The 71,122-nt window shown below is 42.1% G+C and overlaps 1 protein-coding gene across 3 annotated transcripts; it reads left to right on the top strand.

Moving 5' to 3' along the window:
* Positions 1–30,227: 30,227 nt before the first annotated feature.
* FAM49B (family with sequence similarity 49 member B) lies at positions 30,228–67,792 on the top strand. 3 transcript variants are annotated; one of them, XM_026053434.1, is made up of 12 exons: positions 30,228–30,255; positions 40,917–40,953; positions 51,908–51,990; positions 57,742–57,863; positions 59,567–59,672; positions 60,677–60,813; positions 61,416–61,493; positions 61,591–61,707; positions 62,440–62,519; positions 63,497–63,623; positions 64,424–64,494; positions 67,023–67,792. In XM_026053434.1, exons 3-12 carry the CDS (start codon positions 51,918–51,920, stop codon positions 67,084–67,086), a joined length of 975 nt encoding a protein of 324 aa, XP_025909219.1. In that variant the 5' UTR covers positions 30,228–30,255; positions 40,917–40,953; positions 51,908–51,917; the 3' UTR covers positions 67,087–67,792. The 3 variants fall into 3 exon arrangements, with proteins under 3 accessions (XP_025909219.1, XP_025909217.1, XP_025909216.1); XM_026053432.1 differs by lacking the exon at positions 51,908–51,990 and adding an exon at positions 50,609–50,691 and having other exon boundaries at positions 30,233–30,255; XM_026053431.1 differs by lacking the exons at positions 30,228–30,255; positions 40,917–40,953 and adding an exon at positions 50,641–50,691.
* The last annotated feature ends 3,330 nt before the right edge of the window (positions 67,793–71,122 follow it).

Here is a 71,122-nt window from a genome sequence, read left to right as displayed (position 1 = left end):
GCCTGTGGAGTCTCCTTCTCTGGAGGTCTTCAAAACCCACCTGGGTGCCACCCTGTGCCCCGTGTTCAGGGTGCCCCTGCAGGGAAGGGGGTTGGACTAGATGATCTCTGGAGGTCCCTTCCAATCTTAAGGATTCTATGATTCTGTGGTTCTAACTCCACAGTGCTGAATTATCTTGGTTGTTCCTCCTTGCTGCCCAGCTCACCTGTTGAGTAACAAGGTGGTTTCGACCACAACTGCTACCTGTTTTTCAGAGCACTTGTGCGTAGCACGACAGGACCTGCACATCCAGTTGCTGAGGAATTTTAAAAGAAAAGCTCCATTTTCTTAAAGCTTAAGGTTCTCAAAAGCTAATACCTCATTTAGCTCTATTCTGTAATATGCCTACTACTATAATTTGTTTTCTAATTGAGACAAAATATGATTAAAATAAAAGCTGCAGTTCCTCTTTCCATCTTCCTTACGCTTGCTACATGTTTTAATGCGTGTTTAACACCTGCCATTTTTGCCATTTKCTCTATATTCCCCTTTACTTCCTCTGTCACACATCAGCAAACAGAAGTGCAGAGGAAAGGCGACAAAATATACAACCAAAAAAGCTTTATTTTGTAAAATCACTGTTATGTTTGATCACTGTCCAGCACTGAACTTTCCATGTCATTTCACTTGAGAGAACTGTTTATTAACGGCGAATCTGCACATATTAGTTAAGATTAGTTAAGTACAGAGAAAAACTTGTTGCCTCCCGGTCCTCTGTCCCAATCACTTCATGTGATTAATTACATTAATGATCCCTTTGTCTGACACTACAAAATCTGAGATTATTTTCCATTWTTCATCTGTTGATTGCTCCTAACAAGCACCGTGCATGGTCTCTTGGTATGATACAAGTTTTTCTCTGTATTTGTTGGAGTGAAAACACTTCTGAAATGCCCTCGTTCCCCTACTTGCCACTTAGACATCAAAACGACCTTTGGCGGGCAAAAGGGCATTTTGAGATTGCGGGTGTCATGTATAAAACATTGTTGTTTTGGTCCCTGGAAACACTTCGGGCATCCTTGTAAGCGTAGAACGGTTTGACCTTGGTGCTTTGTTTTGTCTGGGCTTTCTGAAATTTATGTAGATCCCTCCTATTTTGTGGCACGTGTTTATGTTCCAGGAGAGCTACGTTTGTATCAGAGGATTTGTGCTATCCGGGAGCCCTAAAGGAAGCTGTGGTACGGACGTGACTGCTGCTGCAGTCTCTCTTACATGGGAAAAGGTGGACGAAGCTGCCAGGGGGAGGGCGAAACCCACGTGAGCCTTACGGGAACTGAAAGGTGCTGCCAACCGCTGCGGTCTGCAAACGCTGCTGCTGCTGCTGCTGCTGCTGGTTTTCAGGCTTGAGGTTTCGCTGCAAGAAAACGGGTCTCTCCATGGACGGAAAACACGCAGCTCTGGATGTGGGATGCTTATTTTCCCTCTCCATCCGTGCAGTGGAAGAGGCAGTGCCTCCCTGCCCCMCTTTGCACAGGGATGAGCAGGAGAGGAGGTGACATCCCGTGCTGCTTTTGAGGGTTTCCCTTAGGCTGCCCCTGGGTTTAAAGCAGCAGCTTTAACCCCCTGGCACTTGGCAACAGAGYGTTTGCTCCTGTGTTTTATTTACCTTAACCAACCATCTATGTCATCTCTAATTTTCCCTTTTTACCGTTATCCCAGTAATAACCTGTTAAAATCAATTTCTATTCAGGAGGATCAATTAAGAAGTTAAAAGCCAAGGTAAAAGCAGTAGAAAACGGGTGGACCCTGTGCCCTATGTGTCCCTGTTGGAGCAGGGGGTTGGACTGGATGATCCCCAGAGGTCCCTTCCAACCTCAGCCATTCCGTGATTCTGACTTTTTATTTTTAGTTTGCCATGAAGAATCTTTTAACATTTGCAGTATTTCCTTATGCCTCAATTTTTCAATACTACATGGGATGTGAGTGTCTCAGCATGAAACTTCAGTGAAAACAYCCGCAGTGAGACATTCTTCCCCCAGGATACTATTTTATGTGTAATACCTCCAAGGTTTTAGGTTATTGAATCCATATTTCCTAAATTCCAGCAAGTCAGGTGAGAAAGTAAGCTTCTCCATTGAAGTCAGCCTACATAGCGGGATGAAAGCAGAAAGAAGGGGCTGGCTGTGCTGCCCGTGTCCTGTACAGCACCTCCATGTGCAGGTTGCTGAGGGCTACCCCGTTTCGTGCTGTCGCGGGGCGGTTTTGAGGGCGCAGTCCCGCGCCGGGCGCAATCCAGGGATATGGCCCCGCTGTAGCGGGATATGGCCCCGCTCTAGCAGCTTTTGTGTCTCTGTGCCCTCCAGCGCACGCACGGCCGTAAGGGGGCTATCCCGGTGCCGTAAGGGGGTTATCCCTCTGCCGTAAGGGGGTTATCCCGGGAAGCGGCAGCTGCTGCGTTGGTTCCTCCAGGCGCTCATTTCACACGGATCAGGTGAGCAGCTGGATCCAGTATGAGCTGGTCCTCGGTTTCAGAGCCGCTCAACGCAAAGGCCTGTGAGGTTTCATGGGAAAACCTGTTTCATCCCTATTCCAGAGACCTTTGTAGCACAACATTTTTTATTATTATTMTTCTATGTGTACATATAGTTTTACTAACAACACAGGCCCCAGAACAGCACCTCTGTTACCTTCCTGCTTTTGCCAGTCAGTCTGTACCAGAAGCAAAAGGAATCCGGGGCTTGCAACCCTGAATTCCTCCAGGAGATTTAGCAGCACCGACCCCAGCAGCGGGGGATTGTGACCCTCGGGAACACGGTGYCTTCCACCGGTGCGTGTCCCGGGGGCAGCGACGCGGAGGCAGCCGCATGCGGTGTCGCGTGGTGGGGGGGCACCCCGGGCCCGCTCGCCGCGTCCCCGCCATCCCCCGGCGGGGGGGCGATGGCGGGAGGGGGCGGCGGGAAGATGGCGGCGCGCGGCCCCCTTACGGAGCTGTCCCGCCCCCTCCCCGCCGAGRCACCGCGAGGCACAGCAGGTGCATGCGCAGTGCGCTGGCAGCGCCGCGCGCCTGCGCACTGGGCCACCTGCCGGCCACCTCACCCCTCCGCGCCGGTACATCCGGGTCACCGCCCGCCCGGCCGCTCCCCCGTGGCGCCGCGCAGCCGCCGCCCCTCCCCCGCTCCTTCCCCTCGGCGGGCGGCGCGGGCGGCTCCGGCGCTGTCGCCATCCGCGCCCGGCCCTGCCCTGCCCTGCCCGGCCCTGCCCTGCCCTGCGCGGGGCTCCGGCCGCGCTGCTGCTCCCGCCGCCTCCGCGCCACACGAGCGGGCGGCCGCGGCTGCGCTGCCCGCCGCGGCTCGGTGAGTGCGGAGCGGGCGCCGGCTCCGCGGGCGGACGCGTCTTCCCTCCCCTCCTTCCCTTCCCTCCCTCGGCCGGGCGGCGCGGCCCCGCTCCCATCTGCTGCCGCAGCTCGCCCGAGCCCGGTGAGTGTCGCGTGTCCGCCGGGAGCCCGCGGCGGTGGCGGCCGCGCCGCGGCCTCCGCGCGGCCCGAGGAGGCGCCGCCGGCCTCGTCCGGGCGCCCCGGGCAGCGGCCCCGCGTTGGGGCCCCTTCCTCCCCCCGCGCCCCCGTGCCCCGCAGCCTGGCGGGGAACCGGCTCCCGGAGCCCCCTTGACGGGAAGGTGCCCGGTGCCTTCTTGCTCCTTCTCCCTCGCGCCAGCGCCCTGGATCCCAGCGCCGGGGAGGGTCCCGCAGCGCTCCCGCTGCTAACGTCGTAGCCTTCGTCCAACGCTAAAAATCAGCCCTCCTCGGTTTGCGCAGGGTGGGAGCGCGAGTGTTGGACCAGCTCGCGTGTTAATCCTGACACCGGTAAAGCAATCCCTGCAGTGACTCGCATGGGCTCTTCCCTGCCGCCTCTGCTGCCATAAAGTGGGAAGCTGGTGTCCTTCAAGCCTTAAGGCTTTATACAGACAGATTTGCTTCCTTTTTGTGCTCTACCTGAACCTTAAATGTACCGTCTCTGTAGGGAATTTGAGGCAAATAAGGGAATTGAACTTAAATTGAAGCCATGTAGATAAAAGTTGGAACATGGATCCAAGCATTTCAGGTTCTACCTGGTAAATGATGGCCCTTAGGGAGGTACCTCGCTGTTGGACTTTGCAATTCATATTTGCAGCTTCTGTGGCAAATCTAATAGCAAAAACCCAAATCAATTGAATAATATGTTTCTGTTCCGTGGAATAGGAATGCTCTTTGTTTGACTTACAAGGCATGTTGCATTATTACAACAGAAGCTGTTGATGAAAGTAAACAGCGTTTTATCCCAGTCAAATTATGAGATTTGTTGTTCCATCTATAAGCTGCCAGGAAACAGGGGCTATATTATATCTAGAGTCTATTTTAAAATATCCCAGTCGTTAAGTGACTCTGCTGTGCAAGTATAAGGAATGAATTTGATCCTTACTGTTATATAACTTGCATTTGTCATCAGGTGCTCCAAATTTTCCTCCTTGTTTGCAGTTTTCCTGAGGCCATCTGAGGTGAAGGATTATTGGAAGAACAATCTTTGTAAATTCTTTGCGTCTTCGTAGGAAACATTTCTTGCTGCAACTGCACTGACTGTAGAAACATAGACAGCTCCGTGCTTGCATAGATAAGTGTTGTGTTGCTTTACTTGGCTGCCATGTGAATCCTGTAACACCTGMACAAAGGAGAAAGGAAAATTTATCTTGTATCACTTGGTAATCAGTTTATGTCTTTGCAGAATAATTAAGTTTGAAACTCACGAATGCAATATTTAAAATAGTTTGGGGGAAAGTGTACAGGCAACTTYAGTTCGAGGTGTCTGCTTGCAGACTTCGGATGTTGCTCTGGAGGCACCTGGTACTGATGCTGCAGAGACAGAAGAGTGGGGAACTTTTGTTTTGCCAACCATTGAATTATTGAGTGATACAATAGTAAAAATTGACATTGTCATTTGGAGGATAGTATGTAGKGAGCAACTTAAGATCTCTGTTGCTGTTTAAGTATTGTAAATGTAAATGCAGTTTTTTGTTTGCTTAGTTCTTGTTTTCCCCTCATTTTGTACATAGGAAAATACAGATGCAGGAGCAGCCAGCRGCACCATTTTTTGCTATTGCCTCCAAACTGGGGACATAAATTAGACTAATGTGTAATCTGTAACAGAGACAAGCAAGATGAAAACTTAAGTGCGAGGAGTCAGGTTTATTCGTTAAGAAATGTCACTAGTGTGAATCCATCTTCCTTCATATTTTCTACAAGTTTACTCTGATATAGCTACACCAGGACTTTTTGTCATTGATGCAGATGGGCCAAAGYTGAAAAGATGACCTCTGTCTCATGAGGTAACTTTAACTACCCCCAAAGCATATCATAAATCAATTTTATGAGGCTTATTCAGCTTTTTACAAATGCCTCTTCAAAGCTGAAATACTGAAATACTTCGGGCAATGTAAAATTGCATCTCATGGGCTATCATTTGTCAAACAAACATGCTACAAAGCACAGTATGAAACCCAAGTGAGTATTCATGTTGAAATCGTGCAAAGCGTGGACACCAGCACTGCGCTGCTGAGCTCAGAGACAGAGACCCGTCTGGGCTGTCCTTTTGGTGCAGGGGACTCGCTCTGGGTGCTGCTGCTCCAGAGCTGCTGCGAGCCAGAGGAAGGTGGTGGCAGTGACTGTGAGGGCCCCAGGTTGGGCTATGAAGGGAAGAGCGCTTGGATTGCAAGAGAGCAAGTGCCAGGGAATGTGAAACATTTACTGTTCTTACTAGCAGCTGATATATATGCATCAACTAGGCTGATAAGATGTGTTTCAAAGTCTTTTCCTGTTGTAGATGATCAGTTGTATGCACTTTTTTACTGCTTTTCTACTCATGCTTTCTTCCATGTCTAAAGAGTACTTAAATGGAATGTGCTCTTACATATCTGATAAATCTGCCTTTAATCAATGGTTGCATGGTGTGTGCTTAAAGTGTTAATATCGTCTTGTTTGTGGCTACAGGAAACTTTACACCTCTAACTATCCAGTATGGAGAAGTCTCTTTTTTTTTTTCTTGTGTATGTAAACTTGCTTGATTGCTTTTCATTTTAGATTTATACCTCGGTTTCCCCACTCCAGTGATGCAGCTGGCAGAATGTTTCCAACTAAAATTTGCTGCGAGTAACAGGCAGTTTTGTATGGAGGCTGTATTGCATTTGCAATTCCAGTGCTTATTTCAGTAAGTATTGCAATTATATAAATAGCAGAGCTTAACAGAAATCAAGAACAAACAAAGAGTTTTAGAACTGATTAAGTAAAGCTGAAAGTGCAGTAGCTAAGAATACTTTCTCCTGTGTTCCCATCTCCTGTGGCTTTAATTGCGTTCTCCTTATTAGAAATATCTTTCCACTCTGCCACGTGAAAGCTTCGCATGCAGAGACTACCTTCCCTRTGCAAATGGTGGAACAAGAAATGTATTGAAAAATCAGTGAAACGCTACGAGTCGTTGCCTCTCGATTGGGGTAACTTGCGTTTCAAGGTAGTTGCGAGACAGTCGTAGCTGTGAGGGGGAAGCTGAGTGTCCTGTGCAGTGTGTCCCACATCTGTTCGCACACCCATCTTTACACGGTGTTGCTGCTCACTCAATTACATACTCTTGGTTAAATGCTTGATAATCTTTTTTTCTAGTTAACTTTGGGAAGAGTAACACTAGCCATGAAGTTAGAACTTGRTACCAGACTTACTCTTTTCAAGAGTTCTTTAACACTATTTTTTTGAGCACCTAGGAAGAAGATTTCTGCTTCCGTAGTATTTAGAAAAGTTTTCTCTAATTTGTGTACGTTGGGCACAATTCATGTCTGCCTTTATTTGCTGTGGCTTAAAATGTTAGTRTTGCGTTTAGGAAATGATGTCTGAGCGAACGCAAGCCCAACCTTCTTCCTGCTGCACAAAATCTTCATGGGACTGTAGTAAAAGTTGGAGACTAAACATCTGAAACAAAATAAGTACCACCTTCAAACTCATAATTTCTTCAAGTGATGTTTGTGTGGGAGGCTTTTTTTAACTCTTATTTGGTGAAAATACTCTGTAGTTGAGGTGATTTTATTTACTAAGTGTTTAGCTGATTCTCTGGTTTAAATCTGCAGCACCTCACGTTTCCAGGTGGTTTCCATGCAAATAGTAATTGGGTCTGGGGCAGCTTAGCTGGCAAGATTGAATGTGTTGCCTTCGGTGTGGCTGCAGCTACGAAAATAGCCAGCCTTGCAAAAGAGGCCTCCTGTCTGCCACCCACACCAAAACCTAAAGCCTCATCCTCTAGGCAGCTAATACATTTGTCTGGAAGGCTGAATTTCATCAGCAAACGTATATTTTTCCCTGCYGAATCGGTGACCACCAGGCAAAAAGGTTCTCTGTCAGTAATCACTTTATATAAGGAAGGCAAAGCGACGGAGTGCTGTCCTAGATACATTTTTAACAGCACTTTCTGCTACGTGCCCAGCGGTCGCCCCAGTAACAGGAAGCTGTTCTGTGAATGAATTCGGTTTCACTGGCGTGGCTTAAAAGGCTCTTAAATTCAGCCATGAGGCAATTCTGGTTGTACTTCAGTATGAGGTGATTAAATTAAATGGAGTGTTAGCATGAGCAACTTTTTCTGCTGTCCCACACAAGGTAATGGATGAGTTCCTAGGAGTCCTAGTTGTAAATGAGCTGACTGGAAAGCCTTGTTTCTGTGATGAGTGGATCTGGCAATTATATCACTTCAAAAGTTGGAGGTGAGGGAGTGTGTTTGCAGTGTGGCTCTGGGTGATTATTTGTTCTCCCTTTAATTGGATTTATGGCAGTCTTGAGCATAACACTCGTGTGAGGAAGGGATTTTTCTACCCCTGMGTTGGACAAGAAAGGTGTTTGCTCCAGGTCCTGCTGATGAGCAGGTTAGTTTAATCTTTTTATTGCAAGAAAYATAGTTGTGTGAATCTTAGGCTGACTACTCACAGGCACTGGCAGTATGTTTTTTTTTTTAAAAAAAAAAGTTACTAAGAACTTTATTCATAGCTCTTAAACCAATCCCCTTGTTTCACGTCCGTGAACTTGCAGCTTCTTGGACAAAATGCGTGCTGAGCAAGAACTAGAAAAGCTAGTTCCTTTCTGTTTGGTCGCTTCGCACCTTTTATGTGCAGAGACATGGTTGTTTGCAACTGTTCCTTCCTAATGTGGAAGTGAAATACATAACCACCAGACTTTGAGGTTTCATCTTAAAGATTAAATTGCTTTCCTTGTGTATAAATGGAGATCAACTGAAAGAGAGCACTATGTGAGGACTGGCTATAGACAGTGTTCATTTAACTGATTTAGGGTTTAGCCTTCCTGTTTCTGCAAAGTTTTATGGGAGGAGATGTGGATTTGTCAGCAGAGGAGCCTAGTGAGTTGTAATGATAGTTTGAAGTGTTTTGCTTGCTGTGGGAGACGGCTTTCTCCTGCTCCCATGTACCACGGGCTGCAGTCTCGCAGATACTGAAATGTTACTGGAAAACATTTASCTCTTCTTAGCTCCACACCTCTGAATTTACAGCTGAATTCCTGTAGTTCTAGTAGAATAATGTGACCTAATTTGATATCTCCAAGTTCAGAGGATGCATTTAAAAGTAGCTTTTTCTTTTAAGTATCATTTTCTTTTTTCTTTTAATTATCTTAAATCCCATACTATTTTCATGTCTTTTTCTGAAGTTTGTTTTTTTGGTAGTGTTCAAACTTGTTCTTTGGGAACGAATCACTGTCAGGTAACTGTGGCTTTTTAATAGATGTGTAGACTCCTTTCCCAGTTGAGAACTTAACTGAAGGTGGATCTGGCAATAGAGCCTAGTAAATGGCAGTGYGAGAGACTTTTGAGCAAATAATTTGTATAATATTAGTGTTAATATTGTGTCAGGTTTTCAAAAAAATCTCAAAGTGTTCAGTAGCTGCCAAAAGGGAGAGACTTGAACAGATTTTTAACTGTATTCTTATTTTTTTTTGACAGCTCTTTGAATAACTCCAGTGTATCTCTGTTTTACATCAGGGAGGTGGTTTTTTTTTTTGCAGTTTTTTGCCTCTTGTTTTGCTTCTGTTCCTATCCTTAACCCAGAATGTTAAATGCAGCTGCAGCCAAGTGAAAGGTGATGCTCTAATAAAGATGCAGCATGGGGAGGACATGGGTTTGAACAGAGATGGCAGCTGAGGTGAGGAGTCACGGCAGGAGATTAGGAGAAGCACGAGCAGAACCTGGGAAGGTAAGCTTTTTAAGCTTCTTGTCCAAGGTGATTGACAGGGAAGAGTTAAGTTTGGGAAAGCTGTAGGGAAAGGGCTACAATGAGGCAAAAGAGCCCATGTCTTGTCCTCAACATTTATGCAGTTATGGTGCTGCCTTCACCACTCTAGGCCAATACGTATCCCAAAGGGACAGACATCTGTGCCAAGCTGCTAATCTGCTCTGGGGCCAAAAGGATGAAATGTCTAGACCGATCTCCTAGGTACGAGCTTATACTTGGCCTTTTCTCTAAGGCTCTAAATGTTGAGAGCTCCAGAGTAAAGACACTGCAGAAGGGAGGCTGCCTGCACCTGCTAAATCCTTGTGTTTGAATACATAATTCTGTGCCATTTCTTCCTTTAGGAATCTTGCTCTATCACCAGTATGAAGTGACTAGTGTTCATTTAGTGAACAGGTATTTACTAATTTATCTTCATTGTTCAGCATCTTGCTATGCTCTAGCTAAATTTTGCACCAGACATACAATTAATTTCCTGCTGGGCAGTACTGCACTGCAGTCCGTGCAGTTATTTATGATCAGCGTGCGAGTGGGATGAGGAAGTGGTGGCTTCCTATTTTACACCCGAGGAGCAAAGGCACGAAGAAAAGTTCAGCTCGCTTTGCATGTGTGGTTAGAAATGACTGAACCTGCGTCTTTTCAGACTAGCTTACATATTGAACACACTGAAGCTACATCCCCATTAAATACTCTTTTTTTTTCCTCCTGCAGTTCCATTTTAACACTTTATTCTGCGTTCACATCTGTCCTTGTGTTCATGTGCTGTCTCTTTGGACCTATCGGCACCATAAACTGATGGGGAAGGTGGCACTGCTTGCTGCTCGAGGTCTTTGTTGTGGCAGGAGAATGCAGCTGTTTCCCTGGAGGAAAAGGACACTTTATTTCTAAACCCGTGCGTGTGCTGGAGCAAAATGAAATGTGATCACCAAATTAATTTTCTTCAGGTACTTTAGGAACTGGTAGAGATTGTCCTGTGGCTTTTGCACAGCTTTATTCTTGTGTTTAACGGGTCAAACTTTCAAGTATTGGAGAGAAAATAAAGTTGCACAGTGATGCAATTTTATTAACAGAATTTGCGTTAATGTATTAAGAGATCTTTCCTTCCTCCTTTATGATGGAGGAAGAAGCCATGAACTAGGATTTTTTGATGGGGTTCTTTTCATAGATATATATTTTTTTCCTATTAAGGAGTTGGCAGATAGTTCAGTCCTCCGGTGGCCACTGGAAGGAGGAACCTTCAGCTCTCTTCTGTTTTGCAGAGCTTTGTGGCTTCTCAAGTTTCTCTTTAGAAGAGAAACTGTAGCAACCAATGGAAGAAGTATAAGGCTGCTGTTACTTCTGTTACTGGAAAGAAAGGTAGAAACTCTTTGCAACTCTGCTTTTTTTTGGATCCTCCTACTGCATTTGGGTCATGCAGTTTTACTTGCGAGCTTCTGCTTTAGGCAACCTGAATATGACTTATACTGCATAGTAYTGAAAAATAAAGGATAAGAATAAGTTTGCTTCTGGCTAAAGAAATGAACGTCAGCCTCTGCTCATGGGACTRTGTTTTTTATTATTATTATTTTTTTGCTTCTTCCTTGCCAGGCCTACTGTATTGGCTAATGTTCAGTTAATATTTGGCTGATCATCTCTGCAGCTAGCAGGGCCAACAGCTCTCTTGCTGCAGATTAAATTTTGCACAAACTTACTTTCTCCTGTACATTTCCTAGAAAATCTCTTTTCAAGCCTTAAGCGAGAGATTTGTTTCTCTGCTTTTAGGGATGATGATGATCACAGGATTGGTTTTGGTATGAAAGTTCAGTGTTGGGTTTCTTAGCCAATCAAATACTGCATATGTTGCAAACAAAGTAAGTGTTACTGTTCAAACTTGAAGTGCTCTTTGTAGAAAAGGACACGCAGTCTTTAAAACATTAGAGCCTCAGGTGCTGTTTTCTAGTGTTGTCATGTGAACTTTCTGTGTGTCTAGTTATGTGATCTGTCAGTTCTTACCTGCCTTTCCTCTACCTCTGTGGGTGGATTTATGCAATTTAAGGATCCTCAGTTCAAGTAGGAATTGTAGTGACACTTATAAGAGAACATAAAGCACAACGTGTTGAAGCGGAGCTGCGTGTGGGTGAGTCAGGCAAGAGCTGGAAGTAACAGCAATAAAAAGAAAAGGAAGTACAGTCATGGTAAAACTTTGTTTAAGGCCACACAAACCAGCCCCACCAGCCATCTGGCTGCAGAGGATGGAAGCAAAGTAAGGTGATATAGTTAGTAGCCTATAGTAACTGTGTTAGTATGTGTGTGCATGAATTAGAGCTGTTTATCGATAGATATGTGTGTGTACGTGCTCGTGTACACCCACACATTAACATATTTGTCCCCATGCTGTATGGCATAGTTAGCTCTACCATGGTGTAGTTAGCTCTACCATACAGTGGCAAAGGCCCCTTTGGCAGGGGACAAGCGCGTGTCCCCGTCAGCGCATGCTCTGTGCTGCCCACGGCAGTTGGGAAACAGAACCTACGTGCTCAGCCTGAAGAGAAGGTTGAGGGGGGATCTGATCAGGGTGTGTAAATACCTCAGTGGAGGCAGTGAAGAGGATGGAAGGCCTCTTTTTAGTGGTGGCCAACGATAGGACTAGAGGAAAYGGCCACAAATTGAAGCACCAAAAGTTCCTCAGGAACTTAAGGAAAATACCCTTGACAGTGAYGGTGACAGAGCCCTGGAACAGGCTGCCCAGAGAGGCTGTGGAGCCTCCTTCTCTGGAGGTCTTCAAAACCTGCTYGAACACAACTCTGTGCCACGTACTCTAGGTGACCCTGCRTGCACAGGCCGATTGGACTAAGTGATCTCTAAAGGTCCTTTCCAACCTTGAAGATCCTATCATTCTATGTTATAGCTCAGTCTTCATGTTGTGTTGACTGCCGCACTGCCGGAATGACTCAGTACTGCTTGTTTTTRTCTTCTGGCTGCATATGTAATAACTTCAGGTAAAACAACCCTAAAAATCACATAGGAATTGAAGAAATTTGTTTAGGTGGGGTCCTCAGTGTTGAGACTTTTGCATGTTAAAAACTGTGGAAGCCACATGCTTTAAAAAGAAAAGTGTAAATGTCTATTTCCTGGTTCAGAATTGAAGCTTAATAAGTTTCTATTTTAGTTTTGATGAACAACTCTTCTTGCAAAATGGTGGGGTGCCTCATTTTTACCACATGTTGTAAATAAGCAGAAATTTGATTTAACAATTCAAGGTACTTTTAAATARTATAGTTATAAGACAAGGTGATTTTATGATGGTACTTAAGTATATCTTATTTCAAGGACAATGCTAATCTTAATTTAAGCTGGTATTGCAGCCCCTCTGTGGAAGAGGGGGAGAAAGGTGAAGATTAGTGAATGAAATTCTTGTTAAGATATGTCAGAGTCATCACCTTTCTCATAGGGGTGTTTTATACCCATATCATGACACTCTTGTGTTGTTTTTAGTTTAGTTTAAGGCTGCTTTCGTTAATGTGTTCTTGCTTTCCCTTTTGTAGTAGATCTCCAAGTACTGGCTGCTGCACTTGACCTTCCGCCCCTCACTGAAGGAGAGCACTTAATAAACACAGTTTGTCCCCTTATCAGCCACTTGTTCTCTGCAACCTCATCTTTTCCTTATTACTGTCAGCTGGGTTCTTCATAAATGGCCGAGACTGCTGTTATGGGATAGACTTATCATGGAAACTTGAAGTAAGGCAGTGTCCTTCCTGCCCATGGCCAGCGCGAGGCTGCAAGGTGGGGATCACGCTTCTGTCCCGTGTTTAATCGCGTGGTTTCGCTCTTATTGCTCGGTCCTTTCTGATCCTCTTTTACATGACAGTTATTTAGAATGTTCTTTTTCTCATCCTGTGTGAGGAAATGTCTGACATAGAGAACATTCTCCGGGTGCTTTTGTTTTGACCAGACGCACTTCTCCCTGCTTTGTTTTCCCCTGAGCACTTCTCAGACCAGCCTGTCCAGAGCACCCGTGCCAGGTGTGTTAATTCGGCAGCATGACGGCTTGCGTGTCATCCTGGTGCTTCCTCTGTTTAGTGTCATTATTAGCCATACTCATCTCTACCAGGCTGAACAAGGGAGGCTTGTGGAACAAGAAATGTGAGTGTTTTCCTTTACATTGTGGATTTTGCTGCTTGTGATCAAGGCTCCATATGCTGGTAGCAGTCTGTGTTTCTGCAGCTCTGCTCCGTTTGGGTCTGAGTCGGGTTTGTTTGGAGATAATTCCGAAAAGCTGGCTGGGCTTCTGGTGCTCATCTGGACAAGGCTGAATGTTCATAGATAGCTTTTCTTATGCTCTAGGTTGGTGGGGGAGGGGGGGGAAGAGTTTGAGGAAGTTTCTGTGACCCAACAACCATGTTCTCAGCCTGGGATTTAGCAATTAGTTCCTCCTTTGCTGTAGCACCTGCTACAAAAAACGGACTTGCTCTGTACCTTCCAAAATGGCAYCAGTTTAAGCCCTAAATAGAAATGGTTCACTGGTGTTTTAAGTGTGCTGTGCTTCTGTTTTGATAGCTAGCTAGACTTCAAAGGRATGTTCTCTTGGAAATTCATTCTCAAAATTGCAGCCCCAGAACTGTCTATTGCTGAGTGTTGCTCAAAACTGACCCCGCTGCTTATRGGATGTTTATAAAAACTTGGAGGGCCCATCAGGACTGAAACAGTGAATTGGARCCTTTAGCCTCTCCAAGGCAGCAGGTTTGGGAATATGTTGACTAATCTCTTCTCTTGGTAGCAGGGAATTGCTTTGTCAGATTATCAGCTTTATAAGAAAATTATGATGTTTGCACTTATCTGATTGCCCTGATGATGACTGACTGGAGAAGGTTGACAGTGATGTATAATACACTGTGTAATGATCATGCACGTAAGCATAGTACTTGTAATACTTATTAAATACTGCATTATGTATATTTTATATCCTATATTTCTGATATTTAGATAACTGATGGTATTTCAGAATCTGGTAGGAAGACTTAAAAGTTGTGCTGGCAGATACAATTTATTCCAGTAGTAGCAGATGTGGGATGTTATTTGGTCATCTTTGTTGGCCGGGATTCTCTAATCCTACTTGCTGAGTTGTTTTTGGCAAGATGAAGGAGGATCATGGTAGGGATGGATAGCATGGATTATTTCAGCAGGTCCAACCACCTCACCGTGACTGTAGTTGCATCAAGAGAAAGAAGCTGTTTGAGGCTTAGTTCATCTTGCTTGTTTTAAGCTGGAAGGAAGTTTTGCCTGTTCCATCGTGGGGCTTTGCAAAAGTGACCTGGGAACCTGGGCCAGGTCTCCAAACCTGGGCCAGGTCTCCAAACCTGGGCCAGGTCTCCAAACCTGGGCCAGGTCTCCAAACCTGGGCCAGGTCTCCAAACCTGGGCCAGGTCTTCTAAGGCTCCAGTAGCTCTGACCTGAGGAATTCTCTGTGTTGCCTCTGGTCATATTGGTGCTGGAGAAAATACAGCAAGGCTGGGATGCTTGTTCTGCTGGCATTCCTGCCTTAATGCACAGGGGAATAAAAGCTTTAAATAAAGAACTGAAGGAAGCAAGCATAGATCTTAACTCTATAGTAATCTTAGTCATTCTGTTGTAGTTTTTAAAGGTGATTCAACTTTTTGCTTTCTGCAACGTGCATGGAGTTTTGTTTATACAATTTCTCTAATTATGAGGAATTGTTTTGTCCCAATTCACTTTTCATAAATGTTGAAAGCTCTCATCTGTCTGTGAGCACTTTTGACTAAGTTGTCTGTGAAGAGCACCAGGTTTTGCTTCTAACAGAGGGAAAAGGTCTCTTGTTCCCTTGTCTGTGTCACTGTAAAAAATGAGTGTAGGAATTGAACTGTGGCCTGTGTCAGTGTCTTATGTTCTCCTGAATGCCAGGCTTCTCCATTAAAGAGATTTTTTTCTTTTAACATGGTTTGTTAGCTTTCTAAAATGAGCTAAGGATGTGACTCAACCTTGCAGAAGGAAGGAAATATGAAATGTAGGCTGTTCTCATGCTCTGAACTTGCAGCAAACCGTGGTGGGGCTCGGCATTGTTGCTAAATAAGTGTGGTGCTGCTGTGCTGCATGTGGAAAACGAGAAGAGCAGAGCTACCTGTGAATGCTCTTGACTTTGAGTAAGCTGYGGCTGTTGATGACACTTCAAATAAATAGCAGAGGACAACCCCTTCCTCCAATTTAAACCAAATCAAAGGAGTTTGATGCTGCCCTCCCTGCTCCGCTTAGCATGTGGGAGAAAAATACTGTGGATCTTGGTATCAGAAGCAAGTTAAAGTGGTGGCCTCGAGCTTGCTCATGGATGAGCTGTGACCAGGGGGACGTGAGCACTGTCCCCCTTCCCAGCCCATYTTCTGGAACACTCTGTGGGCTTCCTCCCTCCTCCAGCTAAAATCCAGCAACATCAGGACCCCTGCAAATCCTACCCCCTTCCTTGGGCAGGGAGTGAAGAGGTGTATGCATGGTGTRCATTAGGTGCATGCAAATGCCAATGGACTGATCCTAAAACATGACAAACCTTATCCACAGCCCCATAACTATCTGGGCTGAAGCTACCTGTCACTAGCAGGTCACTAAACCCATCAATAACGCTACTATTTTTAAGCATAGGGGGGCTTCGCTGAGCTGAGGAGGGGCTTGCCTGGCCATATGAGCAGGTCTCCTGGCATTTGTTGCAGCTGCAGAACGGAATTTTCCAAGGTTTTGGGATAGGAAAAAAAGTCAGGATGTGTTTGAAACACCAAATCAGTGGCTAATCCCAGACTGTGCCCACAGTGCTCGTTCCTGATGCATGGTGCTGTTTGGCCAATGTCCTCTTTGAGGAGTAGGTGAAGTGACAAAGGGAGAGACCCTTRGGAAAGCAGAGCTGGGAAGGGAGCAGGTGGCAGAATGGTGACTTTGCTGACGGTCACGGCCAGCTGTTGGTTTGATGTCACATTAAAGATGTGTTCAGATGTTGCTTTCAAAGGGCGCAGTCTGCTTGAGCACTAAACTTTACAAAGGGAATAAAGAAAAATTGTGCACGAAGCTGCTTGACAGGAKCTTAAAAGGAAAGTCAGAGAGTAAGCAGTATTCCTGTTGCCTTTTGCTGCTTTTCTCTGTAGAGAATGAGTGCGCGTAGAGTTCAGAAAATAGGTGAGCAGTCTCTTGGCTAGTAACTATACCTGCCTTCTGTAAAATCTCGTCATAGCGCTGAGAGCTGCAAGATGAATTAAAACCGTGGAACAAAAAGACAGGATCCTCAGCAGAGCATCTTGTGCTTTGATTTGAAGGAAACTGCAAGGGGATGTGACAAGGATATATGAAATAAATGAGATAGCCCAGACTTAAGAGGGGAGGAGTAGCTTTTCTTCCTGATACTTGAAGCAGACATTCCTTTTTCAGGCAAAAGCTTCATTTACACGAAAGCAGACTTCTGTTTTCCCACACACAACTAATTGAACTGTTACTCTGATGATTGTAAAGGCTAAAAAAGAACGTGTACGGTTAGTGAAAAGTGCTGTAAAAAATCTGCAAGTGTCGTGAAAAGCCAAGCAAGGGCTATTAAATGGGCAGGTTCAGCTTCGAGTTCAAAAAGTCTCTGTGCTCCCGTGGTAGTGAGACTATTTCCCCAAGTAGCTGTTGTTGGCCTAGGTGGACATCTGGTGTGAATCACTTTGACTGTAACTTCCTTGCCAAAAAAAAAAAAAAAAGAGAAATTCTCAATAGATGTTATGAGTGCAGTAGGTTTTGACCTAAATTCAGTGTCCATAAGAATCTTGATGCTGGAGTAGAATACACTTTTAAGGAGAAAGTTTCAGAGCTTTTGTTTGTCTTCAGTTTTTTAGGATAAAAAGGGGACAGAAAAAAAAAAAAGGATGAAGTCTTCTGTTTTTTCCTTTTTAAAAAAGGATGTTCACCTTTTACACACACCTTGCTTTTGCTACCACTGGAACATGTGTTTACTTGTTCCTCCTTCCAGTGTACGTAAGGGTAGTGCTAGATCTTGATACTGGTTGTGATGCTCCTTCAAGACCTCAAAGTCAAGGARTAGGGAACTAGTCATTATCTCATTAAAAGGGCCCAAGATGTGAAGTCCTGTGCCTTGACAGCTRCTTTTGAATAGCCCTAAATCCAGACACAGTGTCCTTCCTGCGGCAGCCTGCTTGTTAGGGAGGATGCTGAAGGAATACCCATTTATTGCTGTTGTGTGTGGAAGGTGACTTTGTGCATGTGCTGACATAGGATCCTCTTAATTTTATCTGTTCTTCAGATGACTGGAGTCAGTACTCTGCAGCCTCAGATTTCAGTTCCTGCATCTCCTGGTCAGCAGCAGAGGCTCAGGTTAACGTGTAGACCTGCGGAGGAACAGAACCGAGTTCTCTTTCCCTTTGCTTGTGTGGAGTTAGCAGTGCTGAAAGGGGAGAGGAGAGGGATGCAGAACCTACCTGCCCATTAGCAGCTGCTATAACTTTCAAACAGGGAGCTGCACTGAAAATTATTCAGAGTGAGAGTCTTATTTAGCCAGTGAATCTGAAATCCTACTTAGTTTGCAGRTAATATTTTGCTTATTGTGCAGAGAGATGATTCAGATGCTACTGTTTGTTTTTGTGTTTTTCTTTTTGTTGAAATAAYAATAGATCTTGAATGTTGATACTGTCTGCATGAAATGACTTGAAGCTGTCACTTTTCAGCTAATAGGAGTGGCTTGGTTGGGTTATATTCATTCCTTCTATTCAAATATTCTGCAAACTGATTTGTTTTGTCAGCAATTCTGGTGCCTTCAGCTTTTTCTGAGCTTAGTAGTCTTGTGTCTTACTAGTCTGTTTCTCTGTAGTGGATGTGGGTTGGCAAAACCTGGGTTTGGATGTTTCTCCGATCTGGTGATTTGAGTTGGCTTTGTGTTTTTCCTGTGGCACCTTTCCATCCCATTCTGTTGGGCAGGAGGAGTTTTTGGAATTGAAAACCCAACTTTCAGAAGTGGACAGCTTGAATTCAGGATGTGGAGGCTTTAGTCAGGACTGCAGTTTCTAGCCTGAGCACGTGTAGCTGAACCTGCTGTAACAACTACCTCAGGAGAGATCTAATGTTTCCTTTCTAAAGGTTGTGAATGATTTGCCCTCATCTAAGTCATCAAAATACAGCCAAATAACAGTTGTACTTTCAAATTCAGACCTGTTTCAGAATAACTCTGCTCTTCCYGTCTCTTCTGAAATCTGTTTCAGGCAGGCTCCTGAACTGTGGTCATTAGTTAAGACTTTATTTGAATAACCTGTTGTCTCAAAGCAAACTTGAAGGGAATGATGGCCTCCCTGGATAGTTTGGACAAAAGGTGYTTTGTTTAAAGATGGATTGGGCAGCTTATCTTTGTAGTGGCTTCTTATTCTTAAGAAAAACAAACCAAAGCCTAAACTATCTTTTAGCATAACACAGGCGCGTACTGTGTATGCAACTTAAAATRATGGTTTGGCAGAAGATATATTTGTTAGTAACTTAAGATGTTAAAAAATAAAACACCCTTGTATCTGAGCACCAACTTGTCATGCAGGTTTGTAAAAGTTAGGGAACAAAAAATAGGGAACTAATGCAGTTTCACCTGTACAGCAGATTATTTTAACTACCATTCCAATAAGTTGTATAAATAATGTTTGAGGGAAGTTTTTTACATGTTCCAGCAAATTTTTTGCTTTTGTCTCAGTTGTGTAGTGACAAAGCCCTTTAATTGTTAAGCATCTTTTTAAACGTAGTCATCTAAAGTGAGATCGAATCAAGTCATCTCGCAAAAGCAGGTCATGTTTTCCTTGCCATGGTGTAACTGAATCTTCTTACATAGAAGAACTTGGCTGTTTTATGCAAGATAGGGTGGAAATAGAAGGAAAGTATCTGAGAATAAATGTCTAGTCTCAAAACTTGGAAAGTGAGATACAACTTCAGTTGATGTACATTTGCTGTACATTTCACATGGTAGAGCTCAACTTTTGGACATCCTGTTTGCTTAACAGTCTCAGTGCTCTTACGTTCTTTATAGGGTAGAACAAATACGTGTGAAATCTTTGGGGTTTTGGGGGGAGTTAAGAGGAATTGGGTGTTGAATAAGTAAAACTTMAATCTCAAAGGATGCTAGAGTGATGTGTTTGGCAAATATCATACATTTCCAGTTGATGGCTGTGTGTTTGGGGGTTTTAAGTTACTTTTAAGTGTGACTATCTCTAAATGTCAAACCTTTAGAATAAAAGGTGTGATGAAAGTGGGCAGCAGGCAAGGAATTTGTGTGTAAATTTGTTTAATTTCCTCCTTTAATGGTTAAATGGAGGAATGCTGTGTAGTTGGGGAAATGCTGTGTGTGTGTATAGTTCTCTATATAGATTTGCACAAAATCTGCAAGTGTGCTTGGCAGACAGGACTGCTCAGTGTCATAAAGCAGAGTCTGATGAAAGCCTGACGTCAGGGAAAAGAGATAAGACACTAAAATGGAGCTAGTTACAATTCTGTTCAGAGTGTGGCTTTAACAGTGTTCCTGACACAACAACCACCTTCCTCCCCACGTTTGTATAACAGAATCGTTTTAATTTCCTGCTTTTTCTCCCAGCTAATCCTTGCTGTTCCATAGCAATGAGGTACCATCTTCCCTCCCTCGCCTGAGAGATCTGAGGGCAGGTGATTAAGTGGTTGATATTCCCTTGCCAACACTTTGTCTAATTGCTCCTTCTAAAGTTAAGTAAATTCATAACAATTTTTCTCAGCTTTAATTATTTTTATCTCCATTTCATGTAGAACAGGCAGTAATTCTTGCTTCTTCATCCAACTTGGCTAAACTAGTGACATTGACCCGAGTTACTTATGGGGAGTTTTAGAGTTAGGGAGCTGTATACTGTCTTTCCATTGCTGCCTTAAGAATATCCAGCATCCYGGCTGCTTCTAGGCAGTTTGTAAGGGAAGGTGGTCACTTAAGCCACCTCATCTCTCTGAAGGGGCAGGGGGCAACCCCAGGCAAAATTTCAGGTCCAAAAATGTCATAGCAACCTTTAAACTAGGAATCACATACTGTTTTGCAAGTACCTTTTAACAGATACCCTCCCTTTTTTCATTTCTGTTCTGCTGTGAAAAGGAACTAACTASCAAGATTTTGCTACCAATGAAAAATATTTCTGTGCACTCTTGTGAATACAGCTATATAAAGACAATGTGAGTTAGAAAATGTTCTAAAACAAGAAGTAGATTCTTCTAGACTGGAGGCGCAGATACAAGGTCTTGCCCAACTTCCCCTTTTAGTCAAGCAACAACAGTAGGCTGAGAGCCTGCCTGCATTTAGCCTTAATACAACACAACTGAGTATCTTAATGTTTTGAATAGTTCTGAGTTTGGAGAGTTGGAAGGGAAAAAAAAAGCCTGAAGCTTCAGTTATCGCCTCCTGACCCAGCACTTCAGGTAAGCTCCAAGTGGGCCTCAGTTTGAATAATTTGCCAGCAAGATCTTGAACACAGCCTTAATACCCAGTCAAACCTCAATATACTGGGATTCCTCCCAGAAGTCTTTCTTTTATTTGTGCCTGTTGAATTCCAAGTGACAAGAGGGAAAATGACCAGGTAGAATTAATTCTATTACTTGCTGAATTGTGTGCGTTACTGGAGATCTGGATCTGCTTTCACTTTGACTTCTGAAATGGAAAAAGATGGGCAAAAAAAGGGGGAATGGACAGAGTTTGGCTTCTCTTGATTCAAGTAGTGTCTTCTGTAATCGCTGTCTGCTTTGTGAATAGGAAGGAGTCTTGGAGCTTTTGAAAGCCCCAAAAGGAGTATTAAAAGTCAATCAGATCAGAAGTGCTCGTTTTCATTCCACTGTCCAGATGAGAATTTTGAAGAATAAAGAGGTCAGAAATAAGTTTCCACTCTGCAACACATGGCTCCAGGGTAAGGAAAGGCTGAAAGCTACCAATCTGCATGCTGGGCTTTCTGTTTCCAGCAGTGACTTAGAGCAGTGTTGCAGCACTAGGGAATGTCCTCCTGGGCTAATGTTTGTGCTAACAGCAGTGCATGCACCCGGGCGAAGCACAGGCAGGGTGAGTAAATGTGCACCTCGATGGTGGAAGACTGATTCAACCAAAGCAAATTGCATGAACCTTGGTAGAAGTAATTTCATTGACCTGAAAGGACTGCTAAGCCTCACAAATTCAAAACATATTATTATAAAAACCTGCRTCGAGGCTGAGCCCTGATGAAATGCAGTGATAAAGTCTGGAGGAGACGCCCGTCTGCCACGTTGTTCCTGCAGGTCACCTCCCTACCATCAGCTCTCCAAAGTCCTGAGCGTGGCTGCAGTGAGTGAAAATTAGAATAATGTCTCTCTTGGAACGTCTTCAGTTGTTCAGGACTGTCACCTCTTCCATTAGGGCTATCTAAAGTAGTAGAGAATGTGAAATGCATGTCCTTATTGGATGCAGTTGTGTCCCACAATGTAAACTTGGACATACTGAGAGTTGAAAGTGTGGGACAGTCACTCTGTGTAAACCAGGAATTTCCCAGATCACGACTGGTCTGTGGCAGCAGCTCTGTGGGAGTCCACGGGCTCCTCAGTCTAAGATCACTGGTGTTCCCTTCTTTTTGCACCAAGTCTTTCAAACTTCAAACTCATTCTGTGTGAATGTGACTTGACTCTATCTCGTGTGGATTTCTTCCTGGGTGGATTGAGTGCTTCGTGGCATTTCTCACTRCTAGTAGGATGTGATACTGTCTAGGCAAAACTAAGTGCCTAAAATGGCTACTTTTGAATCCCCTTCTTTTGGGAATGGTGTGTTTTAGTTGTGAGCTTCACAACTGGCAAGGAAAGTGCAGCTGCCAAAGATTCCTCTGAGGTATCAGGAATGTGGTAGGGAGACCAGGGTTACAGAGCTCCTGTTTTTCTAAACTGGACTGGGTTCCCTCCCTAGTTTCTTGACTGCCGAGACTTTCACATTTTCATGAATGCTTTTGGTTTCAGGAAGCTGTCCTAATATTAGCTCAGTGAAGTGGTTAGCTCTTTGTTTTGCTTTTAGCAAGTCCATTCTGCATCTCAGCTGTGTCTGTGCAATAATCCAACAAGAACCAGCAGTAYTCTCATTGGAAAATAGTGCTAATAGTTAATGCTTGACCAAGGTTGACCTGGTTTAAAGTTCTTTTCTGTCCATACACATTATGCTGTGTTGGACACGTGTGTGTCTTTCTCCTCTTTTATGTTTGTAATCTCCAAGAAAGGATGGATTTATCAGCAGTTTGGGCACCCACAGGCTGGTTTGTTAATTAAAAATACTCATAATAATGGATCTTGCAGGTACAATATTAATGTGCATACTGAACTGGAGTTGCTGTCTGTCATGTCCAGGATGTTACATGCTGTCTCAAATGATTATGTGTGCATTCTAGATAGGATGAAGTTAAGATGCTTAAATTTTCAGTAAGAACACAGCTGTTTCCAATAATTTTGAGGCCAAGACCTCAGACTTCAGCACCTTTGCTGGGTAGGAATGCAGCATCTGTGTGTTAGGTTCAGTAGCTTCTCTTTTTAATGTGCAGCAGGGCAGAGACTTTAGAGGCATCCTGCATTTATGCTTTATGTTGACTATCTTGAAGGTGCTTAACAGCCTCTCTATGGTTTATCCCTGTCAAGCTTCACCTGATTCTATCTTTATCAACTCCTGCTGCAGCAGAATGTGAGGTGTGCAGGCTTGGCTGGAGTCCTGTTATGCTAAACCTGCATTGAGCCTTATTACAGATGAGAAACTGAGATACAGCACTGTTAATTATCTGAAGCAGGTAGGAAGTCTGGAGTAAAAGCTGGGCTCAAATGAGTATTTCCTTATTTACTTTAAAATTTTGTGGAATTTTGGTGACTTAAGTATCTCCTAATAAAAGATGTTTGCAGAATGGGAGCAAGATGAATAAATGTATGTAAAATCCCTTTAGAGTCTCTGTGAGCTCACAGTGATTGAAAGAATAGACCAGAAAAAAAACTTTTGCTCTCCTAGATCGTATAGATGTTTGTCATTTTTAATACCACTGTTTTTGTATTTCATAAATAAGTTTATACCATTTTTTTAAGCAGGCAGTTGAATTTCCAGAAAAACATAGGCAACAGGGGCCCAGAAAGTAATCATGTTTCTAAATTTGGATAATACAACACTGAGTAAGTTCAGTGTAGTGCCTGTTTTGTTAGGGAATCTTTCTGAAAAGGGATTCACTTCTGCGGACAGACAGAAGTAGACCTATAGAAAGCCACATCAGTGGCAGAAGAATTCTTACTTTGTCTTTAAAATCTTGGCTGGCCCATTTCAGTGTTTTCTGCAATGTTCATGACAGTGCTATTTAGCTAAAGGCATCTTTTAGTTCTGCCACAGTGACAAACACAAYCTGCATTAACAGGATTTATCGTCTGCGCGTCTCCTTGCTGCTTCTCTCTGGCCTCGTGTCCTGTTCCAGTGCTCGGACGTTGCTGGCAGGAATTGCCTGCTGTGTTGGAAAGCTCCTGCTATAGGAAGCTCTCCTAAAAAACACCAATAAATCATGCACCACTTTGGCAAAGCCTTTGCCACATGAGATGTGTGCGATAAATTATATAAGCTCATGAATGGCAATGCAAACAGCTCCATAGTAGGTAATGTTTGCTCTTACATGACAAGTCTTGGACTAAATCMTGTCCTAACGAACTTCGTCTATCCTGAGACTCCCTACAAAAGGGATACAGAAGGTCTCCAGGGTTGCCCTGGATGAAACTGAGGCCAGGGAGAGTTTGACCAGTCCTGTTATGGTGGCATAAGGTAGATGCAGCTCATCCCTAGGAGGAGTGCACATACGGTGTCTGTACACTTCCTTTTACACCTCCTTCCAAGCGGGAGCTCCTTCCAGGGCTCTTGCACAATTCCCACAGCACATGCCACGTTTCTGAAGAGCTCTGTAGTCCCTGCCTCCCACTTTATTGCTTGTTAAGTCTCTTCTGTGGCATTTGCTGGTGTTCTGACCTCGGGATGTGTTCAGGGCCCTGTGGGCTCCTGCTAAAGGAGCAGCCTGGAGCCAGTGACACGTGTGGAACAGCTCCCTGCGGGGGACTGGGGAGCAGGTGAGTTCCCTGCTGCACGTGTGGAGGCTGTAGAAGCCTTAATCTCAAGTTTTAACAGGACTTCTTTAGTATCTTCCGTCTTGTTGTTCTGTTGCTCTTGAAATTTGTGCCCCTAGAGCTGTCTCGGTGGTTGCTTGTGCTTCATCCACTCAAACCTCAGGAAGGAAGGCTCTTAAACCTGCACATGCAGCTCCAGGATCTCTGCTTTTACCTGCGTTTGTGTTGAGCACGGCTCTAGAGGGCGAATTTTCTGTTTTAATGTGAATCCTCTGTAAGACAGTGCCTTTGATTTATGTGTGTGCTTAACTTCAGCTCTGTATGCTTCCCTTAATGAAAAACTGCCCTGCAGAACCTGTTAATCTTGAGATAAGGATTTCTAGCCTTTGGCTGTGGAAAGCTTTGAAATGTGGGCAGCGTGTCAATAAAAATAGTTGCTTTTTCTTTTTTTCCTGCTCGTCTGCTCTGAGAAAAATGTTTGAATTGAAAATGGTGACCGGGCTCTTGGTGCTCTCTCCAGAACATGCATGTGGCCCTTTGAATGGTGGTGTTTGTGCTCTCACTTCAGCAGAAAATCCCRGGAAAGACTTGTCTTTAAGCATGACCTCCATTGCCCTAAGTAAAGGGTATCCTAGAAAAAAAAAATAGTTCAATGCCCCCATTGATTTAGCTACTAACTGCATTAGCTTTTACTGAGTTAAACGTTACGAAAATGGATTAATGCCTCTGGAGAGGAGGGCATCTCCAGACACCCTTTCAGCCATGGCCTTATTCTCTATGAAGAGAGAACTGAATATTGGGAGGATGTGGGAGTGGAAGAAGAGCTGAAAGTTCACAGGTTTCCTGTGCAGAAGTAGGAGGCCAGTAGTGTTTTAGCAGCGTTTCTGTAGTGAGAAACGGATGTGAAAATACGGGGTTGCAGATGAGCTTTGAAGGGTAGGACGTCCTGTTCAAGGTCTCAAACGTGGGCATGGCGGTACCTTCAAAAACAACCCCAAAAAGGTAGGTATTGGATTCTGAAACACGGATTGAGCACATTTAAGATAGGAGCTTAAATTATTTACGTAGTTGACAAAGCTGTAACGTGGATAAGGGCTGGAAGTGCTRCCTGCCTCTTGATGAATGAGCCTGTGTAAACCTAGGTGGGGGAAAAAAGCTCTGTGGAGCAAATACTCCATTCAGGACTGACAGCACAGTGAAACCCGGTGAGGAAGGGGATGGGGAAGTCCTGGGTTTCAGTCTTCTCTCCCAGGGCGAAGGGCAGAACTTTGTCCAGTAGAAAAGCTAAACCTGTCCCTGCAGCAGAGCTCTGCAAGCTCCAGTCTCTCAAGCCTCACCTCTAAAGGTTCATCTATGTTACCCCTAAAACTTGTGTCCTTGCTAGCMCTCTTACTACTCTGCTACCTCCTGTTACAAATAGACCTTTCTATCATGTCTTCCATTGAGAATGAACAGATTTGGAACTGATCCTGTGTTCTTTCCATGGATTCTTTCCCATTTTATACATGGAGTTTCCCTTGGCCAGATGTAGCATGTCCAGCGAGCGGCATGTGTATTAATTGAGGCCAGGGGCTCAGAGGATTTGCTGCCTGGGTTTAAGTGTTGTCAAAATGAAGAAGTCTTCCAAGCTCTGGCCTCCCATGTGGCCATAACTCTGTAAATCAAAGCAGAAAGCCAGTAACTTGCTCTTGACATCAGCTTGCCAAGTTCATGAGCACTTTGGCAAGAAGGGTCATGCTGTCATCTCCTTCAAATCCGCTTTCACAGTAAGCAGGATCTTGTATCATTGCACTTAGCTCTGTAACCTGCCCTCATCCTTGGTGTCGTAGGCCTATTTTGTGACAGCCACATGCACAGGCCTGTTGGGTGCCCTCACCTTGCTGCTTCCTGATCTCCTCCTCCTCCACTTGAACCTTCAATCATGTTGTTTTTTCCTTAGTATTTTTTTCTTGCCTGCTGGGTCTGTATAGCAGAAGTTGAAACTGTTATTAAAAGGAGATTGACCATCCTTCCTTTAACAGGAGTAGAAGCACATAAGGAGTAACTGCTTGGAGAAAATACTGGTTTTATTTTATCTATTGTGTCCTGCCTCTATATTTTGACTGCCTGGAGTCGAGCAGGCTGCCTCCTCGGTGTTCCCATCAGTACAAGAGCACTTCTGTGTTTATACTTGAAGGCAGCGAGATGTGCTCAGGGTTTGGTTGAACAACATGGGTGTTTAGCAGCGTTGGTTTGATTTAACCCAGGAGTTGCCTCCTTGCTGCTGCGTTGATGTAAACCTGGGTCTGGGATGGGCAGCCCTGGGGAGTCACGGGAGCCAGAGCTTTCGGAGGTGAGAAACAGTCCTGTGATAGTCAAAACTCATGAGACAGGGACAGGCACACGGGATTCCTATGGGAACAAAACACTTGATAAGTATGGGAACAAAACACTTGATAAGGGTTGTATTTGGTTTCAGACCTTCAGTAGTGCTTCAGAGTAGGTTTGAAAACCTGTGTTTTCAAAGGAAAGTGGCTGAACCAAGTCATGCAAACCTGCTGAGTTCACAAGTCTAGGCCTTGAAAGCTGGAATATAGCACAAAGGGGGATGAATGTTTAAAATTGGAAATGATGCCCATAATTTTGACATAATTAACAGGAAAAAAAATGGTCACTCTTTCTGGTAAGCGACATTTCCCTGTCAAGTAGTGTGTTGCCATAAAGAAAACATAGGGATTGATAATGCTTTAAATCTGAATCAAGTGGAGGGAAGTGTGAGGATAAARTATCAATCTCCTGTGTCTCTGCAACTCCTAAATTTAAATGGGATAATCTTGTACATCAGGTGAAGATTRACTTCTGATACCTGAATGTGTTTTGATGTTTTTCCAGATAAAAATCTATAAAGAATATCACTAAATGCTCAAATCGAGCAAAATGAGCTTCTCTGAAACTGTTCTGGTGCATGAAGAAGGAGTCACTTGGGGGGGGGATCTCTCGTGCATCTCCTGTGTGCTCTCGTGTGGCATATGGAAGCAGAGCTGGGCAATTTTCTGGAGCAAAACCAAAGTCTTTTCATGAATTTGTTCTTTGTAATGTGTTGTAACATAATCGTTACTAATTATCAGTGATGCATGGTGGAGGCTTAAACTGTTGRGTTTGAGTGTAATTCTTTTGATCTTAAATGTTCGGTTTCATTACTCTCCTGAAAATAAGCAGATGATAAATTATTCCCCTTTCCGCTGCGTAGGAGTAAACTCCTGGGAATATTTTAATAGTTCTCCGGCTGCCAATTCCTCAAATCACAGGASAGCTCCCTCTTCCAAGTTTTCACTTGGAATTAAAGTTTGGGCAATATCTTTGTAAGAAGAGAGAGGGGAAAAAAAAAAAAAAAAGCTCTAATGAGGGATGAACTTCTCTAACAAGGTTTATTTTCCATGGGAATTTCAGTATTTATAGGTTTTGTTACCTCAATGGGAGCCTGGATCAGTTGTCTTCTGCATCCATAAGAAGCTGTGCAAGAATTATTTTGACTGCTCAACACGGTCTCTTACGTATGACAACAAAATTCTTTATCAGATGCCATAAGCTGTCTGACACTCTCTGACAGTTCTGTATMTTTGAGGATCTTTATGAGAATATATATTTATATACATACACAGGCTAAGGTGCTGTGCGTGGTGTGTGTGATGTTAAATGTGAGTTATGGCTGTTCAGCAGCGTTTGGTGTTACAGGCTGATGCTGGCTGCAGTTATTCCTAAATATGCACCAAACAATATTTTTTGGGGGGATTTCTGGGATTTTGAGGATGCAGTGTAATCTGTCTGTAGTTGGAGCAGGGAAATGGCATCTCTCCAAATGCCTCAGCCAGTCCAGTAGTACCTGTGGGAGATGGATATTTGGAATACTTGGGAATACTTGCCAGCAGTAAAGGAGAGAACGAGACTGCAGGGCTTCAGCTCGGCAGGCAGAGCTTTGAGRGGATTTGAGGAGATGCTTTGAGCTCAGGTCCCTGCATCTGGGTCCTGATGAGCTTCTCATATCCCTCTGCAAAGATTTCCAGGCAGCTCTTGACACGGAGCTCTCCAGGAAGCCTTCCTTAGTGGTGGCTAAGCCTGATTAAAGTTTTCCAGATATCTCTAAGCCCCTACGTACACATTGGCATTGCCAGGAACACTGAGCTTGTATACAAAGGAGCAAATGCCAGCAGCACAGGGGTGATGTGGGTCTGCGATGAAGGATGAAGCTCTGGAATGGAGCCTCTTCATCACAGGTTAGATTAAGAAAGCAAAACCCTGTGCGCTGCTTCAGGTGATTATAAAGGAGTCTAAACATGCAGAACTGGCAGAGTGGCTGTAATTGAGTTGGCCCTGTGGAAATTGGAAGAGATTTTCAGGTTAATMGATGGGCAGCGCCGCTTGCTGAACTACCAGCCTGTGTTGGCCCCAGGCAGGAGGCACCGGGGCCTGAGGGGACTGAAACGGGAGCAGATGCTCAGAAGCAAAGTCTGATCCAGGGCCTTGGSTCCTCTCTAGAATCTCTCTTTCACAGAAAGAGTCGGTGCTTTGGACAATATTTGCAGTGTAAACACTTTAATTTGCCTCTTCTCACTGCACCCCTAGCTTGGGTTGCAGGCTGGTTCTGTGCAGGAAAAGCCGTGGGGTGCAACTTCTGGTGATAGTTCTCACTAAACTAAAATCACAACCTCCCTTTTCACCAGTACTTTGGTCTTTGTGATTCATTTTGCATCAGTCTTTAATCTTTTTGTGTTAAATATTGTTAGCTTTAGATAATATAAGGAGTGTTTCTTGCTGATGAAATACAAATTAACATTGGATAACTTAGGCCTATTCAAGTGGATCTGCAAATGTCATTAACAGAACTTACGTTTTTAAAACCAGTTTTTGATAAAAGTGGCCTCACTACAGGATGTTTTGGGAAGACCGTGACGATTCTCTAGTCCAAAATGGAAATATTGCTCTTGAAAAGAAATCCCAAATTCTAAATTATACAAGGATAATATAATTATACAAGGAGAAGGAAGAGCTGCAGTGGTTTTACTGGAGCAAGTTTAGCTGGGAACACTCAGAAGTGTTTAAGATGGTCAAAATAAAAAAGAACTACCCACCATCCAATTAAAATCCTAAAAAAAGTGGAATTTCTTTTCCATATGAGACCTGTTGCAAGTGAACAGTGCAGAGACCGGTGTGAGCAGGGCCGAGTGGAGAGTTTCCATCGGAAACGCTCGGCTGGTCTGACCGCGCGGGAGCAAAACTCGTCGAACAGAGACTTGGTTTGCGGGAGGGGCGTGTGAGTATTTTTACAGTCAACTCAGAACAGTAAAAGCTGCTGTTGACCATGTTATTTTTACCTGGTGAAAGCTGTAGAAACCAAATGTGTGGGGTATTTTTTTCCCCTCTGTAGAAAACATATATAACCTTGTAAGTAAAATGGCAAGGATGGTTTCTTTTTCCTCTTTCTATTGCAACTGTTTGTAATTTAGCTCACTAATGCTGAGATGTAAYGGTGTATTTTTTGGTGCTGCCGTTACTTGCATCTTTGCTCAGCAGTGCTGAGCTGCAATGCTCTATTTCTGGTGCTTGCGCTCATGGAGAGCTAATTGCTGCTCTGACTCAGAGGTGTTTGTAAGGACACCCTCCCCTTAGCTTCTGCTGTCGCTTCTGTAGAATCCCAAAGATTTCTGAAATCAGGATGTTTTATTTGGATTCTTAACTGTGTTGGATGGCATCACAGTGACAGGGGATTAATTTTGCTTACCTGAGCTATTGTCAGCTCTGAACACCACTTATTCTTCCTGTTGTTCTCTTGTTTGCTCAGGTTCTGGAGACAAACTGCTGCACCAGCAATCTGAGGAAGAGGAGCTCTGTGCAAGGAGTGCAAGAAGATTCTGCCAACTGGTAACTGCTTGCTTAGGTGTCTTTGCTTGTAGGATGTTTGTGTTTTCCATCAACTTAGTCTGTTGAAAGTAAGGAGTAGTTTACACAGCAGTTGGTGTGGGGTATTTCTTGGCCATTAAATGCAGTTTAATGTCAGTAAAGTCAGAGTATTGGCATTTAGTGTATAGGTATCTAAGTCAGAATACAGAGTCAGAATATAAAGTGATACGAATTCCTCATTTCCCACCAGCAGAAATGTATTTATATTTYGTGTTCTGTCTAAAATAGTGTGTCTGTATTCCTAACTAAACAAAGGCTGTCTATTTGAAGGGTAGTAGTGCAAACATGAAGAGAAAAAAGAAAGTTTAAAAATAAAGTTAGGAATAGGACATAGCTAAGTCTGTGCATTTCACATGCTTTAGGAGGTATCATTAATGTGCTATGAGTAACTCTTTTTTCTGAGCTCTGGATGAGCAAATTTTGACTTTAACGATTTTAATTTTATGTGATAATATAACTAAGGATGTATCTTATGATCACAAATGTTAGAAAATAGTCTTTAGATTGTCTTTAGATGTAGAAAACTGAGGATTTTCAGAGGATCAGTGACTCCTTCTAGCAGTTTAAGAAGCTGCAAGTAAGAGGTTGAGCAAACAAACTTCTGCGAAGTGATCATAGGGAAATATGAGCAGAATTTGGGATTTCAGAATACAAATTGACATAGTCAAAATGTATGCACCAACAAGAGGTGCTGAATTGACAGCTAAATGAAATAATATCCTTCAGTGGAGGGGAAAGCCCCCACAGAGTGGTAAATTAAATATATATTCAGTTTTCCTCGGTGATTATCCCTTACTAAATACTACCTGTAAAACATAAACTTTTATTACAATTGAGCTACAGAACTAAGTAAACTAGTGTCAGGGAAGGCTCTTCCTCGAAATGGGACAAACAGCTGCATCCAGGGTTGAATGTGGAGAGAAGAGACATCCTCACCAGTAAGGAAGCCTTCTCTTTTCATGACCCAAATATTTACATATGTTTTGGTAAGCTTCCTATGCTGATTCTCTTGCCTAAGTTTTATAAGCAGTGTTGAGGATGGCTTTATAAAGTTGGACAGGGTAGCATTTGCAGTAGAGGAAGAATGTTAAAACATTTTGTTCGATTGCTTGGCCAAACTTGTGTTAGCAGCAGCTAAGTTTTGAAGGCTCAAAGTGTTCAATGACATGTGTCTGTCAGAAATAGCACAGTGAAAAGTATGTCTGACTTCATGTAGCCTTTCTTAGAGAGGGTTTGCATGATACAGCTATTTGGAGGCACTAATTTAAGAATTTCGGTGCCTGACTCTGTAAGATGRTGGTTCCTGATACTAAGATGTGTCTGGGACCGCTTCCCAGATGCCAAGCCTGCAGGAGCGGGGCCCTCCCTTGCAGGAGGAGGAACCTGTGGCATGTGGCGCGTCACAGTTTGAGATAAGAGTATCGCCTTATCGGAACAAGCTTCCAACCATGCTGCAATTATCCAGGAGTCAACTTTAATCTTTGGATCTTCCTGATTGTGTGTGATACGAACAAACTGTGCGTGTCTGTCATAGTTTGCCCAATATGGGAAACTGAAAAACCAATTAGAGCGGCACCTGAGAGGAGCGCTAGGATTCAGCCGTCTGTGTTGATGCTTCCAGTTCCCCTTCTGCCTCCACGTGTGCCTGGTACTGAGCTAGAACTGCTAAACCAGAGGACCTCAGCATGATGCAGAGCCGCCCAAATGACTGTGGGGAGCTGCTGTGCCTGGTTTGTCCAGGCTTGTCCCTTCTGGGTGTGATCACGGAATCACACAATGATTAGGTTTGGAAGGGACCTCTAGAGATCATCTAGTCCAGCCCCCCTGCTCCTGCAGGGACACCAGAGCACGGGGCACAGGGTGGCATCCAGGTGGGTTTGGAAGATCCCCAGAGCTGCCCCTAATCACAGACATGGACCGACAGGAGATATTTTAGTGTTTTCCCTATTTTCGTGTAGTAGACTTTCTTCTCCATTAACAGACTTGTACAGATTTTTTTCCCTAGTATTAGAGTCATTTAGAGGACATCGTTATTATTTTCCTCCTGCTTTTGAGAATAATCACAGATAATTGTTCATTCTTGTTTCAGAGCTGTATCTCATATCTGTACTCTAAATTTTTTTGTGAGTTAACCAAGTTAACTCTTTCTGGTTAACTTGGAATTAATTTCCTTGTACTGATGATGGGGAGGAGGGTAACTCAGCAGCTTGTCACATTGTGGAGTCTCTGCTCCAACACTGATGTTGTACTGTCTGTGGATTAACAGGCTCTGCATTTTAATAAATATGAACACACCTTCAGTATTATGTTTGCAAAGTGGAAGCAAATGCATCCCTGCTATCGGCTGGTTAATTTGAGAGCTCTTTGTTGTGGCTTGTGCAGCTCTTCTAAGAGCAGCTTTTGCCTGAGAAGCCTTTAAATGTGCAGCTTCCTTCTGGGCAGGCTCTATTTGTCCCTGTACCTGCGTAGCAAATGATCTCATGAGGAGATCGTGTGCTGARAAAAGCCAGCGTGAGGGATTTCTGCTTGGCTTGGGCTGCCTCCAAAGTTTATATGCAAGTTAAACAAGCGTGTGCCCAGAGATGCAGTGCAAGGCTCTGTTTTTCTCGACCCAAATGTTTCCTCTATACTAGGAAATAGGTGTTAAATAAAAGATGTAGCTTCTAATTTGCGGGCTGCTTGTTTTGGGAAATGTTACGTAACCCGTGTCGAAAGCAGTGAAGGCAGAAAAGCTTTGGAGCAACTTGAAAAGCTTCCCTTGCAGAACCAGCCGGAGAGCGAGAGTGGGATGGAACCGTTCGGGTAAAAGAAAAATCATTCCCAGTGAGGTCACTCACTGTAAATACATAAAAAAAAAAAAAAAAGTACATCTTTTGACAACCAAAACCACTCACTTCCCATTTGTGCCACAAGTTAGAACCAGTCTCCTTTGCCAGTACAATAGTAAATATATGGCTGTGGGCTTGTCTGTAAATGCTGTGTGCAGTTCAGCAGAGCTTGTGGGATTGATTTGTGTCCTCTGTGCAATAATGGATCTATTGAAACGAGTCTGGGTTGCTGAGTACAGCTCCTCTTTGTATTTCTGTCACTGCCTGGAAAATATTTTGGTAGAACTCTGGATTGTTGGGCTCGTGCTTTAGCAGCGAATAGCTATTTTGAATTAATGCTRGTATCTAAGGCAAGAAGCAGAAACAGCTGACAAGTTTCTAGGTTTTTTTAGGCCAAACTGAGCTCCTGTTTCTTACTGTGATGCGTCTCAGGGCTTATCTAATGTAGTTGCTCATAATAGCATTGGAATAAAAAAGAACTGGGCCATCTTGGGTGTTTTAGACTCTTAATAACAGATGCTCATTGAAGGCAAGTAAAACTCTGTGCTCTAGGGCAGTATCTCTGCTCCTGTGGTGCACTTAAAATTATTTAACAGCTGGAATGAAAAGGGTGATAGATCTGGAAGCCATGAGGGGTGCTCTAGACTGCAAAGAAGCAGAATGGTCAGTGGAAAATCCTTCCAAAATACCTTTTCTTTCAATGCAATAGTTGAACTGCAGTGCTTGAAGGGTTTTATTTTATAAAAGGGCTTTTTTTCTGCTTTAGTGACCTGCAGAGTAACTCTCTTCTGCTTGAACCTTCAGCCGAGTCATGCTGTTTATGAAGGAGAGCTGCTGTTTGTTCCTCACCTGTAAATAATGGCTCAGAACAACATGAAGTGGTTAGTTCTGTTTGTTCAGCGAGCCTTCAAGTCGCACACAGTAATTCAAGGATTGTTTTGACTTTCTAAAAGTCACTTTTAAACAGACCTGCAAAATATGTAAACTTTTTTTCCTCGCGAGGAAGACGTTTGACCTGAAAAGCTGCGCTCGGTGGGCAGGTGACTGGCTTTCACGCTTGGGCTTATGGGGCCTCTTCCATCAGGTTAATGCCCAGCGTTGCTTATCTTACTTCTTGACTTACAGCAGGGCTTTTAAGTGCTAATTAAAGGAAATTTCTAGTGTCTTTTCTTCCTTTCTTTCTTTTTTAGGCCCTAGTTTCAGTAGAGAGCAGAGCTCCTAGCACTTATTTCTCCAGATTTGATTTTCCCGCTGGGATGGCTGCTCTGGGGATGTCCCTGCGAGCCTGGGGGCTGTAACTGGAGGAATCAGACACCTTTTGGGGGGGTCATCACTGTTGAAAAAGGACCTTGGCCAAAATCTGCCTTCCTGTATTTATGTTTCTGGCCCTGTGTTCATACRTAACTGATTTTTCTGTGTGTTTCCAAGTTAAAACCTGTCCCATCTAACCTGCTGAGCCCCCTGGGCTGGGAAGCATGTGGCAGAGCTGACCGAGGTTGGTGGCAGGAGGARGAGCCTCCCAAGCTTCCTGAACAGCCTCTTTTCAATCTTCAGCCTGGACTAAAGCAGCCTGCTTGCTCTGCACTGCAGAGATGCTGTCTGCAGCACTAATGAAGCTCTAGCCTAATTTTCTTAGGCTCATCTCAGTTCTGTTGATTTGAGCCTTAACTAAGGCTTTTTTCACCAGTTCATCTCTCATTTTTCTCATTCTCTGATACCATCAGGGAACCAATTCATAGTTAGAATTCACTAAAACCAGTCCAAGTATGTCTTAGGTGACAGGTCACTATTTTCTTATTTCGGTTTCTCTTCTGGAAAACACTTTTCTGCTCAACCCAATGTAGTCCCAAAGAAAGGTCTCTGTGTTTACTCTGAGTACAGAAATCATGAAAAAAAGGACCCCCTTGTGTTACTATATAGGGCTCTACATCTTAATGAAGCTAGCTCAAAGCTGATGATAAACTGCTAATAATGCTACCTGGGAAAGACCTTCCCATTTGCACTGTGTAAGTTGGTGGGTCTCCCTGCAGGCTCCCTGGGATGGGCTGCTGTTTTGTCTCTTAATGAGTCATCCTGAACTTTCCATCTTAAACTTGGTCACAGGCTTAAGGCTCTGAGATCCCCAGCGTAGGGCTCCCGTGAGCAGGGCTTGAATCACCTCCTTGGCATCCAGGACCTCTTCACAAATGGGTGTCAACGCAGAGCATCAAAGGGCGCAGCAGCTGCTGGCAAATAGCAGTGTTAGGTAGTCAGAGGGGAGGTGCTCATGCAATAAATGGCAAACTGCAGTATCCCTCAGTGTCCCAAGGATGTTCAACCCCTGTTCCTGCACAAGGAATACTGGAGGACTTTCTGAGTACAGAAAACCTGGCTCATTTTCAAAATTCTTCACCRTTCTGCTTGCGTAATAGGTGCAGTGCTAAATCACTGCAGGATATAGCTTAGTTCAGAAGGCAGTTCAGAAGGAGTACAGGAGGCAATATGCTGTATACAGAGGCAATATGCTCTCAGAATTAGCAGCTTCAGTAGTTTGAACATTTTGCTGTGCGACGGTCATTTTTTTGCAGTTCACAGCAAAACAGGAAGCTGCCTTGTCCAGACTCATCAGTCCTGCTTCTCTTTCCTCTCCCCTTCCCCCATCTTTATTCACCTGAAATTCCTTGGTTTTCTTCTTAGTTAACATCTAGCTTTGAGAAATCAATAAGGATTACCTGGAAATATTCAAATTAACTTTCTGATTTGGTGAAAAATGCTTTTGACTTCAACTTGCATGTTTTTTTCCTAAGTACAGCTTTGACAGCATGCAAAAAGCAGGATTATGATGGTTCCTCCTGCTATTTCCACTAAGCCTCTGAGCTTTAGCTAGCATCATTTGCTGCCTGAGTTTTAACTAATTATCTATGGGGTACTTCAGAAAAAAGAGCTCTAAGTAGCTTGTCCTTTAAGGATCTTAACTGTAACTTTTTGTAAATCCTGTAATTTGCCCAATGGTTCATCACATCCATGTTATATAAATGATAGTTTTTTCCAGAATATTTTCAACAAATGAAGATTCTTAGATATGTTATATACCATTTTCCTTCAGAAGAATTTGTTGAGGAGTTTGCCCATTACCATGAATAAAAATCCCAAAGAAGGTAGAACTAATAAAAGCTTTTATGCGGAATGTTGGCTTTTGAATCTGTGAATATCTTTTTATACCATACAAGCTTTTTCCCCTTTTCTCCTTTTTTTTTTTTTTTTTCAAATAGGGAATAACTAGTCACCTTGTTAAGTCTGTAGTGCATCATCTAACTTCCTTTAAGTCATTTAAACTTGCTTTAAATACTTCAAAGCAAACCCAAAGGTAGCTCATTTAGCTCATTGCAGCATTACTTTGATGCCACATTTGGAGTAAGTTACAGGGAAACGGCACAAGTGCTTTGTGGACTTGGCTTGCAGTGCAGCTGAAGAGCCACTAAATTTAGCACATGGAGCCACATACACCAATCGCCCTTTGGATGGAGGGTGTGAAGAGTTCACATGAGTTGCTTTGCACTTCACAACATTTGTGCTCATGGCAAATGTCTAGTGCAGGACCTGAATTCCTGAGAAAGTTTGTATTTGGACTGGCATTTCCATCCTCAAATTATAAAGCCTGTAAAACAGCCTTCAGTCTGGAAATTAATGAGAGGCCATAAAACAACCTTGAGAGAGAGCATAGGATAGGGAAAGAGCTAATATAATGCATAAACTTCAAGGATTCAATTCAGCTTTAGAAAGATGACCAAGAAGTGAACAGAGGAGATAGGATTTGGTCTATTTTACATGAACTTATATGAAGATTGTACTAGTAACAGATGTAATTACTACCATTATGTAGACTTGATGCCTGTTTGATAGCCCTACGTATAGAGCAGAATCCTCTTCTAGAGTCACCAGGGCTAGGCTGTTTTCCATCTAGCACTAAACAGGGATTCCTCTGCAGATGCCCCAAAACTTCATTTGAAACACGATCTTATCTTAGGCTGGAGTTACTCTCTGGATTAGCCACCTGCTATCATTACTGTATGGTTTCTTAGAATTTCATTTCCAGCTTGTACCTGAGGGAAGAGAACAGGAGTGTCTCGAAACAGCCCTGAGCACTGCAGTCTATGGACCAGGCCCTGTTTTGCTCAGTGTTATGAGGATCGGGTGGTTAAGGCTTGTGGATTGAGAGCCACGAAGACTCCTCAAGCTGATGGCCCTCACCAAGGGGAAGTTTAGTGCTATCTGCAACTTCAGAGAAGCRATTCTACATGCTTTGAAAAGTAGCAAATTGGATTGTTTCTTGAGGAGCAGTGAAGTCTTGGTACCTAATACTTAGCCTCCAGGGCATTCCTGTACTTGATATTTTCTTTCATCAGTGTGGTTGCTGGTTGGATGAAGTACTTAGCAGCTCAGCAGAAAACTTGAGAGCAACACCAATCTATCACACTGGAAGCAATCAATCTGGAGTCTCCTTACAAGCTGCTGTCTGCTCATGTTATCGCTTCCTAACAACCAGAAGAGCCTGAATGTTGGCTGCAAAGTCACCTTCCTTGTAAGCAGATCTTGTCAGCAGCCGTCAGTCTGAGTCTGTGTTTATGTGGAGGCTTCACAGGTCAGTTGGGGTTAGGTAAAAGATACCAATTTCATATCAGAAGTTACTGGTTGGTTTGTGCTCTTGCAAAATCTGCTTCCACCTGCTGTGGAATTGAACAGCAGCTGGTCCAGCCTAAGGTGGATACATGAAGCACAGGGCTTACTCAGTGGTCAACCTGGTCCAGATCCTCAAACTTCCTTATCCACAGGGACAGCAAGTTTACTTAGAGAGTCTTTTATATTTGGATCTTTTATATTTAAGTAACATTTGATTTTTATCAACTTCAGACTCTTCCTCTGGCAAATTACATGATACTGGGTGCTGTTTCTTCTGAAAAAATGGGTAGCTGCAGTTGAGATGCTTCAGTGATCCTCAGTAATGGCTGTAGATGGCCCTTCTGCACCTGCTGCAACAATTCTTGGAACTCCTGCTATAGAAGATGTTAACTTAGGCTTTAACTCACGTGTGTTGCAGAGAAGTTAGGCTGCAAGCCACAGATGAATGAGAAAAATCTGGACTGAGTGTGTGCAAGTGTGTGTGTGTGTGTGTATATATATTTATAAGTATATATGCACATTCTGTGAGGGTGACAGAGCACTTGAACAAGCTGCCCAGGAAGGCTGTGGAGTCTCCTTCTCTGGGGATCTTCCAAACCTGCCTGGCTGCCGCCCTGTACCCCGTGCTCTGGGTGTCCCTGCTGGAGCAGGAGGTTGGACTAGATGATCCCTAGAGGTCCCTTCCAACCTCAACCATTCTGTGATTCTGTGATATACATATCATATATGTATACGTGCAAGTATGTTAGCCGGTATAAGCATGTTAGCCAGTATTTTTTAACCCGTGGGAAAAAGGTAACTTTCCTGCCCAGAACTGCTTTTCTTCATATAACATACATTACGAAAAGCATTTAACTTAAATGCTTGGCTGCCTCAGAATGACAAATGATAGGAAAAATGCTTGATTCTGTAGTAGTCGTTTTGAAGTACCTGTTAAATTGTATAGTCTATGTGTCTCTTCTTGTGCCTGTAGATCATACAGGAAACTTTTATTGTGCGGATCTAGACGTAAGGGAGCTCGGATATAGCCCAGATCCCGTGTGTTACTTGGGAGAACCCAAGTAGTGTGCTTGGAATAGGAAGCTGTTTATTCACATGCTCTTCTGTGTCTGATTTGAGGTGCATCTCCCAGAAGTGAATCATGTGGAGGGTCTGTCACACCATTCACTTGGTATCCGGCCCCATTTAATGGATGTTCCATGGTCACACATCCTCCTGACCGCTGGAGACCTCCGAGTCAGTTCCTTAGCCTGTGTTTTATTGCATAGTCTATTGCTAACCTCTAAATTTGAAATCTCCCTGGAGCTGAAGCCACACTGTGCAAAAATCAAGTATCTATCAGATTGGCTGTGTAAAGTGAACTGGCAGCATCAGATGTGCCCAGTGTGTCTGTTTTGCATGATGATATGGAAGATGGGAGTCTGGTCAGTGGGTTCCTGTGCTAATATCTGGTTGCCAGTTACTGATATTGGTCAAATACACGTATAATTCTCAGTTTTGGTGTTCCTCTTTCCTCTAAGGACTTTGTGCTAAGCCTCTTTGTCTCCTTGTTCTGCAGTTATTATGAGAGTTCTGCAAGACTTAAATTTAATATTAATATTTAACATTAATTCCTTAAAAGTCTTCAGGACAGGCGCCAGCCTCCTTCTCTTCAACTGTTCACTGCTTGTGTTCACAAATGCAGTGGTCTGGCTGGAAAGCAGAGCTAGCAATTCAGTTGTTTTTTTCTAATAATTATGTCAGAAGGAAATATGGACATCTTTATATGGGAGCAAACTAATACTGTTACCAGGCATATTTTCCAAAAAAGTCCCTAGCCTTGCTGGTACCAATTTCCCACCCACCCCCCAGTACTATTTCAATACTATTCTATGTATACATAGAGAAGAGAGAGTCTGGTTGTTGTCTGCTTGTCTGTAAGTAGCTCAGTGAATTAACTTGGCCTCTCAGTCAAAATTACCTTAATCAAAGCTCTTAGCTACTCCAAAATCTTTTTTTTAGGTAGAACCGTTCACATTCTTACCTGTTTTGTCATTATTTTACTTTCGTCTTGGAAAATGAGGTTTTATGTTTGCCTGACTTCGTTTTTTGTGTCTCTGCTCAAGCCATGAGCTATGGGCTCTACCGGCTTCGAAGCGCCCAGCGTTTCCCAGTCAGTGTTTCCTTTTTGTTGTTTGTCTCAGCGCATGAATCGGGCACTTGTAAGGAAGAAGAAAACATATTTTAAATGAGTCTAGCGAGAGTCGATGGGATTTACGGGAACCCAACGACTCTTACAAAGATAGTGCTGTCCGCTCCGCTTGTCCTCAACCCCCTTTGGCTCTTGCTCCTCAAAGGAGGATAAGGAAGCGGAGCCAGTTGATGAGGGAAGCAGCAGGTGCTGCTCAGATATAAAGAAATCACAGTAGGGGCTGGATAGAGGGAGCAGGGAAATAAATGTTGCCTCCCAGCAGTGTCAGGCACTCACTTTTTGAAAGCCTGTGATCAGTGTGTGGCCAAGGCCCTGTCCTGCGCTGGCCTGCAGGGCTGTAGGTCCTTGAGCCCCCTCAGCTGGTCTTGCCTGATGGACCTTACACTGCTACCTGTTGCTGCTGAAGCCTTATTAGATAATATTCTGCACTAGATTTTCTCTTTTATAGCATATTTCTGGCTTACGGAATAATTGCTTTCTAGTGATGCCTGGAGAACACTGCCTCGGTGCAGGCGGCCTCAGGAGGCCAGCACCCAGGCCGGGGTTCTCAAGAGCTAGTTTGTGTGGCCGAATCAAGGATATCGTGTTACTGCTATCTGCCTTCCTAGAGCCATTGATGTTTTATTGCAGCTTTGACCTGCTGGTTTCTAAGTTTATGTGTGTTCTTACAGATAGGATCTAGCATAACAGCCTTTTCCCTTGAAGCTAAAAAATCAAACTGTGTTCTCTGTTTATGCACGTGCCTAGAGAAGAACCACAGTTCTGCATACTAGTTGCTTACAAACCGTTTTCCAAAGTCAGAGTAGATCCAATATTACCTTTATAAAATAGATTAAGAATTGTAGAACAGAAATGTATGTTTACTGGGTCATGTAACATTAAATTAAAGCCTTGCGTGGTACAAAAGAATGTATTTTCATAATCTTGTTTATCTTTTAAAACAGACTGGAGGCCAAGAACAGAGAGCAGCACTGGCTGTAGGTAAGAACTGAAATTTACCCTGCTTAAAATCTCTCCTAATCTCTTAAAAGGCAAAAAAAGGATTATGTTGAACATGACCAGTTTGCTCTTCAAGAATTCCTTTTTTCCTCCCTTTGCTGTAATATTTTCTGAAATACCTATTCTTTGCAATAAGTAATTTGATCTATAACTGAATCCATTTCCGTTTAGTTGAAGATGAACAAAGTTGCACAGCAGTGTGTGGTGGGCGGTGCACCAGGCGCTTTGAAGGGTTTTCACTGCAGCAACGTGAAGAAATCCGGTTGTTTGAAGTATAAGGCATTTTCAGTGTGTACAGAGCATGCTTATTTGGCAACATTTAAGAGCTTATCCTGAAAGACTGGGTTTAAACTTAGATGATGGGGATGAGGTGATAATGTTGCTTTATTCTTTTTCAGAATTCATTTGATTATTCTTTTGTCTGTACTGAAGTTACATAAGAACTTACGATCTTTTTCTGGATCAAGTGCCTTAAGCCAGGAACCAGTATTTTACAGATTCACAGAATCACAGATTCACAGAATATTTAAGGTTGGAAGGGACCTCTACAGATCATCTAGTCCAACCTTCCTGCTCAAGCAGGGACACCTACAGCATGTGGCACAGGGTGGCATCCAGGTGGGTTTTGAAGACCTCCAAAGTAGGAGACTCCACAACCTCCCTGGGCAGCCTGTTCCACTGCTCTGTCACCCTAACAGTAAAGAAGTTGCTCCTCACCTGGAGACAGAACTTTTTATGCTTCAGCTTGTGGCCATTACCCCTCGTCCTATCGCTGGCCACCAGTGAGAACAGCTTGTCCCCTTCCTCCCTGCATTCTCCCTTCCTGAACTTATTAATCATATCCCCTCTGAGCCGTCTCTTCTCCAGAGAAAACAGGCCCAGCTCACTCAGCCTCTCTTCATACGAGAGATGTTCCATTCCCTTAATCATCCTGGTTGCCCTTCTCTGGACCCTCTCCAGAAGCTCCACGTCCCTCCTATACTGGGGTGCCCAGAACTGAACACAGTACTCCAGGTGCGGCCTCACCAGAGCTGAGTAGAGGGGCAGAATCACCTCCCTTGACCTGCTGGCAACACTCCTCCTGATGCAGGCCAGGATCCCATTGGCCTTCTTGGCCACGAGGGCACACTGCTCACTCATGGTTAACTTAGTGTCAACCAGGACTCCCAGGTCCCTGTCCGTGGAGGTGCTTTCCAGCAGGTCGACCCCTAATCTGTACTGATGCCTGGGGTTATTCCTCCCCAGGTGCAGGACCCTGCACTTGTCCTTATTGAACCTCATGAGGTTCCTCTCTGCCCAACTCTCCAGCCTGTCCAGGTCCCTCTGGATGGCAGCACAGCCCTCCGGAGTGTCGGCCACTCCACCCAGCTTGGTGTCATCTGCATTTTGGACCAGCCTTTAGGGTGAAATGGGACGTGTGCTGATGTGATGGTTCTACCTTCTAGTTTTAAACACTGCTTGACATGTGAGCTACCATACAGTGTATTTAGTGTGTTAGACTTCATGCTTACTGTGCTGTGCCCTCACAGCTGTGTTTCACCTGTTAGGTTGTGAAGGAAATGATACTAAATATGAGGTAGGGTTTCTTTTTTCTTCAAATCTGGTAAGTCATCAAAAAGCYTTTTGAATTCCAGGGAGCTGATTAATTATTTCTCATCAGGATGGTTGGGAATAGTAGAAAACTTTGTGAGTTCAACCTCTAAAGGTGCATGAATACCATATTGAAGAATTATGAGGCATTATGTGTCACCTAAATAATTGCCCCATGAATTACAGTATGCGATCAATATATTAAAATGTGTTGGGTAAACATCAGTGGTTTTGTTGAGATTTGTTTCAGATTTTGGTTCCATTTCTTAGAGCTTGCAGGTTCAGGTGAACAATATGTTTACCAGCATTGTGTCTATGTGAGTTTTTAGGAGGAGTCTAGGAGCAAAACACACATACARTGGTGTTTTCCTGACCTGTAACACATTGCAGCCGAAAATAGCTGGTAGTAGGGATGGTAGCATTTTCGTTTGATGGCTCTTAAGTCACTTGTCCRAGTGTGGAAGGAACAAAATTCCAGTTTGAACCCGTGCAGAAGTTTACAGCTCGCTGTATGTTTGCCAAGGATGCGGTATCAGAGCCACCCTGGTGAGTCAGCCCTTGGCTCTGTCTGGACAAGCCTGCACCGTCCTGCTTCCCTCTAAATGTGTGCTCCTTCCACACCTCCATATGCCAATGTGTTCCTTTCCTAGGAAAGACTAGGAAGGGGGAGAGCCTGCACTAGTGTGTTTAGTGCAGAAATATTTTTAACTTAAGTATTTTTCTTATCCTGATGGTACCCCTGTAGGTATTTGATATTCTTTTGTGGTAAGTTGTTTTGTGTGCAGAAGTTGTTCTAGAACTTTGATCCTATATGTAGTGCTTCTCTGAGCTTTCCCATTTCTTCCATATTCTTCTTGAGATGAAGGAACCACAGTTTSCTTGTATAAATCAGTGGTTTCAAATCAGTGGTTTCAAACTGAATCACTGTCAATGAGCAGAATTACCTACAAACCTGAGCTAAAATTAACATGAATCAAAGATCTTTATCCAGAATTGTAATAAATAGCTTGCAACCTGTAATCTTCAGTATGAAGTTGGGATGATTTTTTTCCCTGATTCATCAGCATAGTTTCCTGCRTTAAATTTTACTGTCAAGCCACGTTGGTCTTCTGAGATCTCCTGCCTCACTCTACCCTCGTGACCAGTGTCACCTCAGACCCTCTTATCATGCTGCTCTGGGCCGTCCTGGGTCGTGTACGTTGAAGGAGCCCGGTGAAACTCCAGCACTGACTTCATTGGTCGCTTGTTCCCTTCCTTTGTTTCTGTCCTTTTAACAGTTTATCTAGGAATCTTCCTTCTCGTATGGTTGCTCTTCATTTTTATCTTCTGGTTGCTCTATGGTTCTCTCCATGTAGAAGTGGCTTTTCTTTTCTTCCCCCAGTCTACTGCCTGTCTGGTTTTGTTCTTGCTTTTGAAAGCAGGTAGGGTAGTAAGGAATATCAGCTTGTTGGTCTTCTTCTGCCGTGCCATCAGCAACCTGATGTGTTTCATCATCTTTCTACGTCTGCAAACATGCCTCGTGCAGCTGTGTACTGGAAAGAGACAACTCCGTGGGATATTGAGCAAACTTTCCTRAAATGCAGAACTCAGCCCTTCCAGGGATGTGGTTAGGAAGCCAGAGGACCTCCTGTCCACCTCGGTGACTCGGAGCTCATACATCACCCAAGTGAGTTCTCAAGTGTGGTAGCATCAGGGTAATCTGCAAAACCYGAAGCATATTAGAGTCAGGCTCATATGGATGAGAGAATATCTATATTTGGAATTCCCTCCCCAAAAAACTCAAATAAAATTAGGCTCACAGAGGCAAGAAGTTTTTATTTTTCCCGTAGTTAAGTTAAGGATTGAAGACATTTTCTTTCTAGACAGCACTTAGATAAGACCTTAACTTTTTAGCTTGTGTTGGAAGATGTAGCAGGAGAAAAACTTACTATAATTTTTTTTTATTCCTTTTTATATGTATTTTTTCCCCTGGGAGGGAAACTTGCTCTTCAATCACACTGACAATCCTTGTAGCATGAAGCTTTCTTTGGACTGTGTACCACACTTTCAATAGGCATGTCGTCTTTTTGTAGATGTATGAAAAATTTTTACAAAAGTTTGTCTTCTGATTTGTAAATCGTGTAAATCTTCAGTTTTATATTAAAAAAACTCTTATAATTTTTTTTGTAAAGCAGTTAAAAAAAAAAAGTGAAAACCTGCCCTTTTTTCCCCTCAAAACTTACCTGCAACCATCATAAGAGAGGGGAAGCGTGCTGCAGAGGTGTCCTTTAAACACTCCATCCTCGGGTGCCACACCGAACCCTTGGTGTTGAGCCGAGGCCAGAGCAGCATCTGTCCAGCCCAGGCTGAAATGGCAGCTCTGTCTTGCAAAGCGCTCGTCTGCCGGGGGAACATGCAGTAGTGTTCTCAGTGATTGCAACTCATGKTTTTTTTCCCTGCTGTTACATGCAGTAATTTTGGGTTCTTTATGTTCCCTTCCTGCTTGCTTTCTTCTTGCAATGCAAGCAAATGTAAATGGAAGGCGCTCAGCTTGCTTAGAAGAGAGGGCAGATCTGCCAGTCCCTTTGCGCRCAGATGTCGCTGCTAGTGAAACGCGGGGTTTGGGCTGAAAGGAAACTGCCTCCCGTCAGTGTGGGCAGCGGGGCCCTGGTGCCAGGGCGGGTGTCGGGCCTTGGTGGCACCCGCGCGACGCCGCGGTGAAGCAGTGACCTCCGCTGGAGCAGCTGCAGCGCTGCAGGGCCTCGCCGCTTCCCGCTCTCCCRCAGAAGGCAGAGTACCGGTTCTGTTCGGATAGAGTGTCTCTGACTCCGATGCTTGCAATTGAGTTAAGGCTGAGAGCRCTGGGCCTGTTCAGCCTGGAGAAGAGAAGGCTGAGGGGGGACCTGATCAGTGTCTATCAATACCTCAAGGGAGGCAGTGAGGAGGAGGGGGTGGCCTCTTTTCAGTGGTGGCCAGCAACAGGACTAGGGGAAATGGCTACAAACTGAGGCATCAGAAGTTCCACAGGAACTGAAGGAAACATTTCTTGACAGTGAGGGTGACARAGCACTGGATCAGGCTGCCCAGGGAGGTTGTGGAGTCTCTTCTGGAGATATTTAAAACCCGCCTGGATACAACCCTGTGCCATGTGCTTTAGTTGACCCTGTGTGTGCAGGGAGGTTGGACTAGATGATCTCTCAAGGTTGGTCTCTTCCAACCTGAAGGATTCTGTGATTCTTTGAATTAAATACAAAATATTATGTAGAATTTGGCTACAAGGCTCATAGAGCAACTCTCCTCTCTTAAGAAAGGCGAGATCAATGGGGCTTTCAGATTGCTTCTGTGAGAGGAAGGCTGGATTCTTTGATGTCTCTTCCTTCATTCCCTCCAAGAGGGAAAAGGGAGCGAATGAACATCAACCGTGTTTCACAGCCCTGGGTTCCAGGACTGTGAGCCTGTTCTTTACTGCGTGCCACCCAGAGCTCTCCGCGTGATGTGTCAGGTTTGCAGCCCATCCTTTCCTGCAGTAAGGAGACCTGCTGCGATCGCACATGCTAAAAAAGCAACTTCAGTTTTGACTAGATCAGTCTGTTGCATCAAATTCAATTTAGCTGAAACACTGACATCAGCAGAAGTGGCATTACATAGGTTTTAAGGACCACTTTCAGTGAGTAGCCTGAATACTGTCATATACAGAAACATTTTCTGTGTGGCAGTAGAGCCCTTTTCCACTATTAAGGTAAGATATTGCAGATTTAATCCTCTGGCATTCAGTGGTATGCTTTGGCTTGCATTTTTTTATTCTTCACGGGAGGAGATCATGGTGAATTTTTCCTAGTCGGTGGCATGAGGAAGAGTTACCCACTAGATGTCAGCAGTGGAAAACAGTAGAGCTGGGTCTTTGCCTGGGTTTAGGTGATGGAGCTCTGTAAGAGTAGACATGCAAGCTGATGAATCCGATCTAGTAATGAAGGGAATTTGTTCGTTATTGTAAAGTGTTTTATGAACGTGATGAATGTGGCACTTCCTGTATTCATTTAATCAAGGGTATGAGTTAGATATGAGTGTTAGTATCCAAGGTGATATCTTTTATTCTAAGAATATTACTGCTACTAATATCATCCCTGAAAATGAGACCAGCTTCACTCGTTGGTCTTTTTTCTAAACTCAGTAATAGCTACACTCTTTTCCCCTCTCTGTTATTTCAGAAAATTATTTCTCATCAGACCAATCAATGTGTGGTACTGCTCTTCTTTGATTTGGTTTAACTTCATTTCTTTAGTTATTTTCAAACCTGTTAATCATATCAGTAGTGCAGGCTAGGATATTTTAGAGGCTTTCTTCACTGGTCAGATGAGAAATACTGTAGAAAAAAAAATGGGATGCAAGGAAAATACTAAGACATTTTGAAAGGACTGATTCCTGCAGTGTCATTCACAAGCTTATTTCTGTCCCTACAGCTTTTAGTTTTTAAGGGTGAGTGCAGAAATGCTGTCACTGGCTGTGAAGCGTAGCTATTTCTTCAGGAAAGAAAGCAGCTCTGAATCCAATTGGCTTCTGCTTTTGATACTGTGTGTTGCTAGGGCCTTTCTTTGATCCAGCAATTGTGGGTGGTCACTTCTTCACTGCCGTTTTCAGCCTGTAGCAAGATACTGTAGGCAGAAAATGTTCAGTAAACCTTGAAACAATTGCCAGACTGATAAGCCTGTCAGGCTAGAAAAGCCTTCATGGAAAGATATCCAGCTTGGTTTCTGTTTATGCAGTGTTTATGTTCTTTTCACTTAGAAAATACAATTTTATCAGAATCCGAATGAGAGGTTTGTGCCGCACATGCCTGACCAGTCGAAAACCAAAAAATGCAATTTCCCCCCATCAAAGAAAGTGTCTGCTCTTCAGCTGTGTGTGTTTTGCTTGTGATGAGATGCTGAATTACCCCCAGAGCTCAGGGGAGAGGTGCTGGTAGAGCAGGCTTCACACTCGTGTGTTCCTCCTCGGCTATTCTGAGCTTCATTAGCAGCAGCCACAGGGATGTTGCACATCCCTTGTAAAAGGCGAGMTGAAACTTTCTTTAAGCAGGCATTTTTTTCCAAGGTCACCAGTGTCTTGCAGCTACCTGTATAGCTGTTTTATAATATTCTGAAAGGATGCTATTCTTCCAATAAACCTAAGCAAAATTCAAGATGTGTCACTTTCAAATGTGTTGCTGGTGTTTCTTCTTTCACTAAGAGTATTTTTTTCCAGCTGTTTGCCAGTTGCAAATATAGTCAGTTTCCCTTTCAGGTAAGAGATGGGGGAAATATCTTCGGTGCTTGGTTGAATTTGGTTGCATCATGTATTTCAATTGAATTTCCTCTGGGCTTCACTCAGAGCGGGGGGAGAAAAAAAAGGAAATGTGTCAGGGATATTTTTGGCATGAAGGGCATGCGTGCAAGATTTGTTTTGAAAATACGCCTCTGCTTTCCGCTTGTCTGATCATGCCACTGCATGCAGCATCATACAAGCCCATAAGGCTTGAAGGGGCCAAATCAGGGTAATGCAATGTGGCATTCCGTATGTCTTACTCCGTGGAAATAGGTCAAGTTTGAAAGCGTGTTCTTGGCTGGCCCTTCCATTTCCCACCGCTGGCTCCACGTGACTCGCGTGTTGTGCTTGAATTTAGAGTGTGTCACGAAGGATTCCAGGCAGCTTCACAGAGACGGGCCTTTTTTTGTAAAAAGGCTAATAATATATATATTTTTTCCACTGCTCTGACTTACGATAATGGATTCATGGCCACAAAACATGTTCAGAAGTGTGTATTTTACTGATTTGCACTGTCATTTTCCCTTTGGAAACTGTACTATAAAAACCCTGCAATCAGTGAATCTTCCCTGAGGATGAAATATTTCATTTTAAAGTGCTGGAAATAGTAGTTTTCCTTTCTCAATGAGAATACTCAAAAAAGAAAATGGACAGCTCTGAACTTACAGAAGATCAAGTAGGTAGCAGTCTAAGCTTTTCTTACAATCAGGAGTGTGAAAACTTTGGGTATTTGTGATTGTAGTATGTGAAATTCTTTTCGATAAGGATTATAATTTTTGTTGTGGATTTTATTCCAGTTGCACTTGAAGATTCTGCCACCACAAAGAGTCATCTTCAGGGAATGTTCTGAGTCAGTGGGGGTTCAGCCTTGGGACAAGGTCAGGCTGCACGATAGAAACTTTGATCAGGAGTAGTAGCTTTGTGTTGTCGTTGGCCTTTACCCAGGCAATTCAATATTTCTGGAAATGGAGCTGACCGGAGTGGCACTGTGCTCAAGGAGGACCCGTTTGCCACTAGAAAGTGACCTCAAGTAGATGCTGACAGTTGGACTCATAGCTAGTTGAGTGGAACCAGATCTCACTTTATGAGTGAGTAATTCTGCTTATTTCAGCCGGAGGGAGAGGCCTTCCGGGAAGTCGGAAGAGCGCTGAGCGGACCAAGACCAGCCGCACAGGCAACCATGGTGGTTTGTTACCAAGATACATCATTATAAAACTATCAAAGTCTTCTATGCTGGTATTTTACAGAGCATTAGAGAGGGAAGGCAACTGTGACTAGTCCACTTGCAGGCCCTTACTTCTTGCTGCATGCAGATTGTCATTGTCTTGGCATGAAGATGGCTTTCTTCCCTTCCTCTCCTCCTAAAGCCATGAGTGATCATCCCTTTCATGTATTTTGGGCCGATCAGAACAAGAAACCATGGAAACCCTGGCTCTATTGGGAGCCTGGAGACCATCTCGAACTGGTTTGCCCAAACAGAGATTCATCCAGATGCTCTGCTGATGTAGCAGCCTCTCTTCTAACTGGCTCTTTTCCCTAATTTCCAGCAGCTCTTGTGTGACCTTAACAGAAATTGCTCTGTGCAGTGAGAGGTTCTTAGCACTGAAGAGTGTGTGAAATCACTGGTAGCAGAAACTTCCTCTGGTCTGGCCCCCATGGATCTTAAAGGTGAAGATGAACTGTGTAGTTCTACCTAGGATGTAAAATAGTAATGGTGAAGTAGCACATGGACATGTCTGCGTAGCTGTCGGTGCAGTCCATGGGAGATTACTGGTAGATGATATACCTATAGGTAGGTATATACTGGTATATACCCAATACTGTACACTGGAGGAGCCCTCCTAAACTGCCTTGAGAGCTCCTGGGTGTTCCACAGGACCTCTGCATGGTGTCTGAAACCATCTGCAGTTTGGTGTGAGTTTGTTGTGCAGCGGCACCTGCTGATGCTTCAGGGTAATTATTCTTAAAATTTGTTTTCAGGATCTTAAAGTCTCCATTGGGAGGGTCTTTGAAAAGGTTGGCTTTTCATGACGTTTTTTTTGTAGTCCTACTGAAGACACTGCTTTCTGACACATGGGTAATGTTGGCAATTGTTTTGTGAATTTATCTGAGCTAGGTTAATTGCTGTTTATTTTTATCTCTGCTTTTCTTTTAGCTAGGATGTCCCAGCAAACACAAGAAGAATCAAGTTGGAACTTGATTATCTCCTTGCTTTGGAAAAGTTTTAAATTGCTTATCATTTTACCTGTTTTGATGGGGAAAACAGTTCATTGGCCACAGATGACTACAGCCTTAGAGACTTTCTGAAATTACATTTGTTTTGAATTATGGAGGGATGTTCAAAAGCAGGTTTATAGTAACACAAGTAACACAGGTTTATAGTAACACAAGGCTCAAGCCAGAGGTGGCTCTGGTCCCAAGCAATAATATTTTTCATTTTGGCTGTGAGTTGCTGCAGTTAGACAAAACAATTACTCCGGCTTAATAAATAACCATAATTCTTTAATTGTTTTAAACTGCAGATGAAAAGGGAACAGTAAGCCAAAAATTGATGTTTGTGAACATGATTACTCTTCAGTTTTCAATCCCTGCTCCTTCCTCAGAAGAAGGGGAGAAGAGGTGCCCTGTAAAGGGCCCATTTGCTGCCACCCACCGCAAGGTGATGGATCCACCGCGAGCAGAAGTGGACGGGAGGCCTGCCCCAGGCGTGGACTGAAAATAGGAAACGCTTATTGGAACTAAATTATCTTGCCATTTTTATTTTTAGGTTTGCTGGCATGGGTAATCTCATTAAGGTGCTAACCAGGGACATAGACCACAATGCAGCACATTTTTTCTTGGATTTTGAAAGTAAGTCTGTTAGCCCTTCACAGCTGGTGCATTTAAAATGGTGACGAGGTTTGCTTATACCTGCTGCAGTGAAGGCGAGGGGGACTCGGTTGCAAATCTGAAATTTGAGAAAGGGTTGCATGTGTGGGTGTGTTTTATGATTTTTTTTTAATTCTCAAGTAGTAGCCAAGCCACCATCGTTCTACTACATAAATTTTATTTTCTCGTGCTTAGTCATTTTGGGTCTCTGTGATTAGTGATGTCTGCTCATCTGCCTGCAAATCAAGTAATCATAAAATGAAGAATTGTGTCACTAGGGTAGTCTGTGCTGAGCAGTTGTTCACTCTAACACTGTCCTACATGAGTGAGTACTGAACCGTGCCTGATCCTGGTTTCTTTATCCATGCTTCACCTAACATGTATTTTGACATCCAAAAGTCCAAAAAGGAACTGAGCCTCACAAATGTTCTAGGCATCTTGTGTAAAAGATCCGTGGCTACTTAAGGTAGCGTTTGAGACGCTGCGTCCTGATCCAGCTTCCTCTGATGGCTTTCTGACAAAATGACCATGGTTTTTATTTAAAAAAAAAAAAAAAAGAGCTCTTTGCTTGTGTTGTCCCATCAAGTTAACATGTTTAGCACGGCTGCGTGCCGGCGCGCTCACAAGGAGGACGCGTAGCCCTGCGCGTGGTTCCTCTGCTCAGGACATGCCAGCGCGAAGCTGGCCGCCCTGCTCCGAGGGGCGGCCCCAGAAATGCTCGCACGTGGGTCGCCCCTTGGAGGAGAGCTGCGTGGAGCTGCCACCATCACCAGCTGCGTGTCCCCCGGTGGCGATGGGAACCCGCGCACTGCCCTCCTGCTTCACGGAGCTGCCTCAGGGAACCCTGGGCCCTGGCTCCTGCCTCAGGGAACCTGGGCACGGGCTCCTACCTCACGGAGCTGCCTCAGGGAACCCTGGGCCCTGGCTCCTGCCTCAGGGAACCTGGGCACGGGCTCCTACCTCACGGAGCCGCCTCACGGAGCCCTGGGCCCTGGCTCCTGCCTCAGGGAACCTGGGCACAGGCTGCTGCCTGATGGAGCCACCTCACGGAGCCCAGGAACTGCCCTTCTGCCTCATGGAGCCACCTCAGGGATCCAGGGCGCCCCTCGGCTCTCCCCTCGCCACCTCATTCAACTCCAATTGGGCTGTTCCTCCTTGTAAAGGGAAATTCTCTTCTCTCTCATTCTTGTCTTGGCAGGTACCTTAACATGGGGAACCTTCTTAAAGTTTTGACATGCACAGACCTTGAGCAGGGGCCAAATTTTTTCCTTGATTTTGAAAGTGAGAAGATGATTTTATATATCTATTATTCTTTGCCTGCCGTAGACTGCATTTGTCATGTACTAAATGTATGTTTTCACTTTGCCATTCTTCTAACAGCTTTGCATGCTTGAGCTATGAATAGTTCAGTGAGTGCTTGTGGAAAATCATCTGCTTTAAAATAACTATAGTTTCTAAAAATGCCGAGTCTTTGTTTCAGGCAGAGCTTTCAGATTACATTTAATTTATGGAGTCTGATACGGTTCTCATTTGAAGCCAGAAAACTTCAAAAAGAATTTGAATTACTGAAGACCTATTAAAATTGCAAGGCGTTATGCATCATTAAGGACTGAACACGGAACCTAATTCTAATTTGTGCACTTCTAGTGTGCTACTATGTGCTGAATAGTACTGAAAATACCCACTGGCTTACTAAAGCTGTTCATAGCTCTCTATCATCATCTTGTTAAAGATAGATATGTGCAGCTTGTTTGATTTGGCTTTGAAATTTGGCGGTGAACCTCATAGCTTCTTAAAGGGGGGTGCGCTGGGGGCAAAATATACATAGCCCAAATTGCTTTTGAAGAGAAGAAACGCTTGTCTGATCAATGCCAAGCGTTCTGGAAGTTTCACATATTACTATTTCTGCTTTTGTTTTTGTTGCATGATATAATAGAGCCTAAGAATGGCAGGTAAGTGTGGATGGCTGTTGCTGTGCATGCTTTGTTACTCTGTTTTTGGATATGCTATTGCTTTACCCAGCTGTGCACCAGCAAGTGTTAAATATGTAAACTAATATCCAAGTGATTTTTACCCATGAAATAAGATGCAATGGAATAGTGTAACAAAATTAAAAAAAAAAATTGAATATTGATAATTTGCGATGCATTGTATTTTTTTAATTCCAAACTTGTGTCTGGTGAAACAGTGGCAATTGGTTATATTAGCTCTAATACAAAAGAGAGTGCTTGGAGAATTAGACTTACGTTTTAATGACCTTTAAGATTTTGAAGCTCTTGTCCTCTTCTATTGACTGTCAGCTGTATTTTTCAAATATGGTGTTCCTGCAAGGCAGTGACATGGTACACGAAACAAATTAGTTGTAAAAGGAGCATATTCAAGTCCCTAGTTCAAAAATCAGAAAGCAAAACTATCTAAAAACAATTTACATCTTGCATATAACACTGTCAGAACAGATGTAACTTAGTGACTTAGGAAGAACTGATTTGGGAGAATGCTGGAGTTGTGTATCTTAAATTGCCTTACAAATACCAGGCCATTTAATAGGACTAAATTCCATTCAAGTTAGCTGGATGCAAGAGGCATACTTCTAAAAATCAATTGCAATAATTGTTGATTTTTTTTTATTTTATTGATTCTTTAGCTGTCAGCTTTTTTTAAAGTGCATGTTTGGAGCATGAACAAGATTTGGCATGAGAGTAAGCAGGTTGCTGACATGAAGCGTTCATATATGCACTCAAACGAAATTACTGATATTATGGCTGACTTGTTAGACTGTTCTTTATTCCTTCTGAGCTCTGTTCTGCATTTGTTTCTGCTGCTATACTGTGTATCCCTGCTTCTTTCAACTCTGTTTCAGATAGTTTACCTTGACAGAATCTTGGCTTTGACAGTCAAGATCTTTCCTCAAGACTTGGCACTTAACTTTGTGATTTTCAATGTTACGTTTTTATGTGGATAAGCAAATAAACTCTATATTAAAAACAAATTTGCCAGTGCAACGTTATGCCTGGCCCAGTAATATGCAATTTTAAATCTTCTCTTTTGTAAATCCATACAGTTCTTTAGTGTGAGCCTGCTTATTGTAAGATTCTTGCACAATACATAGTCAAAATCTAATCTCCATAAAGCTTTATAGAGATAGAGACACTGAATGCAGAAAATGTTTAAAACAAGTTCCTAATATTTTCAGGTATTCTTTTATGGCCTTAGATTCCGGTGATTTTTATGTTAAGTATTGTCAGAATACTTCCAAAAATGTTTTGATAAATGGTGCAGTGGGCCATTTTCCTCACCTTAATGCTGGAGTCATTTATGTTTTCCTCAGTTTTTACTTAGCTAGTTCAAACAAATAGCTGGCTTAAATTTTCTGCTGATGTCTGTACAATACCACTTATAACCAGAGGAAAGTGCTCAGCTTTATAAGAACATTATTATTAAATGTCAAATGAGCACATAAAACTTGAAAGACTTGCAATCAACATTGGTGCCATTACTGTGATAGTGTAGATGCTTTCCCAATTCATGAGCAGTAGCTAAAATGCAGAGGACTTCTGGTTGCAAGTGCTCATTTCCAGCTAGCCATGTTCTGCAGTGCCTCAAAGACCCCATTTCAGAACAACCACGGTGACAGTGCTCTATAATAACAAACCTAAAGATAGTTAAACTCCTTAATCTGTAGCAGGCTGGATTTTTTTGGCCCCAACCAGTTTTAGACGACTGGATGTGTTCTTCCCTGGAAAAAAAAAATAGTGATGTAAATAGTGTTTGCTGTGCAGAATAAACTTTTAGTTCCCAATTTCTGTCTCTACTAGTTTTGTACCTATCCAGATTTTTTTGTCACTAAGCCTGTGTTCCTGGCATGCAGTGTCTTCTCATACCTTTGTAATACTTAGTTCACCTAACAGTACTTGTGTATTGTTTCAAGCCTACTCTTTTGTCTTTAATACGTTATCRTGTGAGCTTTCCCACCTCCAGATATATGTCGTATCCAGTACAGTCCCATTCAATTTAAAATCCATTGAAGGAACGAAGTAAAACAGTGAAACATTCCTCACTTCTGTGAAAGTACCTCAGCCTTCCCTTAGTACTGTATTGAATACAGGAAAGCTGGCTTAAATAGTTGGGGTTTGGCCCCCATGGCAACAGTATCATACCTCTGAACATGTGAGCTGTGCTGTGCTTGCTCTTTGTATTTTGCATGTCTATGTGTTTTATTTTTGTTGATGGGAAATGTTGCCAGGTAAATACAAAGCTGCAATAGGAACTTGCCCTCGTGTAAGGAGCAGGGAGGGACTCATGCCTGAAATCACAGGCATCCTTTGTCCTGCCCTTGGAATGCCTGGCATTGCTAGTGGCTCTTCCTTGGTTGTCAAAATGAATTTGCTGATCGTGGCACACTCCCTTCTTCCCGGCCCTTACTTTGAGGGAAAGGAGCTCCAGATGCAGTGGTTCATAAATGACAGTCCTCAAGCCTARATGCCTAAATACAGATATGGGAATGTACCTCCATCTACTCAAGTTTCCAGCACAKCTTGGAAAGAGGAGTTGTTCCCTTTTTCTCTTTGGTGGGCTTCAAGAATACAGTGCCCTAAACCAGCACAGAGAAGCAAATAGCCTGTAATGAGGCTTAGACACTTCCTACATCATCTTATAAATCCATCCTGGATGGATTGTGAAGTGAACCTAGAAAGAATGTTAGACATTCTTTAAAAGAAAAAAGGGAAAAAAATGCATTTGCTTTCCTAATTTGTGTTCTCTGCTAGATTGAAAAAACAATAAAAAAAACTAACCCTTATGAACATAGAAGAATTACAGATAGGAGAAGAACATAACTGGGGCAAATCAGATTTACAGTTTCAACTGAAGATTAGTTGCAACCAAAATGAAATTCATATCAAAGAAATAATCTGAATGCTCACTGAATTTTGAAAGAGACATATTTGGAAAATTTTTATAATGTCTTTTTTTTTAAAAAAAGAGTAAACTATTGCTTAAGATTTCCAGAAACACTTTAGTCAAAATAATTAGCTGACTACATCCTAAGCAAAATAGGCTATCAGAGGTGAAGGGGTTGACCTGCATGGCCAGCCATTCTGCCACAGTTCATATCTGAAAACTGGTTTTCATTTTTAAACATGAGTGCAATTATATCTGTTTTGCTTGCCTGTGGGTTTTGGAATCAAGAGTACCAGGAGGAATATTCAGGGACCCTTCTGCTGTCCCCAACCATGCTTGAAAAACGAGCCCCCCTTAGTAGAGAGAGCGAAGGAAAAAGGACTTGAAAAATTCAAGAGGCAGGAGATGTGCTTGGCGTGTGAGACAATCCAAGTGGCAAGTCTTGATTGCATTATTTAACAGCACAATCTGGAATGCTACAGAGCTTCACGTTTTATTCTGTATTCCACTATAGCATTTCATGTTTGTGCATGAACTGCTGCCAGTCAACTGGTGCCTACCTGTCTGCTGTCTTCCCTCATGTTTTTTTGTCTTCATTTCTTACAGCAGTCTTCAGCAGCTTTCAAAATTATAAATGTGACTCTTGTGATGGTCTAAAAAGCATTGGCCACTTTTACTCGATGCCTAATCAGTGTGGTGCTCTTAGCCTTTTTTTTTAGGAGAGAAGCTTTTCACACTGAAACGTGTGAAAACCAACCTTGAGAAGCATCGGTGATGGTTCTCAAAATAACTCAGTTAAACTGTTAAAACTGTTGCAAGGTCTATATAAGCATATTTGCTACTAGTGCCCACCATCTATGCATTAAACCAGGAAAAAATATGTATTATGCAAAAGAAATTACTGCGAAATCCAGACCAACAACGCATGTGAAATTTCTGTTTTCTCCTGACACAGATTTTGTTTCATAATATTTTTCTAGTGTGTAACACTAGGATATTGTCTTGATTTCTCATACATACCCAACTTCCATCACCCTTACTGAGAGTAATACACATACGGATAAAAAAAAAAAAAAAAATAAAAAAAGTACTTGATTTAAAAAAAACAGACCTTTTAAACTGCACAAAATCATGAGAATAGATTGTCCACAGATGACTTTCTTTTTTTAAAAAAGGCTTTTTGTTAATATTCTGATTTTCATAACTTATTTTGCCGGTGTAAATGGAGGAAGCTTTTTTGAGAGTTTTCCAATAGTGACCATTATCCTACTAAATTTCTTTTAGATTGAGGTAAAAGGAACTACCTCATTAAGTTTTCATTAAGTTTTTAATATTTTTTATRTATTTTTTAAAACTGATTTACTGTCAGGCAAATCTGGTTCAAGATACTTGTATAAGTGATTATTTTTAAATKTTATTACTGTTTCTTGGATGAATTTTTTTCCTCAAAACATACTTTCTTTTTGTGAATGACAGTTGTTTGAACAGGTATGTGCAACTTTATGAAGTGATGTTCAGTACCCTTCTGATGAGTATTTAGCATGTTAAGAAAGACATGGAGGTGCCAGATCTTTCTGTTCCAAACTCTGGTTTTGCAATTAGTGCAATAAAGAACATGCTTCGAGAACTAAATTTATTTAGAAGTAGAGAGATTTAGTTCCATTCCCAAGCTTTCAGTTGGAAGGCAAGGGAGAAATAAAGTAATTAAATTTAATGCAGTGACTTTAGTATAAAGATTTAGTTTAAATGAATGCCTCTTGTAAAAGGTAGTATGCCTGTAGTTGAGGATGTTTTTCAGATATTTAAGTCTTTTCCTCATCTACAAATGGGGATTGCTTATYATAGTGTAATAGAGTTAGAAAAGAAGAATTGTCAAGATTTCCTTTCCCAACTTAATTTTCAATAAATGGGGAAGGATAGATTTCAGATTGAAATTTGGAATGCTAAATAAAGCTAAAAGATTACAAAAATGCAGTGACTTTCCTGGACATACTCATGTATTATAGTAGCTCTTCAGGGGATAAAAATTCTTAATTATTTCTGGGAATAATTTTCCCTTAGGTGATGCCTATGAACTCCATGTTTGTTAAGTATGTATGTATATGTATTTATTTAATATGTTCTGCTGTTTAGATGCCCAACCTACAGAATCTGAAAAGGAAATTTATAATCAGGTGAATGTAGTATTAAAGGATGCAGAAGGAATACTGGAAGATTTGCAGTCGTATAGAGGAGCTGGCCACGAAATCCGAGAGGTGAGCAGGGGCGTTACGGTTCTGCAGAACCCAGGGCTGCCCATGTTGGGTCCTTTCCCAGCAYCATGGGGTGGTGACTTCTCTTGCAGGAACATTTTGTCTATTCAAATTAGTATCTTAAAGGGAGCTCTGCTCTGGAATATTCCATTTTACTAGAACAGATGTCACTTGTTTGAGTAATAGTAAGGCAGATCTGTAATATTAAAAGATATTCCTCAACAAGAGGAACAAGAACTGTCAAGAGTTGTTACCCTTGGGGCATTCCTTTTATTTCTGCCTAAGCCAAAGAACCTCTTTYTGAGTTGGTGGCTGATTTGGGAAGAACATGATGTGGCTACAGTCAGATGCTGAGTAGCCTGGTCTTCATTTTGCATGATAACTTGGGAAGTCCAGTGTGTGCAAGTCCTAAGACAAAAGGCTCTTTATTTTCTTACACCTTTACTTGACTTTTAGTATGTATTTAAAAGTGTTGGAAATGAAAGCCACATTTCTGCACAGCACCTCCTTCCGCTTGTCCTTTACCTTCAGGCAAGGGTGGAACGAATTCTCTCAAAAGCTCCTTCCCTTCTGCAACAGATGCAGTGTCACGGCTCTCAAAATGAGGAGGTTTTAACAAGTCCTACCAGATGAGTCTCTGCTCTCTCCAGTCATTCCACTTTTATAAGTATTCTGAGTTTTGTCTCAGTCTGTTGAATTAATATGTTTAAGAAGCAAAACTGGGTCACGCAAGACCCTCAGGATGGGAGATGCTTCATTTGGCCTTCGAGGAAGGAGCGTGTTCAGGGGGAGGCTGTAGGGTCTGGCAGGAGCGTCTGTCACTGCAGCAATCAGCAGCTCCCGTGGATAAAGAGGAGAGCCCAGGGAGGAGGAGGAGGAGGTGTAGCCAAGGCAGGGAGGAAGGAGTCTGCTCTACCCACAGCCAGGAGTTGACTGAAACAGATCCTGAATGTGAGGGCATAGCTGTGGAGATGCAGCAGGAGAGTCATTAGGAGCATTTTTATTTCTGTTTTCTTAGTACATTGAGTGTAGTCTCTTTAGTCTAACTTCTGTCTTAAACCTGCGGAGTTTGCATTTAAGACTTTGTTTTTCTGGGATTCTTACTGTAAAGGTCTAGGCAATAACAGGGTCTAGGCATTTGTACCTCAAAACTCTGGAATAGTTCAGGTCTTGATGGGGCTTGATGTTTCAACATGACATTTCAACCTGAATGTTTCTCATTTTTAGCCCGAATCTATAATTGAATGTATTTGATCTTTCTTCTTAATTAGAGAAATTGGTGGCAGGTAACAATGTTAGAACTGACCTTTTTGACGCATAAACAGTTTTGCTCAGAGATGCCCCAGTAAAGTCATCGATTTAAATTAATGTGATTATGTAACTTTTGTTATTTTGAGTAGCTTTATTTTAGCAGTTTCTTTTCTCTGTCAAATTGTTTGTCAATTCAAGATACTTAAGTTCAATACAAGCATTCTAGCTTTTGGAGTAGTCTTCAATTAGAGCAGGTTGTGTCTCAACTGGGAGCATTTCAGTAGGTAAAACTGCAGATAATAGAGGACCTTGTACTTCTCTTGAGAGGGAATAACCACTTTTGTTACTTTCTTCAAGCAGTCATTCTAGGTAGATTTTCAATAAAGTCACAGACGTGGTTAATCTAAGCATACTTTTAATTCTTGTCCTTCCTCCTGTTTTTTTTAACATTTAAGGCAATACAGCATCCCAATGATGAGAAGCTGCAAGAGAAGGCATGGGGTGCAGTTGTTCCACTAGTAGGCAAACTAAAGAAATTCTATGAATTTTCTCAAAGACTAGGTAAGTTGAGTGCTATTTCTTTATCTTTTCCCTCCCCACCCACCTCTGCATAATCAGACATGGATCACATCTAGGTCTGCCACTTGTTAGTAGAGAAAAACTTTATTTTGCAGGTTCTTTTCAGGCACTGGATTTAAGATCCTATATTTACAAGCCTCATTGCTTGTGAAAGCGATTTGTTTCAATAGGAGCCTGAGATGAGAGGGAGTAGACTTGTGGTTGTCTTTCCTGTTGATCAAGTAGCTGTGCAGAGCACTAACCAGCTGACTGCATCGAAAGTTGCTAGACTTGAAGTCATTGAGTATGATTTTATGTGCAAAAATTTTTCTAATACAGTATTTAAAAATAACTGGCTTATTCTTTGTGAGCTCTGGGAATTCCCTGCTCTGTGGAAATGCCTGAGCTTGCTCCATGCAGGTTCAGTACTGCCCTTCACACCTTTTACAACCGCAGCTTGACTGTGTCCAGGCTGATGAATCATATTTGACTTCATTTGATTCTTCACAAACTCTTTGCTGTAATGTAACTTCTAGGGAGTATTAGTAGCTTAGCTCATGAAGATGATGAATTTGCTGTCCAAAAAGTAGCTTTTCCAGGAGTTTTCCTTCTGTAGATGAAGAATTGAGGTACTTTCCTCAAGGGTAAGAAACTGGATTCTCAATTTATCTTAAATAAAGTGCTACTTTGCTCCTGCAGGTAGGTATATGTCTCTTAAAATTTTCTCTCATTGTCTTGAAGAGTTTGCAGTCCATTAATACAGGTTATTGAAGTATATTTTAAACATTGCAGGCAAAGATTTGAATAAAGCTTTGCCTTACGGCAGTTTGTAAGTAAATGTAGTAACAGTGACATGAAGAAGCAATTTATCAAGCCCTGTTTTTCATTATTAATTACCATTTGTTTGGCAGATAGGTGTTTTAAATCTAGCGTGCACAGTAGCAGTGCACACAGATAGGAGAAGCAGGAGCAATTGTGTATTGAAAACCAGTCTCCTCTTGTTTAAGAGGCGGGATTGCGAGGTCTTCTGGGAGCCTTGACCAGCACTCCGTATTCACCAACGCAACACCTGGAGCGAGAGCAGGCTCTTGCTAAGCAGTTTGCAGAAATTCTTCACTTTACACTCAGATTTGATGAGCTTAAGGTAAGAACTCAGCACAATTCGTAAGCCCAAAGACCAGGAGAAAGAAAATAGGGCTGTTCCCTGAGGCAGTGTGGGCTCTGTCTTGTCCCACAGCAGGACATGCATCAGATATGCAGATCCCTACTATGCTAAGCCACCTACTTCACAACCTGGAGCTAGATTAAAATGAAATGGAGATGAAATATCATATTAGCTTTATGCACTTGATATATTTCAATTAATATTAATCATGCTTCTTCAGCTGAATTCAGTGTATCTCTTGAGGTAAAGCTGCTGTATTACATCCATAGTCCAGCTGATTTTCTGGCTAATGTACAAAGAGACAAATGGAAGTGATACTGATATGCTGGTCTAATCCACACAGTCAAACTGGCCAAACCTTTTTTTAACTACTAATCTCAAACTTGATTAGAAGAAATATTTTTTTTTGTTCTTGTATAAATATTCAGAGTAAAATCTAAGAAGGCCTTATATTTTAGGTATCTCACGTCACATTTTCTCATGGGCCTTTTTATTTCAGAAGACTGAATATGTTCTTATATTTGAATTTTGTGAAAACTTGTCTTTAGATTTATTTTTGTTTTGCTTTTACACCTATATAGATGACAAATCCTGCTATACAGAATGACTTCAGCTACTACAGAAGAACTTTGAGCCGTATGAGGATTAACAATGTCCCAGTAGGTAACCCTTAGATGACACAAAATGTAATCTTATGTGACTACGTATATCTTTTTGTGCACAGAATTACTGTTTCTCTTTATTTTTGCTTAATAGGCAGAGGGAGAAAATGAAGTAAATAATGAGCTGGCAAACAGAATGTCTTTATTTTACGCTGAAGCAACGCCGATGTTGAAAACCTTAAGCGATGCCACAACGAAGTTTGTGTCAGAGGTAAGAATATTAAATGCAGGCTCTTTTCTGCGGGGTAGGACATCATTTTTAAAGGGGAGGAAAGAAAAAAAAAAAGAATTCTTCTGGATTTTTGAGCTTTAAGAAACATGAAGTGTCTTTCCTGAATGCTACAGGGGTGAGAATAACCTCARCTAGCCACCTTGTGGATGTGTGGTGCAGTTAACATTGCAACACTGCCTCCCTCCAGAAGGAAATGAGAGGGGATACGGTGGAAGTGCCTGTGTTTTGGTGGTAGTTTGGATCATATTTGTGTCTCAGAACGCTGAAAGGGAAACAACAAGGTTTTCTGTGCTTGATGTAAGGAAAGAAATTGAAATGCAGCTTCCTTCTCTCCTTTTCAAGAGGCTTTTGAGGTGTTCCTTTGTAACTCATAATATTGCAGTGCATCTATAGAAATTTCTATCTTTAAGGCCAAATTAGATTTTTCTTTAAAACTCTTCCAAAAGTCAATAAAATTCATAGTGCGTTCCTTTGATTAAAATCAAATAAGCAAAAAACACCCATACAGCAGACTTCAGTAGCGTGGATGTGGCTCTTAAGCCACTGCTTCTTATCGTAACACTTAAAATTAGTCCCATGTTAATAACTTACCACAGTTGTAATGGTATTTTTAATTGCTCCCCATTGGCTTGCCATCCAATCATTGGTTTCATTTAGATTTTGTAGCCTAATCTTATAATTAACTCGGAACCTGCTTATCTCCTCCTGCAGAATAAAAATTTACCAATAGAGAATACTACAGACTGTTTAAGCACCATGGCTAGTGTGTGCAGGGTCATGCTGGAAACTCCGTGAGTATGAAAAGTGTTTGTCCTATCTCTAATATATTTAAGATGTAACTTGTGATGCATAAGGTGAAAGAAACATAGACTGGGAAACTAGGAAGAGTGGTGTTTGTTTTTTTACCAACTTAGTTGTTACCCTTGACATGGGACGTTGTCTTTTTTTTTTGCTAGCCCTGCAAATCATGCAGTCAGCTTTTCTGAGCAAATTAATATTTAAAAGCAGGATGGCTCTGAAAGCTAGACGGCCTCTTGGCACTTTTTACAAATGGCTTTCTCATCCATAATTCAGGAAAATATGCTCTTAGAGCACGATTGCCTAGAGCCTCCTGAAAGAGGGGTTCTGGGCAATGCAGGGAATGGTACCACCTGCGAGTGTGGCTGCCACCAAATTATAGTGTCCCTGTCTGGGGAGTTATGAAGTGGCTTTAGGCACGAAGACAGTGTTTTGACCACTGTAAATCTGTGAAGTTCTGGGAGTATAGACAAGGTCAAATTATTGTTTTTTTTTTTTCTGTTTCTTCTGGGATCTATATATTTTGCCATTAATCAAGCTATTTAAGCATGAGGTATAAAGTCTAATTTAAAGTTTCAGACTGATTGCCCCAGTACATTTGTTCTGGAGCTTCTTTATACTCTTACTAGGTCTATCCCATTTAAGAAAGTAGTTGGAGAGAAAAAGATAAGCACTGAAAGCAAAATTAATGTGTCTTGATAAAGAAGTCAAAGTTAAAAATAGTATCTGAAATCATGTTACAGCTAGTGCTGTTGAGCTGACACTTTTTCTTTGTTAACCTCCAGTWAATTCTTTTGAAGGAGCTGATTGACTGCTGTGGTCAGATTATTAATAGGGAAAAGAAAAGCCTCAAAACTTTCTTTCCTCCAAGGATTTATGGCAAGATTTCTCTCTTTGATTTTCTTTTCTCTTTACAAATGAGCACTCTCATCTTGCATTTGTTAGATGATGCTGTTTTTTTCATTTCCAGCGAATATAGAAGCAGGTTTACAAATGAGGACACAGTATCGTTCTGTCTGAGGGTAATGGTGGGTGTCATCATACTCTATGACCACGTGCATCCGGTGGGCGCTTTTGCCAAAACTTCAAAAATTGATGTGAGTTTATTGTTACTACACAATCTTCTTAGAATTTAAATTGCATATAGGCTGCTTTTCTTTTCTCCAAGTGCGAATAACAGATGTATACTTTGGATTGATACTATAAATGGATGATATTTACAATCAGCATACCATATATATACATACTAAGAATTGCAGGGTAGACCTTCCAATGCATAAATGATTTTTAAGATCTGAAAAGTCTGTTTTTATGTARTCCTGCTAGTGTCTTGAAATGTTTGTTAGTATACATAATAATAGTTTTGAAAAGTCAAAATTAGAATGTCTGGAAATGCAAGTGGAATTCAGCTTATTCCTTTCACTAGTTTCATTGTCCTCCAGATAGTTTGCAAATCTTTTAAGTTTCTGCTGCTAATGATCATGRTAATCATCTAGAGAATATGTGCTGTTAACAATTGCAGTTTAATGGCTGTTTTGAACTAACAGTTATCCCATTTTGTTAGTTTGTCATTATTTCCCTGGCTGAATGTAATTGTTCACAATGGATTTATAATAAAGAATTTGGTTATTTTTTTAAGACTGGTACAGCAGTTTGACATCCGTGTTGTTTTGCCTGTAGATATGCAGCATCCTAAGCAGTTAAGCCCTTCTCTTGTATGGAGATGTCAGAATACTGATAGCTTCCTTTCCAGTATCAAGAAGCTGTCTTTACACTGCTGCAGTTCTTAAGCCTATTTTCTTTGAGTCTGAGAAGCTGAATATAAAACACTTCTGTAAGGTCATATGGTATTTGTGTTTTCAAAAGTTTTCTCTTTTTCTTTTTTTTTAAATGCTAGATGAAAGGATGCATCAAAGTTCTTAAAGACCAGCCTCCTAACAGCGTAGAAGGCCTTCTAAATGCTCTCAGGTATTCTTTATTCTTTTACTGGAAATAATCTAATTGAATTTGCAGAMATTGTCCACGGCCTTTGCTTCAGGTATAAGGAGTTCAGATGTTTTAATGGATAAAATCTGTAATTGTTTTGCAAGGTTTTCTCCTCATGTGTGGACACACATGAAGAAGCTACTGAGCTCTAAAAGAGAGGTTACAAACTTGCAGTTTTTACCCAAAGAGAATGTTTTGTAAATTTTAACTGCCTGTAGGATRAGTGTGCAGGAGTAGTTGTGACTGAATAGCTGTTCCAACTAAAGTAAGAACTGATGACAAAGTAAAATACGTATTAGAGATTAACTAGGGTGCAAATCTCTCTGTTTTTGTGATCACATCTATTGAGACTGAATTGCTAAAGAAGCTGCAGTGTGCACCCTGTGCTTTCCTGCCTTAGAAATGGCTGGGTTAGTTTCTACTGGCTATAACTAAAAACTTACTTTCAAGCTATTTGAGAGTTACCTGAAGCAACAGAATCTCAGTGGATATCCAAGACAAGAAGATAACACAGATTGGAGATGTTATAAAAATGAATAATTCTCTTACAGAAACATAAAAACTCCTAATTGAATCATATAGCTCTATCTAGTTAGTGACCTGCTCTATATAAAATCAGTATTCAATGTCAGAGAAGTGGCAGAAAGTGCTTTGGTGGGCAGATGAAGGCTTCTTTCTTATCCTTACTTGAGAAAAACATCATACCACTTTGGTAATGTTGGATTATACCTGGGTATTGTTGTTCATTCACTTCGGAGCACAGAAACTCTGGAGTGCAGTTATGCTTTCCTTTCCTGATCGGTAGTGAAACTGCTTTGATTTCATTTCCCCGTTTTCTGTCTTGTGGTAAGTGAAATAATACATTGTTTTATACCAGGTTTCACTTGGAAACTTATTTCAGATTTTTAGCAGACAAAGCAGACAAAATATATATATGTTTRAGATGATAATCTGAGAATTTATATGGGTGTTTCTGTAGATGAATCATTTTACTGCTCTTCTCAGACCCTCCTTCAAGTCAACAATTCTATGAGATGGTGTTCAGTGAAAGAAAAACRGTTTTAACATTTATTTTTTTACTAACTTATTCTGAACGTAGTTGGATGGATCTTCATTCTTTCCTCTCATAGTTGGTGCTGTTCACGAAGAATATGGAAAATTGCAGTTCATGTTCTTGCTCTGTTGTGTGTTATTTTGTAGTTTGTGGCATGAGTTTTAGTCTGTGCTCTCATGCTGATCCTTCAGTAACCCATTTCGTACTTCTTTTTTATCTTGGCAATCCTGACATTTCATATAATTGACTCTTGCTTGGTTATGATACTTAAAACTGTTAAAAATCAAATTTGGAATTGCTAGCAAGAGCTGCAGAAGTGGGAGAATTTGAGAATTTTTGCATGGATGGCAGAGAGGTTCAAGATGATGTAATGAGAAATTAAGTTCAAAGCTGAGTCTTTGGCTATGGATGAGTGCTGGAAGTTCTCATRTTCTCTCAAGGGATACATAATCTGCCTTAAAAGCAGAAGGTGGTACAGATTTGGAGGGAGATCAGCTGTTTATAATTTGAAATTCATACAGATATTTTAATCATGTTCAGCTTTTTCACATGGGCGAAGTACYAAATGCAATGGCTTTTCTAGGTTTTTGAGAACATTAGGCCTCTTGTGGAAAGTACAAATACCAAAAAAACTCTATATAAATATACCTTGTGCCACATGCTGTAGGTGACCCTGYGAGTGTAGGGAGGTTGGACTAGATGACCTCTGAGGTCCCTTCCAACCTTAAGCATTCTATGATTCTATTAATATCAATTCGAAATAGAATACAAGAAATATATTCTTTTAAGTAGCTATTGTATATTTTTGTAGTGAACAAATAATATCACTGCAGTTGCAAATCTAAAAACTAAATTAACATGATACATTTAATTAAAAGAATACATTTTTTATTTACTTGTAGTTTGCAACCTGAAGAGAAGGATCAGCAAAGAAATCACAACATCAAGGCTATACAGAACTTCCTATTTAAAAATAGATGACTAAGTGATTTGTAGTGATATAAAATACTTAACACCCCAAAAGGCTGCAGAGATATTCTAGGAGTGTAGTTACTTGTAAATAAACAGGAAATGGTGCTGAAAAAGCTGTTGACTTCATTGTCACTAAGAGGTCTTGAAAAGTTAAAGAAAAGTTCCTGAAACACTGTTCTGTTTGAAGATGGTAACATGCATTCACTGTGAAGTGGACTATGAGCATGAGAGCCAAAACCCAGCTATTCTGTGGGGTTTTTTTTAAGACTGGGGTATAGTTCCGATTAATAAAAGCATTTTCTGAAGTGTCTATCCTCTGGACTTTCTTGTGTATCAGTTGAGTGGGTGATGAACACTGCGTGAGAGTTTTATCCCATTTTAAACATGTAGCTACTTCTTTTACTGGGTCAGACTATCTGTGACAAAGTAAAACTATAATTATGTTCTTGTAAACTTGATAACTTTGTTTTYTGTTTGTTTTTAGGTACACAACAAAGCATTTGAATGATGAGACTACCTCCAAGCAAATTAAATCCATGTTGCAATAACGATTACCTGGAATTAGCACCTGCTGTAGACAGTATTCTGCAATGACTGAGATGCACAGATTTTTTTTTTAGTGATTGCAACTACTATCTCATTCATTCTTGCTTTTTTTCTCTTCTGTCTTCCTCTTTACCCTTTTTTTAATCACTTTCTTGTTCTTAAGTAAGCTCAGACTTCTTTTCTGTGCCAAATCAATGAAAATGATCAATTCTGGAAAGTATTCCACTTTCCAGAATAGCCATCCTAAGTGGCAGCTAATTATGCGTTGCATTTGGATTTCTCTGTACTGGGGAAAGATTTGTGACTTGAACTAAATATTTTTAAACTTGTGGTTTTTTCTTTTTTTGAAAAACTAATATTTAATATTGCTTCTTCTGCATGGCAAGACTGCCTACTTCTGCTATTTAAAAATACCTTGATGACTTCATTTTCTATTGCAGCTTTTCATGTGCGACCATGAGGAAACTAAAAGCAGATTTGTTTAAATTAACTGTGTTTGTACAAAATGGTACCCAACACAAAGGTTTTTTTAAATGAGTAAAAACTGTTTTGTTTAAAAGTTACGTTTGCATTTTGACTCATTTTTGTAAGGATGTATGTTGTATGTTTAACCTTTAATAACTAACGTTAAACTGTGGTGTGTGCGTAGCAAAATTACGTATGCATGTTCATGTCAAATGATTGGCTGTGGATAAGATAATAAAATCAGCTTTCATTTTTCTAAGTGTGGTTTGATTTACCAGTATTTTGAGTGAGATGTCTTCGTGCTTTTTGGATTTTTACAAAAAATAAATTTATAAATTTTATATAGTGAAAATTTTGCTGTTTCATTACCATTAACCACTAGACTCTAACCCAGTAAATCTGCACCTACCATGTTGCAAGGTTCTAGCTCTCCACTCTGTGTTGCTTTCCTGTCCTCACAAATATTACTCATATTGGGCTTTGGAGKCAGAACTTTGTTCATTCCTTATAGACCCTTCTGGATGTTGCTGAAGAACCTGCATCTTGAAGAGTCATCAGAAATGACATTCCAGGTGTAGCTGCCTGTTGGGTTCTTCCAGTGTCCATGTCTGGGAGATAAACTTCTCTCTGTGTGTTTTATCAGTGTATCCTCTTTTAAAGGCAGGTATTTTGCATTGTGTGAAAGATCTGAATTTTAGCATCTTAAGTAATGGTCTTGTGCTCATTGGCTTTTTACTGAAACAAATTCTAAGCAGTGATTGATCAATGAAGGAAAAAGCTTTTGGGGGGTTGAGAATTGAAGGAGAAAACCAGAATCAAGAAGCACTAGAAGAAACATCTTTGAAGGTGACATGGTTTTCATCAATGGGCAAGCATTAATGTGCTGCTTATTTCTCTGTGTGATTACACCAAAAATCGTAACGCTTGGGAAAGGAGATTTGAAATCTCCAGACAAGCTGGAGCACCTTGATTTATTTACTGGACAAATGTCAGTACAGAACGTTAGTTCCAAAGATAACRGTGTGACCCTCTTCAGTTTCTTGTGGACATCCATCTCATGCACCATCAGAAAAGATTCTGTCTTTCCTTGGTTGGTGGTTGTTGGGTTTTTTGTTTGTTTTTTTTTTTTTTTTCTTATAAAAAGAGGTGGTCTTAGTTTTAAATAATGAGGTTTAAGGAAGGCTTTGAAGAAGGCCTTCCTTAAAAGCACTGGCCACTGGTCCACTTGCTTGTTCTTCACAAGATGGTGTTTCCTTCTGTAATGTGTAACTGGAAGTTTGATCTGAAGTGAGAAGTTCAGATCATCTGAGGTTATTGATGTTGCCCTAGACATTTGGGGGGGGGATTGTTCCGTGTTTTTGTTTTGCTTTTTGCTTTTTTCCTTCTCTCAAGGGTGCATAGTAATGATACAAGCTAGGAAGAAAGGAAATCATGTGCTGTGCTGTCTGCAGCAATAAAATTTAATCCCTGTACTTATTGCAAGGAATCCTGTTACTTAAACCTTGTACTTCTSTCTAGTTTTGGCAGTGTCATAGATGAATGCAACTGGGAAAGGACAAACATGCTCTAAGGGACCCTGCATGTACAGGTTGGACTAGATGATCTCTAAAGGTTCCTTCCAACTTTAAAGATGCTATGATTTGTTTTAAAAAAATCTTTTTGTTCTACTTAATGTTAAAAATATAATTCTGAAAAACTACTTAATGTTCTGTGCATATTTGAAAGATTAACTGACTTCCTGTACTCATTACCCACAGAAAAAAAATTAGTTTTCTCTCAGCTTTGCCGGGGTAAATACCACTGAATAAAAGGCAGAGGAGAGGCAGTGATTTTCCTCCAGAAAGCTATATTTTTAGGAAATAAAGCTTTCTGGAGGAAATATATTTTGCAGAGTACCCATTTTAAGCAAAATTTGGGTCTTTGTAAGCTTTTATTTCAGATCTCCTTTAAAGAAAGCTAGAAACAGTAGATGGAGGAGGGTGCCATTCCTGAAGAACTGGAAGGATCTGAGTTTCTTCACTTGCTAAAGCAATCCAGCACTTCCTATATTGATTCAGGTGAACTCTTGGGTTCTTCTTTGCCAATAGTTTTGTTTTTAAGCATGGATCTTTCTGTAGCCTGAGACAAATGAGGGCATTTCTTTTCTTTCCTGTGGGGCCCCGTGGCCTGTGGGGCCTGCTCGTGCTTTCTACCTCGGCTGCCCTGGGCTTGCTGCCTGCTTGCCTCCTCTGAGGAACCCCCTTTGTACTCTCCATCTCCCTGGTTTGGTCCTTCAGCCTGCTGTGGTGAACAGYGCCTGTGCTTTTTAAAACTTGACAGACAAAATACGCAGTCTGCAGAAATGTCTGTCCTAAAATATCTCTTGTGTGTTGGCTGCTGCTTAAAACCTCCATGAGCATTTCAGATTGCCARAAGCAATGCCTATTTGCTAATCATGTCATTATACCAGATCATTTTAATCCCTAASGCTGGGCTGAAGGCTCTGCCTTGGTCTTGCAGTGTGTGCTGGCCACTGGTCATGGGTCTTCAAAAGGGAGCAGTGAAGCAAGAAGTCTAGGGATTCCAGTATAAAGTTCATGCTCTCCATTCACGTGCAACTTGTGTAATGTGCTGTCATCCCTTGGGATAATCAGGACAGGGTCATTGCATCCAATTCAGTGCCATGGACCTGCAACACTGCTTTGCTTTCCCTTACTTCAGCACTAATGGTCTCTTCAGTTCTATTCTATCCGCCTGCTTTATTAAACTGTTAAGCAATCAGGGTGTCTGGGCAAACTTAGTACTTCCATGAAAAGTTGAGACACAAGAAGGTGGTACTTGATGATCAAATCCAAAGAATGAAAATCTGACACTATTTTGAATCTGTAGGAGCAGCACTATGTTCTGCTGCACTGTTGTCACAGTTAGAGTAAGTGGGTGAGACTTCAACTAATCTTTGGATTTTTTAACTTGCGTGGGGGAGAGGTAAAGTTACCTTGTACTATACAAGTCTTAGACAAAGTGACAGCTTTATTCTTGTAGTTATTTTGCTGTTAAATCCCTAATATAGTGGCAGTCCAGTAGCAAAAGTTACATGGGCTTTGTATGTTAGGAGTTTAGCAGTAGGAATGAGTGGGAGTGGTGGTGGGGAGCAGAGCTGGGTCTGTGCTGAAGCTCTGCTCCTAGCACGTGGRTGTGCAGGAGGGAGGATGGACAATGAATTTTCTTGCTCTGTTTTGTTGCACATTATTAGATATTTTATAGACTCTGGTTGGTAAAATGGCTTTGCCATGTAAAGTCAAGATACTCAAGGGTGTATATTTAAAAACCACAAGAATTAACTACGAATGCTTTAGAACAGGCTTTTAGTTTTAGGACTGCTCTCCTCAGTTTTGTTCTTGGTTCTCTGTTATCTGGACCAATTTCTTCTCAACATGCTGTCGCTACACATCTAGACAGGGATCTATCTCATGGGGTTATAAACCTGAAAAAGTAAACACTATCCTTCCTCTTATTCAACCGATTATATCTGAAAATGTTCTCTAATCTCTTGAGATGTGGAACAGACTCCAAAGATTTTGTTTCATTCTGCAG

Source organism: Nothoprocta perdicaria, unplaced genomic scaffold (assembly GCF_003342845.1).
Source record: "Nothoprocta perdicaria isolate Ctin4 unplaced genomic scaffold, notPer1 scaffold_115, whole genome shotgun sequence".
Classification (NCBI taxonomy): domain Eukaryota; kingdom Metazoa; phylum Chordata; class Aves; order Tinamiformes; family Tinamidae; genus Nothoprocta; species Nothoprocta perdicaria.
Note: the sequence above shows the minus strand (reverse complement) of the source record. Positions and strands in the feature narration are given on the sequence as shown.

Coding starts and splice junctions, on each gene's coding strand:
- FAM49B (XM_026053434.1), top strand. CDS start 51,918: ATGGGGAACCTTCTTAAAGTTTTGACATGCACAGACCTTGAGCAGGGG. Junction 57,864..59,566: donor CTGGCCACGAAATCCGAGAG/GTGAGCAGGGGC, acceptor TTAACATTTAAG/GCAATACAGCATCCCAATGA. Junction 59,673..60,676: donor TGAATTTTCTCAAAGACTAG/GTAAGTTGAGTG, acceptor CTCTTGTTTAAG/AGGCGGGATTGCGAGGTCTT.